The 72,089-nt window shown below is 40.0% G+C and overlaps 4 non-coding genes across 4 annotated transcripts; 1 reads left to right on the forward strand and 3 right to left on the reverse strand.

Moving 5' to 3' along the window:
* Positions 1 to 7,245: 7,245 nt before the first annotated feature.
* On the reverse strand, positions 7,246 to 7,353 carry LOC130971361 (small nucleolar RNA R71). Its single transcript, XR_009082584.1, has one exon. It is a non-coding gene; the product is annotated as a small nucleolar RNA R71 (small nucleolar RNA).
* A 17,214-nt stretch (positions 7,354 to 24,567) lies between these two features.
* LOC130971639 (small nucleolar RNA R71) lies at positions 24,568 to 24,674 on the reverse strand. The gene has a single exon (XR_009082850.1). It is a non-coding gene; the product is annotated as a small nucleolar RNA R71 (small nucleolar RNA).
* An 8,325-nt stretch (positions 24,675 to 32,999) lies between these two features.
* On the forward strand, positions 33,000 to 33,107 carry LOC130971359 (small nucleolar RNA R71). Its single transcript, XR_009082582.1, has one exon. It is a non-coding gene; the product is annotated as a small nucleolar RNA R71 (small nucleolar RNA).
* Positions 33,108 to 55,528: 22,421 nt separating this feature from the next.
* LOC130971467 (small nucleolar RNA R71) lies at positions 55,529 to 55,632 on the reverse strand. Its single transcript, XR_009082685.1, has one exon. It is a non-coding gene; the product is annotated as a small nucleolar RNA R71 (small nucleolar RNA).
* Between the last annotated feature and the right edge of the window lie 16,457 nt (positions 55,633 to 72,089).

Genomic DNA, 72,089 nt, shown 5'->3' on the forward strand with positions numbered 1-72,089 from the left:
GTGGTTGTTGGTATTTTCCTTGCTCAAAGGCAATTCCAGATTTCGTCTCTTCGTCTCCCACTTCTTCAGTACTTTCTTTCAGGTTGGTTCTTCTTTCTCTTTCTTCATTTCTTCCGTACTATTTTGCACTTGCAAGGTTTTGATCTTGCTTAGCTTCGTGTTTATTGAAAAAGCTTGGATCTTTTCTGTGTTTGTTGTGCTTTCTGGTGTTTTTGACTTATGTATGCTCCTAGGTTGATTCCCTGGTAGTTTGATGCTTTTAGGGTTTGGCATGTTGTCACTGCTTCTGTTTGTATCTTCTGATTGTGTCTTCTTGATTTCTTCCTTTGAAGTAATGTATTTTGTTTGATTCTGGGGAAAGGTTGCGCCTTTGATGATTGTCCCTTTGCATGCTTTGATGTTTGATTTCCTGATAGGCTGTAGAGGTAATGATTCTGGTAAATTATTTTGCATTTTTGTGGGATGTTGCAGTTAGAGGAGGGCTGCTTTCTTTTTTTTGAGGGATGTAGGTCGTAGATTTTTCCTAGAATCTTATTCTGTTACTACCTCCAAAGGATGCCCCTAGACCTTAGTGTGAGTCCTGGGGTTTCCTTTTGCTATTTTGTATGCTTTAGCTTGGCTTGTACCTATATTTGTCCGAGATGTTTTTCGAGTTGTTTATTTAGTAATTCCTTCATCTTTTTTCTTTGCTGTAGGACTAGTTGACCATGTCTTCTCGCAAAAATATTGTCGAGACATCTTCCAAGGTTCCTGAGGGTATGTCCAACTGGCTGCACTCCCTTGTCCTGATGTGTGTTTCCGTAGTTAATTCTAAGTACATTATGGAACTTAGAAAACATCATCGGATCTGTAGTTGTAGGGATCAGGAAAAAAACTATGAACTGGTAGTGCCTGACTCGGATGAAAGGGTTTGCTTTCCTTCTCTGACCCAGGGAGAACGTCCCTTCTTCTATGCCTATGACTATTTTTTCAGCCATCTCAACATTACTTTCCCTTTTACCACCTTTGAGACCGACTTGTTGTGGTCTTGTAATGTAGCTCCATCCCAGCTCCATCCAAACTCCTGGGGTTTTATCAAGATCTTTCAATTACTTTGCCAAAAGTTAGATGTCACACCTTCTCAAACTCTCTTTCTATATCTCTTTGTTCTGACCAAGCCTGGGACTACCAAAACGAAAGCTTCTAGGGTTTCTTTCAGGTCTGGCCAAGGGCACAAAGTTTTTTCCATGTATGATGAGTCCTTGAGGGACTTTAAGAACTACTTTTTCAAGGTTCGAGCTGTTGAGGGAGCTCGACCTTTTTTCTTAGAGGCGAATGGTGAACCTGCCTTCCCTTTGTGTTAGCAAAAGAATGTTGTAGTGTCTCGATACTCATGGGAGATGCTTGATGAGGTCCAACAGGCCTTTGTAACTGTGTTGGAGGATATTTGGGGGAAACCTCCCCATCTTGACACAAAGAGATTTTTGGGGGACCCTTCTCTTGTCCGAGACGAACTGGGTAGTGACCGACTTCTTTTGTTATATTTTATTTGTTTTTACTTCTTTTCCTCTAGTTTGTGACTTATTTTGATTTGTTTTTTCAGAGATGGCCAAGACCAATGATTCAATGAAAGCCTTTAAAAAGGCGAGGAAGGCTACAGCTGCCCAGAACACTCGGCCAAGGCGACTGGGGAAGGATCCTCTCACACTCCTCCAAAACAGCCAATATCGAGCTCTTCTGGGCCGAGGATGATGATTTCTACTCCTCGGATTCACCTGATTGATTCTCCCCAGGCTTCTGCTACTGCCGCTTCTCCTACTGTCGTTCCTCCTTCAAAAAGACCGAGGACTGTTGAGTCCTTCAACCTGGATGCCTCCGATTTTGATGCTGTCGGGCTTGTTGATCAACAAATTGCTCCTTATGGTGTCATGCTTACTGATGATGTATCCATTCTTCATTATTTGGATTTTATCACTCGGAGTGGTGTTAAACTGGCATACATGGGAGCAGCTTTATACCGGACTGCTCAGGATCTTCCTATCCATGCTACAAAGGCCTTTATGAAGGAGGCCAAGTTAAAATTTGATCAGATTAAGGGCTTGAAGGAGGAGCTTGAGGTGAAAGTGGCCAAGTTGGAGAAAGAGTTGGAGGGGGAGAAGACTCAGGCTGTTGCCTTGGCGGCTTCTGCTAAGTTGTCTGAAGATATGGCTTTGAAGCATAAGGATAGTTGTGTTACAACTTACAGGGAGATGATGGGTCTTAGGAAAGATTTGGAGTCTGCCCGAGCTGATTATGCTGAGCTCCAGGGTCATCTTATGGGCAATGTAAATGCTGCTTATGAGAATCTAAGGGACCAAGTTCGAGTTTTTGCGCCCGATCTTGACCTTACTCTTTTCAGCTTGGACAACATCGTAAAAGATGGTAAGATTGTCTCAGATGACCCTAATGATGATGAAGTTGATCCTCCTCCTATTCCTACTACCAAAGTCTCTGTTGCACCCACTTCTTCAATTCCTGGAGCTAAGGTTGGTCATCCCGAGTGGGATCTTGATTGTCAGGTCTTGAACTGGGATGATGGGACGGTAGATGCGGTGCCTCTTCAGACTCGTCCTCCTTTACCTCGTGATGCTGTGACTGGAAACTCTTTGGATCCTCTATTATTATTTTGGATGTTTTTGTATATAGCCTGGCTTGTGGGCTTTGAACTTTTATATTTTGTAACTTGTGGTTTCTAACTGCTGGATACTTTTAGTTGCTTCTCTGTTAGTGATGAGCGGATAATTTGTACGCTTTTTGGCATTGTTTTTAGTATGTTTTTAGTATGATTTAGCTAGTTTTTAGTATATTTTTATTAGTTTTTAGTTAAAATTCACTTTTCTGGACTTTACTATGAGTTTGTGTGTTTTTCTGTGATTTCAGGTATTTTCTGGCTGAAATTGAGGGACCTGAGCAAAAATCTGATTCAGAGGCTGAAAAGGACTGCAGATGCTGTTGGATTCTGACCTCCCTGCACTCTAAGTAGATTTTCTGGAGCTACAGAAGCCCAATTGACGCGCTCTCAACGGCATTGGAAAGTAGACATCTTGGGCTTTCCAGCAATATATGATAGTCCATACTTTGCCCAAGATTTGATGGCCAAAACTGGCGTTCAAAGTCACCATCAGAATTCCCAGCGTTAAACGCCGGAACTGGCACCAAAGTGGGAGTTAAACGCCCAAACTGGCACCAAAGTGGGAGTTAAACGCCCAAGTGGGCCCGGAAGTGGATTTTTCATGTCTTTTACTCATCTTTGTAATTCTTAAGCTACTAGTTCCCTATAATTAAATAGGACCTTTTACTATTGTATTTTCATCTTTTGATCACTTCAGATCTCTAGATCATCTGGGTAGCTATCTTTAGTCTTATGCTATCTTAGATCACTGGGAGGCTGGCCTCACGGCCATGCCTAGACCTTGTTCTTATGTATTTTCAACGGTGGAGTTTCTACACACCATAGATTAAGGTGTGGAGCTCTGCTGTACCTCGAGTATTAATGCAATTACTATTGTTCTTCTATTCAATTCAGCTTGTTCTTATTCCAAGATATTCATTCGCACTGAAGAACTTGATGAATGTGATGATTATGTGACGCTCATCATCATTCTCACTTATGAACGCGTGACTGACAACCACCTCCGTTCTACAAGCAAACAAGGCTCTAATGTTTATCTCTTGGGTTCTTTAACCGGAATCTTCATGGTATAAGCTAGAATTGATGGCGGCATTCAAGAGAATCCGGAAGGTCTAAACCTTGTCTGTGGTATTCTGAGTAGGATTCAATGATTGAATGACTGTGACGAGCTTCAAACTCGCGATTGTGGGGCGTTAGTGACAGACGCAAAAGAATCACTGGATTCTATTCCGACATGATCGAGAACCGACAGCTGAATAGCCGTGCCGTGACAGGGTGCGTTGAACATTTTCACTGGGCGGATGGGAGGTAGCCACTGACAACGGTGAAACCCTACATACAGCTTGCCATGGAAAGGAGTAAGAAGGATTGGATGAAGATAGTAGGAAAGCAGAGAGACGGAAGGGACAAAGCATCTCCATTCGCTTATCTGAAGTTCTCACCATTGAATTACATAAGTATCTCTATCTTTATCTTCATGTTTTATTCATATATCATCCATAACCATTTGAGTCTGCCTGACTAAGATTTACAAGGTGACCATAGCTTGCTTCATACCAACAATCTCCGTGGGATCGACCCTTACTCGCGTAAGGTTTATTACTTGGACGACCCAGTGCACTTGCTGGTTAGTTGTGCGAAGTTGTGATGCCATGGTATTGAGCACCAAGTCTTTGGGGCCATTACTAGGGATTAATTGAGTTGTGAAAAGAAGAGATCACAATTTCGTGCACCAAGTTTTTGGCGCCGTTGCCGGGGATTGTTGAGTTTGGACAACTGACGGTTCATCTTGTTGCTTAGATTAGGTATTTTTCAGAGTTCTTAAGAATGAATCCTAGTGTTTCAAGGTGTTGTTCTTATCATCACTGGTGCACGAAATTGTGATCACTACTTCTCACAACTCAAATAATCCCTAGTAATGGCCCCAAGAACTGGTGCACAATACCATGGCATAAACACAACTTCGCACAACTAACCAGCAAGTGCACTGGGTCGTCCAAGTAATAAACCTTACGCGAGTAAGGGTCGATCCCACGGAGATTGTTGGTATGAAGCAAGCTATGGTCACCTTGTAAATCTCAGTCAGGCAGACTCAAATGGTTATGGATGATATATAAAACGTAAAGATAAAGATAGAGATACTTATGTAATTCATTGGTAAGAACTTCAGATAAGCGAATGGAGATGCTTTGTCCCTTCCGTCTCTCTGCTTTCCTACTGTCTTCATCCAATCCTTCTTACTCCTTTCCATGGCAAGCTGTATGTAGGGTTTCACCGTTGTCAGTGGCTACCTCCCATCCTCTCAGTGGAAATGTTCAACGCACCCTGTCACGGCACGGCTATCCAGCTGTCGGTTCTCGATCATGTCAGAATAGAATCCAGTGATTCTTTTGCTTCTGTCACTAATGCCCCACAATCGCGAGTTTGAAGCTCGTCACAGTCATTCAATCATTGAATCCTACTCAGAATACCACAGACAAGGTTTAGACCTTCTGGATTCTCTTGAATGCCGCCATCAATTCTAGCTTATACCACGAAGATTCTGATCTCACGGAATGGCTGGCTCGTTTGTCAGGCGAGCGCTCGGTTGTCAGGCGAGCAGCAACCATGCGTCGTGTATCAGGAATCCAAGAGATATCCACCCAATCTAAGGTAGAACGGAGGTGGTTGTCAATCACACGTTCATAGGTGAGAATGATGATGAGTGTCACGGATCATCACATTCATCAAGTTGAAGAACAAGTGATATCTTGGAATAAGAACAAGCTGAATTGAATAGAAGAACAATAGTAATTGCATTAATACTCGAGGTACAGCAGAGCTCCACACCTTAATCTATGGTGTGTAGAAACTCCACCGTTGAGAATACATAAGAACAAGGTCTAGGCATGGCCGTGAGGCCAGCCTCATGATCTAAGATAGCATAAGACTAAAGATAGCTACCAAGATGTCAAATACAATAGTAAAAGGTCCTATTTATAGGGAACTAGTAGCTTAAGAATTACAAAGATGAGTAAATGACATCAAAATCCACTTTCAGGCCCACTTGGTGTGTGTTTGGGCTGAGCATTGAAGCATTTTCGTGTAGAGACTCTTCTTGGAGTTAAACGCCAGCTTTTCTGCCAATTTGGGCGTATACAAACTGCTAAGTTTGGTGTCTTGCATGCATTGTTATTTGATTTTAGTTGCATTTTGATTATTCCTCATTTTTAAAAATCCAAAAATATTTTTAATTTGTGTCTTTTCAAGTCAATAATACAGAGAATTGAAGATTCAGAACATACAGCAGAGGAATTATACAGAAAAAGCTGGGCGTTCAAAACGCCCAGTAAGGAAGGCAAACTGGCGTTTAAACGCCAGCCAGGGTGCCTGGCTGGGCGTTTAACGCCCAAAAGGGTAGTGCTTTGGGCGTTAAACGCCAGAATGTGCACCATTCTGGGCGTTTAACGCCAGGATGGAACAAGAGGGAAGATTCTGTTTTTAATTCAAATTTTTTTCAGGTTTTCAAAATTTTTCAAAATCAAATCTTTTTCAAATCATATATTTTCAATCAAATCTTTTTCAAAATCAATTTCTTTCCATTTTCAAAAATACTTGCTATCAATTAATGATTTGATTCAACATTTCAAGTATGTTGCCTTTTCTGTTGAGAAAGGTTTAATGTTTGAATCATATCTTTTCTTGTTAGCCAAGTCATTAATTTTTAAAATCAAATCTTTTTAAAATTGTTTTTTTTCAAAATCATATCTTCTCAATCATATCTTTTTAATCATATATTTTGCAAAATAGTTTTCAATCATATCTTCTTCAAAATCTTTTTCAAAATGATTTTAAAATCTTTTTTTTATTTTCGAAAAACTCTTCCTCTCTTCTCACATCCTTCTATTTATGGACTAACACTATTCCTCAAGGAACAATTCGAACTCCATCTCTTTTGATAAGTTTGAATTCTTCTACTTCTTCCTTCTATTTTTCTTTCCCTCTGACACCTCAAGGAATCTCTATACTGTGACATAGAGGATTCCATATTTTCTTGTTTTCTTCTCTTTTATATGAGCAGGAGCAAATACAAAAGCATTCTTGTTGAGACTGACCCTGAACCTGAAAGGACCTTGAAGCGAAAGCTAAGAGAAGCTAAGGCACAACTCTCCATAGAGGACCTAACAGAAATCTTCAAAGAAGAAGAAGACATGGCAGCCAAAAACAACAACAATGCCAACAATGCAAGGAAGGTGCTGGGTGACTTTACTGCACCTACTCCCGACTTCTATGGGAGAAGCATCTCTATCCCTGCCATTGGAGCAAACAACTTTGAGCTTAAGCCTCAATTAGTTTCTCTAATACAACAGAATTGCAAGTTCCATGGACTTCCATTGGAAGATCCTCATCAGTTTTTAGCTGAATTCTTGCAAATCTGTGACACTGTCAAGACTAATGGGGTTGACCCTGAGGTCTACAGACTTATGCTATTCCCTTTTGCTGTAAGAGACAGAGCTAGAATATGGTTAGACTCACAACCTAAAGAAAGCCTGAACTCTTGGGAAAAGCTAGTCAATGCCTTCTTGGCAAAGTTCTTTCCACCTTAAAAATTGAGTAAGCTTAGAGTGGAAGTCCAAACCTTTAGACAGAAGGAAGGAGAATCCCTCTATGAAGCTTGGGAAAGATACAAACAATTGATCAGAAAGTGTCCCTCTGATATGCTTTCTGAATGGAGCATCATAGGTATTTTCTATGATGGTCTCTCTGAACTGTCCAAGATGTCTTTGGATAGCTCTGCTGGAGGATCTCTTCATCTGAAGAAGACGCTTACAGAAGCTCAAGAACTAATTGAAATGGTTGCAAATAACCAATTCATGTACACTTCTGAAAGGAATCCTGTGAACAATGGGACAAATCAGAAGAAAGGAGTTCTTGAGATTGATACTCTGAATGCCATATTGGCTCAGAACAAAATATTAACTCAGCAAGTCAATTTGATTTCTCAAAGTCTGTCTGGAATGCAAAATGCACCAAGCAGTACTAAGGAGGCTTCATCTGAAGAAGAAGCTTATGATCCTGAGAACCCTTCAATGGAAGAGGTGAATTACATGGGAGAACCCTATGGAAACACCTACAATTCTTCATGGAGAAATCATCCAAATCTCTCATGGAAGGATCAACAGAGACCTCAACAAGGTTTCAATAACAATAATGGTGGAAGAAACAGGTTTAGCAATGGCAAGCCTTTTCCATCATCTTCTCAGCAACAGACAAAGAATCCTAAGCAGAACAACTCTGACTTAGCAACCATGGTCTCTGATCTAATCAAAACCACTCAAAGTTTCATGACTGAAACAAGGTCCTCCATTAGAAACTTGGAGGCACAAGTGGGACAGCTGAGCAAGAAAATTACTGAACTCCCTCCTAGCACTCTTCCAAGCAATACAGAAGAGAATCCAAAAGGAGAGTGCAAAGTCATCAACATGGCCGAATTTGGAGAGGAGGGAGAGGCAGTGAACGCCACTGAGGAAGACCTCAATGGACGTCCACTGGCCTCCAATGAGTTCCCTAATGAGGAACCATGGGAATCTGAGGCTCCCACTGAGACCATAGAGATTCCATTGAATTTACTTCTGCCATTCATGAGCTCTGATGTCACTGAAGAGGAAGTTGCTAAATACCTTGGAGCAATCATGAAGCTAAATGACAAGTTATTTGGTAATGAGACTTGGGAGGATGAACCCCCTTTGCTCACCAAAGAACTGGATGACTTGTCTAGGCAGAGATTACCTCAAAAGAGACAAGATCCTGGGAAGTTTTCAATACCTTGTACCATAGGCACCATGACCTTTAAGAAGGCTCTGTTGACTTAGGGTCAAGTGTAAACCTCATGCCTCTCTCTGTAATGGAGAAGCTAGGGATCTTTGAGGTACAAGCTGCAAAAATCTCACTAGAGATGGCAGACAATTCAAGAAAATAAGCTTATGGACTTGTAGAGGATGTTCTAGTAAAAGTTGAAGACCACTACATCCCTACTGATTTCATAGTCCTAGAGACTGGGAAGTGCATGGATGAATCCATCATCCTTGGCAGACCCTTCCTAGCCACAGCAAAGGCTGTGATTGATGTGGACAGAGGAGAATTGATCATTCAAGTGAATGAAGAATCCCTTGTGTTTAAAGCTCACGGATATCCCTCTGTAACCATGGAGAGGAAGCATGAAGAGCTTCTCTCAAAACAGAGCCAAACAGAGCCCCCACAGTCAAATTCTAAGTTTGGTGTTGGGAGGCCACAACCAAACTCTAAGTTCGGTGTTGAACCCCCACATTCAAACTCTAAGTTTGGTGTTGGGAGGTTCCAACATTGCTCTGAGTACCTGTGAGGCTCCATGTGAGCCCACTGTCAAGCTACTGACATTAAAGAAGCGCTTGTTGGGAGGCAACCCAATGTTATATTTAATCTATTTTCCTTTGTTATTTTATGTTTTTTGTAGGTTGATGATCATGAGAAGTCACAAAATCAATTGAAAAAGCAAAAACAGAATGAAAAACAGAAGGAAAAACAGCACACCCTGGAGGAGAACTTGCTGGCGTTTAAACGCCAGTGAAGCTAGCAAATGGGCGTTTAACGCCCAGTCTGGCACCATTCTGGGCGTTTAACGCCAGAAAGGGGCACCAGACTGGCGTTAAACGCCAGGAAAGGGCAAGAAGCTGGCGTTAAATGCCAGAAATGGGCACCAGCCCGGCGTTTAACGCCAGAATTGGCATGAAGAGCAATTTTGCTCGCCATTTGGTGCAGGGATGACTTTTCCTTGACTCCTCAGGATCTGTGGACCCCACAGGATCCCCACCTACCCCACCACTCTCTCCTCTTTTTCACCCATTCACCAATCACCTCAACCACTCTTCCCCAAACACCCTTCACCTATCAAATCCCACTATTCTCTTCACCACTCACATCCATCCTTCATAAAAACTTCACCTACCTCACCATTCAAATTTAAACCACTTTCCCTCCCAAACCCACCATACCATAGCCGAACCCTACCCCTCTCTTCACCCTATATAAACCCATCTTCACTCCCTCATTTTCACACACCCTAAACACTACTTCTCCCCCTTTGGCCAAACCATAAGCCATCTCCCTTTCCTCTAATTCTTCTTCTTCTACTCTCTTCTTTCTTCTTTTGCTCGAGGACGAGCAAACCTTTTAAGTTTGGTGAGGTAAAAGCATTGCTTTTTGTTTTTCTATAACCACTTATGGCATCCAAGGCCGGAGAAACCTCTAGAAAGAGGAAAGGGAAGGCAAAAGCTTTCACCTCCGAGTCATGGGAGATGGAGAGATTCATCTCAAGGGTGCATCAAGACCACTTCTATGAAGTTGTGGCCTTGAAGAAGGTGATCCCCGAGATCCCTTTCAAACTCAAAAAAGGTCAACTTTGATCAAAGGTTGGACCAAGTCCTCACAGTCATTTGTGAAAATGGCGCCCAATGGAAGAGAGATTCAAGAGGGAAGCCGGTTCAACTGAGAAGGCATGACCTCAAGCCCGTGGCTAGGGGATGGTTGGAGTTTATCCAACGCTCAATCATTCCCACTAGCAACCGGTCTGAAGTTACTCTAGACCGGGCCATCATGATTCATAGCATCATGATTGGAGAAGAAGTGGAAGTTCATGAGGTTATAGCCCAAGAACTCTATAAGGTGGCGGACAAGTCCTCTACCTTGGCAAGGTTAGCCTTTTCTCATCTCATTTGTCACCTCTGTTATTCAGTTGGAGTTGACATAGAGGGAGACATCCCCATTGATGAGGACAAGCCCATCACTAAGAAAAGGATGGAGCAAACAAGAGATCCCACTCATCAAGAAATCCCTGAGATGCCTCAAGGGATGCACTTTCCTCCACAAAACTATTGGGAGCAAATCAACACCTCCCTAGGAGAATTGAGTTCCAACATGGGACAACTAAGGGTGGAGCACCAAGAACATTCCATTCTCCTCCATGAAATTAGAGAAGATCAAAGAATCATGAGAGAGGAGCAACAAAGACAAGGAAGAGACATTGAGGAGCTCAAGCACTCCATAAGACCTTCAAGAGGAAGAACAAGCCGCCATCACTAAGGTGGACCCGTTCTTTAATTTCCTTGTTCTTTATTTCCCTGTTTTTCGAAAAATCATGCTTATGTTTATCTATGTTTGTGTCTTGTGATCATTAGTGTCTTAGTGTCTATGCCTTAAAGTTATGAATGTCCTATGAATCCATCACCTTTATTGAATAAAAAAAATGTTCTTAATTGAAAAAGAGAAGAATTGCATGAAATTCAGATTTTATAACAGATTAATTATTTTGATGTGGTGGCAATACTTTTGTTTTCTGAATGTATGCTTGAACAGTGCATATGTCTTTTGAATTTGTTATTCATGAATGTTAAAATTGTTGGCTCTTGAAAGAATGATGAAAAAGGAGACATGTTACTGAGGATCTGAAAAATCATAAAAATGATTCTTGAAGCAAGAAAAAGCAGTGAATACAAAAAAAAAAGAAGAGAAGAAAAAAGAAAAAAAGGGAGAAAGAGAAAAAGAAATAAAAAGAAAAGAAATAAAGTTGTAATCCAAGGCAAAAAGAGTGTGCTTAAGAACCCTGGACACCTCTAATTGGGGACTCTAGCAAAGCTAAGTCACAATCTGAAAAGGTTCACCCAATTATGTGTCTGTGGCATGTATGTATCCGGTGGTAATACTGGAAGACAGAGTGCTTTGGGCCACGGCCAAGGTTCATAAAGTAGCTGTGTTCAAGAATCATCATACGTAACTAGGAGAATCAATAATACTATCTGGATTCTGAGTTCCTATAGAAGCCAATCATTCTGAATTTCAAAGGATAGAGTGAGATGCCAAAACTGTTCAGAGGCAAAAAGCTAAAAGCCCCGCTCATCTAATTAATACTGATCTTCATAGATGTTTTTAGAATTCATTGCATATTCTCTTCTCTTTATCTTATTTGATTTTCATTTTCTTGGGGACAAGCAACAATTTAAGTTTGGTGTTGTGATGAGCGGATAATTTGTACGCTTTTTGGCATTGTTTTTAGTATGTTTTTAGTATGATTTAGCTAGTTTTTAGTATATTTTTATTAGTTTTTAGTTAAAATTCACTTTTCTGGACTTTACTATGAGTTTGTGTATTTTTCTGTGATTTCAGGTATTTTCTGGCTGAAATTGAGGGACCTGAGCAAAAATCTGATTCAGAGGCTGAAAAGGACTGCAGATGCTGTTGGATTCTGACCTCCCTGCACTCGAAGTGGATTTTCTGGAGCTACAGAAGCCCAATTGGCGTGCTCTCAACGGCGTTGGAAAGTAGACATTCTGGGCTTTCCCGCAATATATGATAGTCCATACTTTGCTCAAGATTTGATGGCCCAAACTGGCGTTCAAAGTCACCATCAGAATTCCCAGCGTTAAACGCCGGAACTGGCACCAAAGTGGGAGTTAAACGCCCAAACTGGCACAAAAGCTGGCGTTTAACTCCAAGAAGAGTCTCTACACGAAAATGCATCAATGCTCAGCCCAAGCACACACCAAGTGGGCCCAAAAGTGGATTTTTTATGTCTTTTACTCATCTTTGTAATTCTTAAGCTACTAGTTCCCTATAAATAGGACCTTTTACTATTGTATTTTCATATTTTGATCACTTCAGATCTCTAGATCATCTGGGTAGCTATCTTTAGTCTTATGCTATCTTAGATCACTGGGAGGCTGGCCTCACGGCCATGCCTAGACCTTGTTCTTATGTATTTTCAACGGTGGAGTTTTTACACACCATAGATTAAGGTGTGGAGCTCTGCTGTACCTCGAGTATTAATGCAATTACTATTGTTCTTCTATTCAATTCAGCTTATTCTTATTCCAAGATATTCATTCGCACTCAAGAACTTGATGAATGTGATGATTATGTGACGCTCATCATCATTCTCACTTATGAACGCGTGACTGACAACCACCTCCATTCTACAAGCAAACAAGGCTCTAATGTTTATCTCTTGGGTTCTTTAACCGGAATCTTCGTGGTATAAGCTAGAATTGATGGCGGCATTCAAGAGAATCTGGAAGGTCTAAACCTTGTCTGTGGTATTCTGAGTAGGATTTAATGATTGAATGACTGTGACGAGCTTTAAACTCGCGATTGTGGGGCGTTAGTGACAGACGCAAAAGAATCACTGGATTCTATTCCGACATGATCGAGAACCGACAGCTGAATAGCCGTGCCGTGACAGGGTGCATTGAACATTTTCACTGAGAGGATGGGAGGTAGCCACTGACAACGGTGAAACTCTACATACAGCTTGCCATGGAAAGGAGTAAGAAGGATTGGATGAAGACAGTAGGAAAGCAGAGAGACGGAAGGGACAAAGCATCTCCATTCGCTTATCTGAAGTTCTCACCAATGAATTACATAAGTATCTCTATCTTTATCTTCATGTTTTATTCATATATCATCCATAACCATTTGAGTCTGCCTGACTAAGATTTACAAGGTGACCATAGCTTGCTTCATACCAACAATCTCCGTGGGATCGACCCTTACTCGCGTAAGGTTTATTACTTGGACGACCCAGTGCACTTGCTGGTTAGTTGTGCGAAGTTGTGATGCCATGGTATTGAGCACCAAGTCTTTGGGGCCATTACTAGGGATTAATTGAGTTGTGAAAAGAAGAGATCACAATTTTGTGCACCAGTTAGCAACTTTATTTTTGGAAAAACAATGGTAGTTTTTCAGGTTCTTTGAGGTTGACTTCAGGTGGCCTCTTAAGTCCTGTTATTATTATAACCTTGTTTCTTGTGTGATATGCTTGTCTTCACCTATCTGACACCTTTTAGGTTTTTGGGAGTGTTGGAGCCTTGTTATCCGACCTCTTTTGATTGCCTTCGTACTTGCATACCTGTAGCTTGATTCTTTTGAGGTCGTGGATTTCTAGGTCCAATTTATATGCCTTTTGTTGGCCAACTTCTTCGTCTTGGCCTGAAGTTATTTCTAGTAATCCATTTTGTTCAGACCTTTATTAGGCCTCTTCCATGGATTTACTTTTAACTTTTGGCATCTTGGTCGGGCCGACTTCATCATGTCGGTCCCTTCTAAGTTATTTATGGTAATCCTCTTTTTTGGACCTTTGTCAGATCTCTTTTAGGGATTACTTTTTATAACTTTTGTTTATGGGAGGCCGACTTCATCACGTCGGTCCTTTCTAAGTTATTTCTAGTAATCCTCTTTTTTAGGGCTGGCCAGGCCTCTTTCCAGGGATTTACTTTTTATAACTTTAGTTATTTGTGGTCGATTGGTCCGACTTCTTCATGTCCGTTCGTCTTTTAAGTTATCTTTTAGCAACCCATTTTTTATCAAGACCTCGTCAGGTCCTTTCCTATGGGTCACTTTCAATAACTTCTTGCATTTAATCTATTTTGTCGCTTTTCATCTTTGCCGATTTTATAGAAATTGGGTTTGATCCTCACTTGGTCGACCTTTGATGAATTCAGTTTTCATCTTTGTTGGTCTTTATCGTGATCGGGCAGTGAATTTAGTTTTCACTTTTGCCAATCTGTAGCTCTATAATCGAGCGATGAAATTTTGCGTTTCAGATTAATGCGTCTTGATAAAGCATTTGTAGAAAATATGAAAAAACTTTATTCGAAAAGAAAATATCCAAATATATACATGTGGGAGTTTTATCCCTCTAAGTTAGGTATTTCGTTGATCTTGGCTTGGTGCCTCGTTAAAAAACCTTTTCATGGAAAAAGAGTGCACCTCATCCTAAGATCCTTTACTACCTCCTAACTGTAGTACCTTCTTAAGATGCAAGCGTGCCATGACCTTGGGAGCTCTCGCCCTTCGAGTTTGGATAGCTTGTAGTAGCATCTTCCGAGTACTTCTATGACTCGGTAGGGTCCCTTCCAGTTTGCTGCCAGCTTTCCTTCTCTAGGTCGAGTTGTTCCGATGTCATTTCGGATTAGGACGAGACCGTTCTTGGCAAAACCTCGCGGCACTACCTTTTGATTGTATCTTGAAGCCATTCGACGTTTTACTGCCTTTTCCCTGATTCGAGCTCTTTCTCGAATTTCTGGAAGTAGGTCGAGTTTTTCCCTTTGAAGTTGGGAGTTGGCCTCTTCACTGTAGTGGATCACCCTGGGTGATCCTTCTTCGACCTCCACTGGGATCATTGCCTCCATTCCATAAGCTAATCGGAAAGGTGACTCCTTTATGGTGGAGTGTGGAGTTGTCCGATATGCCCGTAGGACTTGCGGGAGCTCTTCAGCCCAGGCTCCCTTTGCATCCTGTAATCTCCGTTTTAACCTGGCTAGTATGACTTTGTTAGCAGCTTCTGCTTGTCCATTGGCCTTGGGGTGTTCTACGGATGTGAATTGATGTTTTATGTTCAGATCGGCCACCAATTTTCTGAAGCCAACATCTGTAAATTGAGTGCCATTGTCTGTGGTGATGGAGTATGGAACCTCAAACCTTGTGACAATATTTCTATATAGGAATTTTTGACTTCTTTGAGCAATGGCTCTAGCTAGGGGTTCCGCCTCAATCCATTTTGTGAAATAGTCTACCCCCACGAAGAAGAATTTGACTTGTTCGGATCCTTGAGGAAAAGGACTGAGAAGGTCGAGTCCCCATTTTGCGAATGGCCAGGGTGAGGTTACGCTGATAAGCTCTTCTGGTGAGGCGATATGAAAGTTGGCATGTTTCTGACATGGTGAACATGTCTTTACAAATTCTGTTGCTTCTTTTTGTAGAGTCGGTCAATAGAATTCGGCCCGGAGTACCTTTTTGGTAAGAGCCTGTGCTCCAAGATGGTTTCCACAGATGCCACTGTATAGTTCTTCTAAAACTTCCTTTGTGATGGAATTTAGCACACATTTTAACAGTGGTGTTGAAATCCCTCTCTTGTATAGAGTATTATTTATGATGGTATAGTATTGTGCCTCCCGTTTTAACCTCTTTGCCTCCTTCTTATCTGTAGGGAGTGTTTCTGTTTTTGAGGTAACTGATTATGGGAGTCATCCATCCTTGGTCCTGCCCTGTTATGGCTAGGACCTTTTCTTCTTCCAAGATTGACGGGCTCTGCAGCATTTCTTGGATGAGGTTTCTATTGTTTCTCCCTGGTTTGGTGCTGGCTAGTTTTGAGAGTGCATCAGCTCCAGCATTCTGTTCCCGGGGTATATGGCAGACCTCATATTCTCTGAGTTGTCTGAGCTGCTCCTTGGTTTTGTCCAAGTACATTTTCATAGTGCGATCCTTGGCTTGATAGCTCCCTGCTATTTGTGAGGTGATTACCTATGAGTCGTTGAAGATGACAAGCTTTTGAGCTCCAACCTCCTTAGCCAACTTCATACCAGCTAGTAGTGCCTCATATTCAGCCTGGTTGTTTGAAGCAGGAAACCTGAATTTAAGTGAAAGTTCGATTTGAGTTCCCTGATCGCTCTCTATTATCACGCCTGCGCTACTTCCGATTTTGTTTGAGGAACCATCTACGTAGAGATTCCATTTTGTATGGATTTTTGGGGTGTCCGTAAACTCTGCAATGAAGTCTGCCAGATACTGTGATTTGATGGATGTCCGAGCTTCATACTGAAGGTCGAATTTGGACAACTCGACTACCCATTGTAAGATTCTTCCTGCTAAGTCTGTTTTCTGTAAAATGCCTTTTATGGGCTGGTTGGTCCGAACCCTGATGGTGTGGGCTTGGAAATATGGGCGAAGTCGTCGAGATGTTAGTATGAGAGTATAGGCGAATTTTTCTATTTTTTGATTGTTCAGTTCGGACCCTTGTAGTGCTTTGCTGATGAAGTATATGGGTTGTTGTCTGCTGTCATCTTCTCGGATTAGTGCCGAAGCTACTGCCCGATTTCCTACCATGAGGTACAATACAAGCAGTTCTTCTTCCCGTGGCCGGGTTAGAATAGGTGGTTGTCCTAGGAATCTTTTGAAATCCTTGAAGGTTTATTCGCACTCCGCCGTCCATTCAAACCTCTTTTCCTTCCGTTTGGTGGCATAGAAGGGGAGAGATCTTATTGCTGATCCAACTAGGAATCTGGATAAGGCTGCCAATCTTCCATTGAGTTGTTGTACCTCTGTTCATACCCTGGGTCGAGCTGTCCGACCCGGGATGTTCTACTGACAAAGCGACTAACCTCTGCAAGTCAGGACAATCCGACCTCTTCTCAAAGAGCTCGGCCAAACTGCCAGGAAAGCCCAATAAAGGGCCCAAACAGAGAAACACGATCCGAATCCAAGGGCAACCCAAGCCTATAGAGATAAAGGCGGTTCCCTTAAAGATAAGATGGCCTCACTCGAAGATAAAGATAAGATAAGATAACTAACTTATCTTATCTAAGGAAGGTCTCTCTACACCATTATAAATACACTGGAGCACCCAGGTATAACTCATACTCTGATTCTACTAAAAACATGCTTAATACCCTTGCTAACTTAAGCATCGGAGTCCCTTGCAGGTACCACCACCCTTCGGTGATGAAGGATCAGCACCATCACCAAGTCCAACAAGTCAGACACAACAACTCCGACTAGTACAGAAGATCTCATCCGAGATCGACCTTTCAGGTAACCCTCAGAACATTGGCGACGTTGTCGGGGAACTTGGAAGTTATCCCATCATCATGGCGGACGACCATGATAACGACCACAATTCAGACCTAGAGGATAGAACGCCGCACAAAAATGCAGACACTACACCAAAGGATACTCCTCAACTTAACAAAAAGAATTCAAATGCGGGAGCCATGGAGACGCTTCAAGACCGTTTAAAACAACTTGAAGAAGAAGCCTTACGTCAACGAGAGGCTGAGAAAGACCTACAGAAGGAAATAAGTCGACACCGGGAATTGGAGGACAAACTCCTAAAACTCGAAGCCAATCTCAAGACCAAAGCCAACCGATCCCCTTATGAGGACAACTCCCGCAAGGAACAAGATCCATTCACCAAGGAGATCTTAAAGACCAAAATCCCAAAAGACTTTAAACTCCCAGATATGACTTTGTACGAAGGCACTACAGATCCCGGCCATCATCTCAGTAATTTCAAAAGTAGAATGTACCTCACCGACGTCTCAGATGCAGTTCGTTGCAAAGCCTTTCCGACTACTTTAACAAAGACGGCAATTAGGTGGTTCGACAATTTACCTCCTAGGTCCATCTCGAGTTTCGACGACTTGGCCAAGAAGTTTTTGGCCAGATTCTCCATCCGAAAAGACAAGGCTAAGCACGCCCCAAGTCTATTAGAAATCAGGCAAGGAAAACGGAAAAGTCTTCACAACTACATAGAAAGATTCAACAAAATGTGCCTGGACATACAGAGCCTACCAACCGAGGCTGCCATTATGGACCTCATCAATGGCCTACGAGAGGGACCTTTTAGCCAGTCTATATCGAAGAAATACCCCGCATCTCTAAAAGAAGTGCAAGAACGAGCAGAAAAGTACATCAACATGGAGGAAAACTCTCGACTAGGAGAGACCTCAAAATCTGGATTCACCTCCCGGGATAAGGACAAAGAGCCCAAAAAGAAGAAAGATCGACATGGAGAAAAAATAAAAAAAGTATCACAATTACACCCCTCTTCGGGTGTCCCTTGTGGATGTCTACAGAGAGGTTTGCCACACTGAAAAAATACCTCCAGCTCGACCACTCAAAGGCAAAAAAGGAGGAGGAAAGCGGGGCGAATATTGTGAGTATCATCGCATCCGCGGGCACCATACCAACGAATGATTTGAGTTAAAAAAGCGTTATAGAAAAGCTAGTAAGAGAGGGGAAGCTAGATCGGTATCTGGCCGGCCGGGATGATGAGCAAAGAAAAAGAAGAAGGGAAGAAGACATCGGACGAAACGAGCGGTCACCTCGTACACCAGAAAGACACGTCCACATGATACACGATGGATTTACAGGAGGAGGAGTCTCCAAATCATCTCGCAAAAGATATCTTAAAGACGTATATCATGTCGAGGGGAAAGAGGAAGCACCCGACATTCCCGCGATTACCTTCACCAGAGAAGACGCATCCGGTATAATCTCAAGATACGACGATCCCATGGTCATCACTGTTATACTGGCAAATGCAAATCTCCACCGCACACTAATAGACCAAGGGAGCTCTGCCGACATCTTGTTCAAAACTACCTTCGACAAGCTTGGCTTGGAAGAAAAAGAACTCAGAGCATATCCGATTCAACCACTCAGATACATCTCGCTACACACAACCTTTGGAAAAGCATACCAGTCAAGAACACTCAAAATAGATTACATCGTGGTTGACGTAAGTTCAGCCTACAATGCCTTAATAGGTCAGACAACATTGAATCAGCTCGGCACAATGGTCTCGACTCCGCATCTATGCATGAAATTCCCAACTGCAGAAGGGATAGCTACAATAAAGGCATATCAGAAGATGGCGCACCGCTGTTACCATGAAAATCTAAACCTCAGAAGAAGAGGAAAAGAATTCCACACAATCGAACTCGGCAGAGTTCAGAGGTGGGAAGAACTCCGCCCACAACCCGAAGGTGAAATAGAAAAGTCCAGATCGGACACACCCCGGACCAAACAACCAATATCGGTACAATCTTAAAAGGAGATATAAAAGAATCACTCATACAATTCTTATGAGATAACGTCGACCTCTTTGCGTGGAAGACCGCAGACATGCCAGGCATAGACCCCAAGTTAATGTGCCACAAACTAGCAGTCTACCCAAGATCTCGGCCAATACAACAGAGGCATAGAAAGCTCGGACCAGAACGCTCTCAAGCTGTGGAAGAGCAGATACAAGCTCGATTGGAGGCAGGGTTCATAAGAGAAGTCAAATACACACTATGGCTGGCCAACGTCGTCTTGGTGAAGAAATCAAACGGGAAGTGGCGAATGTGCACCGACTACACTGATCTTAACAAAGTTTTCCCAAAAGATCCTTATCCAATCCCAAGTATCGACGCTCTGGTAGATGCCTCCTCCGGATATAAATACCTCTCGTTTATGGACGCATACTCGGGATACAATCAAATCCCAACGCATCCACCCGACCAAGAAAAAACTTCCTTCTTAACCCCAAAAGCAAACTACTGCTACATCATCATGCCTTTTGGTCTTAAAAATGCGGTAGCTACTTATCAGAGATTAATGAATAAGGTCTTTTTGGATCACATCGGAAAAATCATGAAAGTCTACGTGGACGATATGCTGATAAAGACACAAAATGAAGAGATGCTACTGTCCAATCTGACCCAAGTATTGGACACTATAAGACAGCATGGCATGCGACTCAATCCCACAAAATGCACCTTCGCAGTAGAAGCTAACAAATTCTTGGGTTTCATGTTCACACAAAGAGGAATCGAAGCGAACTCGGACAAATGCAGGGCCATACTCGATATGAAGAGTCTGACTTGCGTCAAAGAGGTACAACAACTCAACGGGAGGTTAGCATCCTTGTCCAGATTTCTAGCCAGATCAGAATAAGATCCCTTCCCTTCTACGCCATTCTAAGGAAGGGAAAGAAGTTTGAATGGACAACGGAGTGTGAGTAAGCCTTCCAATATTTCAAAAAGTTTCTGGGACAGCCACCTATCCTAAGTCAGCCATGGGAAGGAGAACCACTTGTATTGTACCTTGCGGTAGGAAGTCGGGCATTGGCCTCAACACTAGTCCGAGAAGATGACAGTAGACAACAACCCGTATACTTCATCAGTAAAGAATTACAAGGAGCGAAGCTGAACTACCAAAAAGTAGAAAAGTTTGCCTACACTCTCATACTAACATCTAGACGACTTTGTCCATACTTCCAAGCCCACATCATTAAGGTTCGAACCAACTAGCCCATAAAAGGGATTTTACAGAAAACAAACTTGGCGGGCAGAATGAACAGTCCAGAAGGACTCTGGAGTCAAATGCTAACCCCACTACTGCTTTAAATGGGAGTAGTATCTGTATACCCTCCATCGGAGTCAGTAGTTTTGAGTTGAATCCTTAGCTCATTATCATGGTGCAGTGATGAGCGGATAATTTATATGCTTTTTGGCATTGTTTTTAGATAGTTTTTAGCATAATCTAGCTATTTTTAGGGATGTTTTCATTATTTTTTATTCTAAATTCACATTTCTGGACTTTACTATGAGTTTGTATGTTTTTCTGTGATTTCAGGTAAATTCTGGTTGAAATTGAGGGACCTGAGCAAAACTCTGATAAAAGGCTGACAAAGGACTGCTGATGCTGTTGGATTCTGACCTCCCTGCACTCGAAATGGATTCTTTGGAAATACAGAACTCCAAATGGTGCGCTCTCAACGGTGGTGGAAAGTAGACATCCAGAGCTTTCCAGCAATATATAATAGTCCATACTTTATTCGTGATTAGATGACGTAAACTGGCGCTCAACACCAGTTCCATGCTGCATTCTGGAGTCAAATGCCAGAAAAACGTCACGAACCAGAGTTGAACGCCAAAAACACGTTACAACTTGGCGTTCAACTCCAAGAGAAGCCTCTGCACGTTTAAAGTTCAAGCTCAGCCCAAGCACACACCAAGTGGGCCCCGGAAGTGGATTTCTGCATCAATTACTTACTTCTATAAACCCTAGTAGCTAGTCTAGTATAAGTAGGACATTTTACTATTGTATTAGACGTCTTTTGACCGATCCTAGATCCTGGATTGTATTTTTGATCCTGTGATCACGTTTTGGGGGCTGACCAGTCGGCCATGCCTGAACCTTCATTACTTATGTATTTTCAACAGTGGAGTTTCTACACACCATAGATTAAGGGTGTGGAGCTCTGCTGTACCTCAAGTTTTAATGCAATTACTACTATTTTCTATTTAATTCAGCTTATTCCTGTTCTAAGATATTCGTTGCACTTCAACATGATGAATGTGATGATCCGTGACACTGATAATTATTCTCACCTATGAACGCGTGACTGACAACTACTTCCGTTCTACTTTAGACCGGGCGCATATCTCTTGGATTCCTTAATCAGAATCTTTGTGGTATAAGCTAGAATTGATGGCAGCATTCATGAGAATCCGGAAAGTCTAAACCTTGTCTGTGGTATTCTGAGTAGGATTCAGGGATTGAATGACTGTGACGAGCTTCAAACTCGCATTTGTTAGGCGTGATGACAAACGCAAAAAAATCAAAGGATTCTATTCCAACATGATCGAGAACTGACAGATGATTAGCCGTGCCGTGATAGAGCATTTGGACCTTTTTCACTGAGAGGATGGGATGTAGCCATTGACAATGATGATGCCCTACATACAGCTTGCCATGGAAAGGAATAAGAAGGATTGGATGAAGGCAGTAGGAAAGCAGAGATTCAGAAGGAGCACAGCATCTTCATATGCCTATCTGAAATTCCCATTGATGATCTACATAAGTATTTCTATCTTTATTTTTTATTTATTTATTATTATTATTCGAAAACTCCATAACCATTTATTATCCGCCTGACTGAGATTTACAAGATGACCATAGCTTGCTTCATACCAACAATCTCCGTGGGATCGACCCTTACTCACGTAAGGTATTACTTGGACGACCCAGTGCATTTGCTGGTTAGTTGTGTGGAGTTGTGACTAAGTGTAATTCACGTTTGAAAGCGCTACCAAGTTTTTGGCACCATTGTTGATGATCACAATTTCGTGCACCAAGTTTTTGGCGCCTTTGCCGGGGATTGTTCGAGTTTGGACAACTGACGGTTCATCTTGTTGCTCAGATTAGGTAATTTTCTTTTCAATTATTTTCAAAAAAAAAAATTTTCAAAAATCTTTCAAAAAAATTTTCTCCCTCTATTTTCGAAAAATCCTTCAGAGTTTTTTAAGAATGAATTCTAGAGTTTCAAAATGGTATGCTGAAGCTTGGCAGGCAATCAAGCTTTAGACTAACCTGGTATGATTCCTGGAATTTTGATTCAGGACTTTGAATTCATTACTTCCTTTTTCCTATATGTTTTCAAAAAAAAAATAATAAAATTATAAAAATAAAAAATATTTTTGTGTTTTTTGTTTGAGTCTTGTGTCATGTTTTAAGTTTGGTGTCAATTGCATATTCATATTGTTCTTGCAATATTCAAAAATTCATGCATTCATAGTGTTCTTTATGATCTTCAAGTTGTTCTTGGTAAGTCTTCTTGTTTGATCATGATGTTTTCTTGCTTTGTGTCTTTTATTGTTTTTCATGTGCATCTTTGCATTCATATTGTCTAAGCATTAAAGATTTATAAGTTTGGTGTCTTGCATGTTTTCTTTGCATCAAAAATTTTCAAAAATATGTTCTTGATGTTCATCATGATCTTCAAAGTGTTCTTGGTGTTCATCTTGACATTCATAGTGTTCTTGCATGCATCATGTGTTTTGATTCATAATTTTCATGTTGTGAGTCATTTTTTATGTTTTTCTCTCTCATAATTAAAAATTCAAAAAATAAAAAAAATATATTTTCCTTTTTTCTCTCAAAATTTCGAAAATTTGGGTTGACTTAGTCAAAAATTTTTAAAATTAGTTGTTTCTTGTAAGTCAAGTCAAATTTTCAAATTTTAAAAATCTTATCTTTTCAAAACTTTTTCAAAAATTAAATCTTTTTCATTTTTCTTATTAATTTACGAAAATCCTTTAAAATATTTTTCAAAAATCTTTTTCTTAGTTTTATCTTTATTTTCGAAAATTATGCTAACAATTAATATGATTGATTCAAAAATTTGAAGTTTGTTACCTTCTTGTTAAGAAAGGTTCAATCTTTAAATTCTAGAATCATATCTTTTAGTTTCTTGTTAGTCAAGTAATTAATTTTAATTTTAAAATTTAAATCTTTTCCAACCATATCTTTTTATCTTATCTTTTATATCATATCTTTTTCAAAATTTTATCTTTTTCAAAAATTTGATTTTAAAATATCTTTTCTAACTTCTTATCTTCTTATCTTTTCAAAATTAATTTTCAAATCTTTTTCAACTAACTATTTGACTTTTTGTTTGTTTCTTATCTTTTTCAAAACCTCCTAACTACTTTTCTCTCTCTAATTTTTGAAAATACCTCCCTCTTTTTCAAAAATTCTTTTAAATTAATTAATTATTTTAAATTTTAATTTTAATCTTATTTCTTATCTTAATTTTCGAAAATCATTAACTCCTTTTCAAAATTGTTTTCGAAAACTTCTCTCTCATCTTATTCTATTTATTCATTCATTTACTAACACTTCTCTTCATCTCAAATCACTGCCCTTATCCTCACCCTTGTGTTTGGATTCTCCTTTCTTTATTCCCTTTCTTCTTCTACTAACAATAACGAACCTCTTTACTGTGACATAGAGGATTCCTCTTCCTTTTCTGTTCTCTTCTTTCTCATATGAGCAGGAACAAGGAAAAAGGCATTCTTGTTGAAGCTGATCCAGAACCTGAAAGGACTCTGAAGAGAAAACTAAGAGAAGCTAAATTATAACAATCCAGAGACAACCTTGCTGAAATTTTTGAACAAGAAAAGGAGATGGCAGCCGAACCCAACAACAATAATGCAAGAAGGATGCTTGGTGATTATACTGCACCTACTTCCAAGTTTGATGGAAGAAGCATCTCAATTCCTGCCATTGGAGCAAACAATTTTGAGCTGAAACCTCAATTAGTTGCTCTAATGCAACAAAACTGCAAGTTTTATGGACTTCCATCAGAAGATCCCTACCAGTTTATAACTGAGTTCTTGCAGATCTGTGAGACTGTTAAGACTAATGGAATAGATCCTGAAGTCTACAGGCTCATACTTTTCCCTTTTGCTGTAAGAGACAGAGCTAGAGCATGGTTGGACTTTCAACCTAAAGATAGCCTGGACTCCTGGGATAAGCTGGTCACGGCCTTCTTGGCTAAGTTCTTTCCTCCTCAAAAGCTGAGCAAGCTTAGAGTGGATGTTCAGACCTTCAAACAAAAAGATGGTGAATCCCTCTATGAAGCTTGGAAAAGATACAAGCAGATAACCAAAAGATGTCCTTCTGATATGTTTTCAGAATAGACCATGATAGATATATTCTATTATGGTCTATCTGAGTTCTCTAAGATGTCACTGGACCATTCTACAGGTGGATCCATTCACCTAAAGAAAACGCCTGCTGAGGCTCAAGAACTTATTGACATGGTTGCAAATAACCAGTTCATGTACACTTCTGAGAGGAATTTCGTGAATAATGGAACGCCTCAAAGGAAGGGAGTTCTTGAAATTGATGCTCTAAATGCTATATTGGCTCAAAACAATATGTTGACTCAAAAAGTCAACATGATTTCTCAAAGTCTGAATGGATGACAAAATGCATCCAACAGTACTAAAGAGGCATCTTCTGAAGAAGAATCTTATGATCCTGAGAGGCCTGCAATAGCAGAGGTAAATTATATGGGTGAACCTTATGGAAACACCTATAATTCATCATGGAGAAATCATCCAAATTTCTCATGGAAGGATCAACAAAAGCCTCAACAAGGCTTTAATAATGGTGGAAGAAATAGGCTCAGCAATATCAAGCCTTATCCATCATCTTTTCAGCAACAGACAGAGAATTCTGAACAGAGCACCTCTAACTTAGCAAACTTGGTCTCTGATCTGTCTAAGGCCACTTTAAGTTTCATGAGTGAATCCCAATGAGGAAGACCTCATGGGACATCTCCCAACCAAGAAGGAGTTCCCTATTGAAGACCCAAAGGAATCTGAGGCTCATATAGAGACCATAGAGATTCCATTAAACCTCCTTCTGCCATTCATGAGCTCTGAAAACTATTCTTCCTCTAAAGAGGATGAAGATGTAACTGGAGAGCAAGTTGCTCAATATCTAGGAGCTATCATGAAGCTGAATGCCAAGTTATTTGGTAATGAGACTTGGGAAGATGAATCTCCCTTGCTCATTAGTGAACTAGATACATGGGTTCAGCAAACTTTACCTCAAAAGAAACAAGATCCTGCTAAATTCTTAATACCCTGTACCATAGGCACCATGACCTTTGAAAAGGCTCTGTGTGACCTAAGGTCAGGCATAAATCTTATGACACTCTCTGTAATGGAGAAGCTGGGGATCATTGAGGTACAACCTGCCATATTTTCACTGCAAATGGCAGACAAGTCAGTAAGACAAGCTTATGGATTGGTAGAGGACATGTTGGTAAAGGTTGAAGGCCTTTACATCCCTGCTGATTTCATAATCTTAGACACTAAGAAGGAGGAGGATGAATGCATCATCCTTGGAAGACCTTTCCTAGCCACAGTAGGAGCTGTGATAGATGTTAACAGAGGAGAATTAGTCCTTCAATTGAATGGAGACTACCTTGTGTTTAAGACCCAAGGGTATTCTTCTGTATACATGGAAAGGAAGCATGAAGAGCTTCTCTCAGTACAGAGTCAAACAAAGCCCCCACAATCAAACTCTAAGTTTGGTGTTGAGAGGCCACAGCCAAACTCTAAGTTTGGTGTTGAATCCCCATATCCAAACTCTAAGTTTGGTGTTGGGAATCTACAACATTGACCTGATCACCTGTGTGGCTCCATGAGAGCCCACTGTCAAGCTATTGACATTAAAGAAGCGCTTATTGGGAGGCAACCCAATTTTTATTTATCTAATTTTATTTTATTTTCATTGTTCTTTTATGTTTTATTAGGTTCATGATCATGTGGAGTCACGAAAAAAAATTCTAAAATTAAAAACAGAATAAAAAACAGCCGAAGAAAAATCACACCCTGGAGGAAGGACTTACTGGTGTTCAAACGCCAGTAAGGAGCATCTGGTTGGCGTTGAATGCCAAAACAGAGCATGGATCTGGCGTTGAACGCCAGAAACAAGTAGCATCCTAGCGTTTGAACGCCAGGAATATACCCTGAGGAGAGCTGGCGCTGAACGCCAGAAACAAGCATGGAACTGGCATTCAACGCCAGAAACATGCTGCAGTTGGGCGTTGAACGCCCAACATAAGCATCACTTCGGCGTTTAAACACCAGAATTGTATGCAAAGGCGTTTTACATGCCTAATTGGTGCAGGGATGTAAATCCTTGACACCTCAGGATCTGTAGATGGTGGGGCGAAATTATGATCACTACAACTTCGCACAACTAACCAGCAAGTGCACTGGGTCGTCCAAGTAATACCTTATGTGAGTAAGGGTCGATCCCACGGAGATTGTTGCTATGAAGCAAGCTATGGTCATCTTGTAAATCTTAGTCAGGCAAACTCAAATGTATGATGGTGATGAACGAAAATAACACAAAGATAAAGATAGAGATACTTATGTAATTCATTGGTAGGAACTTCAGATAAGCGCATGAAGATGCCTTCCCTTCCGTCTCTCTGCTTTCCTACAGTCTTCATCCAATCCTTCTTACTCCTTTCCATGGCAAGCTCGTGTAGGGTTTCACCATTGTCAGTGGCTACCTCCCATCCTCTCAGTGAAAGCGATTGGCATATGCCCTGTCATGGCATAGCAGAATTCAGCTGTCGGTTCTCGGTCAGGCCGGAATAATATCCATTGATACTTTTGCGTCTGTCACTAACGCCCCGCCTGCTAGGAGTTTGAAGCACGTCACAGTCATTCAATCATTGAATCCTACTCAGAATACCACAGACAAGGTTAGACCTTCTGGATTCTCTTGAATGCCGCCATCAGGTCCTGCCTTTACCACGAAGACTCTGATCTCACGGAATGGCTGGCTCGTTTGTCCGGCGAGCACTCGGTTGTCAGGCGATCAACCATGCATCATGTTATCAGGAATCCAAGAGATATTCCCTAAGCCTCAAATGCTTGTAGAACAAGAGTGGTTGTCAGTCACTTTGTTCATGAGTGAGAATGGTGATGATCCGTGACAATCATCACCTTCATCAAGTTGAAGAACAAGTGATATCTTGGACAAAGAACAAGCGGAATTGAATGGAAGAACAATAGTAATTGCATTAATACTCGAGGTACAGCAGAGCTCCACACCTTAATCTATGGTGTGTAGAAACTCCACCGTTGAAAATACATAAGCATAAGGTCTAGGCATGGCCGAATGGCCAGCCTCCCAATGATCTAAGATAGCATAAAACGAAGATAGCTACCCAAAAGTCCTCTAATACAATAGTAAAAGGTCCTACTTATAGATAACTAGTAGCCTAAGGTTTACAGAAATGAGTAAATGACATAAAAATCCACTTCCGGGCCCACTTGGTGTGTGCTTGGGCTGAGCAATGAAGCAATTTTGTGTAGAGACTCTTCTTGGAGTTAAACGCCAGCTTTTATGCCAGTTTGGGCGTTTAACTCCCATTTGGGTGCCAGTTCCAGCGTTTAACGCAGGGATTTCTTGAGGTGACTTTGAACACCGGTTTGGGCCATCAAATCTTGGACAAAGTATGGACTATCATATATTGCTGGAAAGCCCAGGATGTCTACTTTCCAACGCCGTTGAGAGCGTGCCAATTGTACTTCTGTAGCTCCAGAAAATCCACTTCGAGTGCAGGGAGGTCAGAATCCAACAGCATCTGCAGTCCTTTTCAGTCTCTGAATCAGATTTTTGCTCAGAACCCTCAATTTCAGCCAGAAAATACCTGAAATCACAGTAAAACACACAAACTCATAGTAAAGTCCAGAAAAGTGAATTTTAACTAAAAACTAATAAAAATATACTAAAAACTAACTATATCATATCAAAAACATACTAAAAACAATGCCAAAAAGCGTATAAATTATCCGCTCATCACAACACCAAACTTAAATTGTTGCTTGTCCTCAAGCAACTGAAAATCAAATAAGATAAAAAGAAGAGAATATGCAATGAATTCCAAAAACATCTATGAAGATCAGTATTAATTAGATGAGCGGGGCTTTCAGCTTTTTGCCTCTGAACAGTTTTGGCATCTCACTCTATCCTTTGAAATTCAGAATGGTTGGCTTCTTTAGGAACTCAGAATCCAGATAGTGTTATTGATTCTCCTAGTTAAGTATGATGATTCTTGAACACAGCTACTTCATGAGTCTTAGTCGTGGCCCAAAGCACTCTGTCTTCCAGTATTACCACCGGATACATACATGCCACAGACACATAATTGGGTGAACCTTTTCAGATTGTGACTTAGCTTTTCTAAAGTCCCCAATTAGAGGTGTCCAGGGTTCTTAAGCACACTCTTATTTGCCTTGGATCACAACTCTTATTCTTTTCTTTTTCTTTCTTTTTCTCTTTCTTCTTTTTTTCTTTTTCGGTTTTTTTTTCGCTTGCTTTCTCTCTTTTTTTTTGTATTCACTGCTTTTTCTTGCTTCAAGAATCATTTTTATGATTTTTCAGATCCTCAGTAACATGTCTCCTTTTTCATCATTCTTTCAAGAGCCAACATTCATGAACCACAAATTCAAAAGACATATGCACTGTTTAAGCATACATTCAGAAGACAAAAGTAATGCCACCACATCAAATTAATTAAACTATTATAAAATTCAGAATTCATGCAATTCTTTTCTTTTCAATTAAGCACTTTTTATTCAAGAAAGGTGATGGATTCATAGGACATTCATAACTTCAAGGCATAGACACTAAGACACTAATGATCACAAGACACAAACATGGATAAACATAAGCATAAAATTCGAAAAAACAGAAGAATAAAGAACAAGGAAATCAAAGAACGGGTTCACCTTAGTGATGGCGGCTCTTTCTTCCTCTTGAAGATCCTATGGAGTGCTTGAGCTCCTCAATGTCTCTTCCTTGTCTTTGTTGCTCCTCCCTCATGATTTTTTGGTCTTCTCTAATTTCATGAAGGATGATGAAGTGTTCTTGATGCTCCACCCTTAGTTGTCCCATGTTGGAACTCAGTTCTCTTAGGGAGGTGTTTAGTTGCTCCCAATAGTTTTGTGGAGAAAAGTGCATCCCTTGAGGTATCTCAGGGATCTCATGATGAGAGGGGTCTCTTGTGTGCTCCATCCTTTTCTTGGTGATGGGCTTGTCCTCATCAATGGGAGTGTCTCCTTCTATGTCAACTCCAACTGAATAACAGAGGTGACAAATGAGATGAGGAAAGGCTAGCCTTGCCAAGGTGGAAGACTTGTCCGCCACTTTATAGAGTTCTTGGGCTATAACCTCATGAACTTCCACTTCTTCTACAATCATGATGCTATGAATCATGATGGCCCGGTCTATGGTAACTTCGGACCGGTTGCTAGTGGGAATGATTGAGCGTTGAATGAACTCCAACCATCCTTTAGCCATGGGCTTGAGGTCATGCCTTCTCAATTGAACCGGCTTGCCTCTTGAATCTCTCCTATTGTGTGCCCTCTTCACATATAACTGTGAGGACTTGGTCCAACCTTTGATCAAAGTTGACCCTTCTTGTGTAAGGATGTTCATCTCCTTGCATCATAGGCAAGTTAAACGCTACCCTCACACTTTCCGGACTAAAATCCAAGTATTTCCCCCGAACCATAGTAAGATAATTCTTTGGATCCGGGTTCACACTTTGATCATGGTTCTTGGTGATCCATGCATTGGCATAGAACTCTTGAACCATCAAGATTCCGACTTGTTGAATGGGGTTGGTAAGAACTTCCCAACCTCTTCTTCGGATCTCATATCGGATCTCCGGATATTCACCCTTTTTGAGTGAAAAGGGGACCTCGGGGATCACCTTCTTCAAGGCCACAACTTCATAGAAGTGGTCTTGATGCACCCTTGAGATGAATCTCTCCATCTCCCATGACTCGGAGGTGGAAGCTTTTGTCTTCCCTTTCCTCTTTCTAGAGGTTTCTCCGGCCTTGGATGCCATAAATGGTTATGGAAAACGAAAAAGCAACGCTTTTACCACACCAAACTTAAAATGTTTGCTCGTCCTCGAGCAAAAGAAGAAAGAAGAGAGTAGAAGAAGAAGAAATGAGGGAGAAAGGGATGGCTATGTATTCGGTCAAAGAGGGGGAGAGGTGGTGTTTAGGTTGTGTGAAAATGAAGGAATGAAGAAGGGTATTTATAGGAGAGAGGGGAGATGGAGTTCGGCCATTATGGGTGGGTTTGGGAGGGAAAGTGGTTTGAATTTGAATGGAAGGTTAGTTGGGGTTTTATGAAGGATGGATGTGAGTGGTGAAGAGAAAGATGGGATTTGATAGGTGAAGGGTTTTGGGGAAGAGGTATTGAGGTGATTGGTGAATGGGGGAAGAAGAGAGAGTGGTGGTGGGGTAGGTGGGGGTCCTGTGGGGTCCACAGATCCTGTGGTGTCAAGAAAAAGTCATCCCTGCACCAAATGGCATCAAAATCCACGTTTTGAGCCATTTCTGGCGTTAAACGCCGGGCTGGTGCCCATTCCTGGCATTTAACGCAGGTTCTTGCCCTTTTCTGGCGTTTAACACCAGTCTGGTGCCCCTTTCTGGCGTTAAACGCCCAGAATGGTGCCAGACTGGGCGTTAAACGCCCAACAGCTAACCTCACTGGCGTTTAAACGCCAGCAACATCTTCCTCCAGGGTGTGCTGTTTTTCTTCCTGTTTTTCATTTTGTTTTTGCTTTTTTCATTGATTTTGTGACTTCTTATGATCATCAACCTACAAAAAAGATAAAATAACAAAAGGAAATAGATAATTATAAAACATTGGGTTGCCTCCCAACAAGCGCTTCTTTAATGTCATTAGCTTGACAGAGGACTCTCATGGAGCCTCACAGATACTCAGAGCCATGTTGGAACCTCCCAACACCAAACTTAGAGTTTGACTGTGGGGGTTCAACACCAAACTTAGAGTTTGGTTGTGGCCTCCCAACACCAAACTTAAAGTTTGACTGTGGGGGCTCTGTTTGTCTCTGATTTGAGAGAAGCTCTTCATGCTCCTTCTCCATGATGATAGAGGCATATCCTTGAGCCTTAAACACAAAGGATTCTTCATTCACTTGAATGATTAACTCACCTCTATCAACATCAATCACAGCCTTTGCTGTGGCTAGGAAGGGTCTGCCAAGGATGATGGATTCATCCATGCGCTTCCCAGTCTCTAGGACTATGAAATCAGTAGGGATGTAATGGTCTTCAACTTTTACCAAAACATCCTCTACAAGTCCATAGGCTTGTTTTCTTGAGTTGTCTGCCATCTCCAATGAGATTTTTGCAGCTTGCACCTCAAAGATCCCTAGCTTCTCCATTACAGAGAGGGGCATGAGGTTCACACTTGACCCTAGGTCACACAGAGCCTTCTTAAAGGTCATGGTGCCTATTGTACAAGGTATTGAAAACTTCCCAGGATCCTGCCTCGTTTGAGGCAGTCTCTGCCTAGACAAGTCATCCAGTTCTTTGGTGAGCAAGGGAGGTTCATCTTCCCAAGTCTCATTTCCAAATAACTTGTCATTTAGCTTCATGATTGCTCCAAGGTACTTAGCAACTTGCTCTTCAGTGACATACTCATCCTCTTCAGAGGAAGAGTATTCATCAGAGCTCATGAATGGCAGAAGTAAGTCCAATGGAATCTCTATGGTCTCATTTTGAACCTCAGATTCCCATGGTTCCTCATTGGGGAACTCAGAGGAGGTTGGTGCACGCCCATTGAAGTCTTCCTCAGTGGCGTCCACCTCCTCTCTTTCCTCTCCATATTCGGCCATGTTTATGGCTTTGCACTCTCCTTTTGGATTTTCTTCTGTGTTGCTTGGGAGAGTACTAGGAGGGAGTCCAGTAATTTTCTTGCTCAGCTGACCCACTTGTCCTTCCAAATTTCTGATGGAGGACCTTGTTTCAGTCATGAAACTTTAAGTGGTTTTGATTATATCAGAGACCATTGTTGCTAAGTCAGAGGTATTCTGCTTAGAACTCTCTGTCTGTTGCTGAGAAGATGATGGAAAAGGCTTGCCATTGCTAAACCTATTTCTTCCACCATTATTGTTGTTGAAACCTTGTTGAGGTCTCTCTTGATTCTTCCATGAGAAATTTGGGTGATTTCTCCATGAAGAATTATAGGTGTTTCCATAGGGTTCTCCTAGGTAATTCACCTCTTCCATTGAAGGGTTCTCAGGATCATAAGCTTCTTCCTCAGATGAAGCATCCTTAGGACTGCTTGGTGCATTTTGCATTCCAGACAGACTTTGAGAAATCAAATTGACTTGTTGAGTCAATATTTTGTTCTGAGCCAGTATGGCATTCAGAGTATCAATCTCAAGAACTCCTTTCTTCTGATTTGTCCCATTGTTCACAGGATTCCTTTCAGAAGTGTACATGAATTGGTTATTTGCAACCATTTCAATTAGTTCCTGAGCTTCTGTAGGCGTCTTCTTTTGATGAAGAGATCCTCCAGCAGAGCTATCCAGAGACATCTTGGATAGTTCAGAGAGACCATCATAGAAAATACCTATGATGCTCCATTCAGAAAGCATGTCTGAAGGACATTTTCTGATCAATTGTTTGTATCTTTCCCAAGCTTCATAGAGGGATTCTCCATCCTTCTGTCTGAAGGTTTGGACTTCCACTCTAAGCTTACTCCATTTTTGAGGTGGAAAGAACTTTGCCAAGAAGGCATTGACTAGCTTTTCCCAAGAGTCCAGGCTATTTTTAGGTTGTGAGTCCAACCATATTCTAGCTCTGTCTCTTACAGCAAAAGGGAATAGCATCAGTCTGTAGACCTCAGGGTCAACCCCATTAGTCTTGACTGTGTCACAGATTTGCAAGAACTCAGCTAAAAACTGATGAAGATCTTCCATTGGAAGTCCATGGAACTTGCAATTCTGTTGCATTAGAGAAACTAATTAAGGCTTAAGCTCAAAGTTGTTTGCTCCAATGGCAGGGATAGAGATGCTTCTCCCATAGAAGTCGGGAGTAGGTGCAGTGAAGTCACCCAGCACCTTCCTTGCATTGTTGGCATTGTTGTTGTTTTCGGCTGCCATGTGTTCTTCTTCTTTGAAGAATTCGGTCAGGTCCTCTAAAGAGAGTTGTGCTTTGGCTTCTCTTAGCTTTCTCTTCAAGGTCCTCTCAGGTTCAGGGTCAGCTTCAACAAGAATGCCTTTGTCTCTGCTCCTGCTCATAAGAAAGAGAAGGGAACAAGAAAATGTGGAATCCTCTATGTCACAGTATAGAGATTCCTTGAAGTGTTAGAGGAAAAGAAAAATAGAAGAAGGAGGTAGAAGAATTCGAACTTGATCAGATAGAGTTCGAATTGTGCATTAAGAAGGAGTAGTACTCCATAAATAGAAGGATGTGAGAAGGAGGGAAGAGGATTTTCGAAAATTAATTAAAAAGATGTCAAAAACATTTTAAAAATTGATTGATAATTTTCGAAAATTCAAAGTGGAAAAGAAATCAAGTGATTTTTGAAAAAGATTTTGAATTTAGAAGTTAAAAAGATTTGATTGAAAACTATTTTGAAAAAGATGTGGTTGAGAAGATATGATTGGTTTTAAAAAATGTGATTGAGAAGATATGATTTGAAAACAATTTTAAAAAGATATGTTTTGAAAACAATTTTAAAAGATTTGATTTTGAAAATTAGTAACTTGCCTAACAAGAAAAGATATGATTCAAACATTAAACCTTTCTCAACAGAAAAGGCAACAAATTTGAGATGTTCAATCAAATCATTAATTGTTAGTAAGTATTTTTGAAAAAGGAAAGAAATTGATTTTGAAAACATTTGATTGAAAAGATATGATTTGAAAAAGATTTGATTTTGAAAAACTTTGAAAACTTGAAAAAAATTGATTTGAAAACAAAATCTTCCCCCTAGCACCATCCTGGCGTTAAACGCCCAGAATGGTATCCATTCTGGCGTTTAACGCCCAAAATGCACCCTTTTTGGGCGTTAAACGCCCAACCAGGTACCCTGGCTGGCGTTTAAACGCCAGTCTGTCCTTCTTCACTGGGCGTTTTGAACGCCCAGCTTTTTCTGTATAATTCCTCTCCAGTATGTTCTGAATCTTCAATTCTTGTATTATTGACTTGAAAAGACACAAATTAAAAATATTTTTGGATTTTTTTTTAACAATCAAAATGCAACAAGAATCAAATAACAATGCATGCAAGACACCAAACTTAGCAGTTTGTATACTACTGACACTATATGAGACACATAAACACTCAAGCCAAAAGAATTCAAAGATTAGAACACAAAAATCATCAAGAATTACTTGAAGATCCTTAAGACACATGAATGAATGCATGCAATTGACACCAAACTTAAGATGAGACACTAGACTTAAGCAAGAAACATCAAATATTTTTGGTTTTTATGATTTTGTAATTTTTTTTTGTGTTTTTCGAAAATTAAGTGGAAAAAGATATCAAAATTCTTAATGAGAATTCCAGGAATCAGTGCAATGCTAGTCTAAGACTCCGGTCCAGGAATTAGACATGGCTTCACAGCCAGCCAAGCTTTCAAAGAAAGCTTCGGTCCAAAACACTAGACATGGCCAAAGGCCAGCCAAGCCTTAGCAGATCACTGCTCCAAAAGCAAGATTGATAAAAATCAACAAGCTCTTGTGATGATAAGTTGAAACCTCGGTCCAATGAGATTAGACATGGCTTCTCAGCCAGCCAGATTTCAACAAATCATCATGAAACTCTAGAATTTATCTTCAAGAATTTCGAAAAAAAAAAGACCTAATCTAAGCAACAAGATGTACCGTCAGTTGTCCAAACTGAACAATCCCTGGCATTGTTACCAAAAGCTTGCTCAAAACTTGAACAATCCCCGGCAACGGCGCCAAAAACTTGGTGGGGCGAAATTGTGATCACTACAACTTCGCACAACTAACCAGCAAGTGCACTGGGTCGTCCAAGTAATACCTTACGTGAGTAAGGGTCGATCCCACGGAGATTGTTGCTATAAAGCAAGCTATGGTCATCTTGTAAATCTTAGTCAGGCAAACTCAAATGTATGATGGTGATGAACGAAAATAACACAAAGATAAAGATAGAGATACTTATGTAATTCATTGGTAGGAACTTCAGATAAGCGCATGAAGATACCTTCCCTTCCGTCTCTCTGCTTTCCTACAGTCTTCATCCAATCCTTCTTACTCCTTTCCATGGCAAGCTCGTGTAGGGTTTCACCATTGTCAGTGGCTACCTCCCATCCTCTCAGTGAAAGCGATTGGCATATGCCCTATCACGGCATAGCGGAATTCAGCTGTCGGTTCTCGGTCAGGCCGGAATAATATCCATTGATACTTTTGCGTCTGTCACTAACGCCCCGCCTGCTAGGAGTTTGAAGCACGTCACAGTCATTCAATCATTGAATCCTACTCAGAATACCACAGACAAGGTTAGACCTTCCGAATTCTCTTGAATGCCGCCATCAGGTCCTGCCTTTACCACGAAGACTCTGATCTCACGGAATGGCTGGCTCGTTTGTCAGGCGAGCACTCGGTTGTCAGGCGATCAACCATGCATCATGTTATCAGGAATCCAAGAGATATTCACTAAGCCTCAAATGCTTGTAGAACAAGAGTGGTTGTCAGTCACTTTGTTCATGAGTGAGAATGGCGATGATCCGTGACAATCATCACCTTCATCAAGTTGAAGAACAAGTGATATCTTGGACAAAGAACAAGCGGAATTGAATGGAAGAACAATAGTAATTGCATTAATACTCGAGGTACAGCAGAGCTCCACACCTTAATCTATGGTGTGTAGAAACTCCACCGTTGAAAATACATAAGCATAAGGTCTAGGCATGGCCGAATGGCCAGCCTCCCAATGATCTAAGATAGCATAAAACGAAGATAGCTACCCAAAAGTCCTCTAATACAATAGTAAAAGGTCCTACTTATAGATAACTAGTAGCCTAAGGTTTACAGAAATGAGTAAATGACATAAAAATCCACTTCTGGGCCCACTTGGTGTGTGCTTGGGCTGAGCAATGAAGCAATTTCGTGTAGAGACTCTTCTTGGAGTTAAACGCCAGCTTTTATGCCAGTTTGGGCGTTTAACTCCCATTTGGGTGCCAGTTCCAGCGTTTAACGCTGGGATTTCTTGAGGTGACTTTGAACGCCGGTTTGGGCCATCAAATCTTGGGCAAAGTATGGACTATCATATATTGCTGGAAAGCCCAGGATGTCTACTTTCCAACGCCGTTGAGAGCGCGCCAATTGGGCTTCTGTAGCTCTAGAAAATCCACTTCGAGTGCAGGGAGGTCAGAATCCAACAGCATCTGCAGTCCTTTTCAGTCTCTGAATCAGATTTTTGCTCAGAACCCTCAATTTCAGCCAGAAAATACCTGAAATCATAGAAAAACACAAAAACTCATAGTAAAGTCCAGAAAAGTGAATTTTAACTAAAAACTAATAAAAATATACTAAAAACTAACTATATCATATCAAAAACATACTAAAAACAATGCCAAAAAGCGTATAAATTATCCGCTCATCAGTAGACCCCATAGGATCCCCACCTACCTCAACTCACCCTCTCTCCTCTTCTTCACATTCATCCTCTCTTCCCATAAACACTCCTCCCCAAAAACCCTTCACCAATCACCTCAATCTCTCTTTCCAATTACCCCTTCACCACTCACATCCTTCCACTCTTCCCCATAAACCCCACCTACCTTCAAAATTCAAAATCACTTTCCCACCCAACCCACCCAATATGGCCGAACCTTAACCCCTTTCCCTCCACTATAAATACCCCTCCATTCTTCTTCATTTTCACACAACACAACCCTCTCTTCTCCACCTTGGCCGAAACACAACCTTCTCTCCCTCTCCTCCATATCTTCTTCTTCTTCATCTATTCTTTCTTCTCTTGCTCGAGGGTGAGCAATATTTTAAATTTGGTGTGGTAAAAGCATAGCTTTTTGTTTTTCCACCTCCGAGTCATGGGAGATGGAGAGATTCATCTCCAAAGCCCATCAAGACCACTTCTATGATATTGTGGCTAAGAAGAAGGTGATCCCTGAGGTACCTTTCAAGCTCAAGAAAAATGAGTTTTTGGAGATTCGACATGAGATCCAAAGAAGAAGTTGGGAAGTTCTGACCAACCTCATTCAACAAGTCGGAATCTTGATGGTTCAAGAGTTCTATGCCAATGCATGGATCACTAGGAACCATGATCAAAGTATGAACCCGAATCCAAAGAACTATCTTACAAAGGCGGCTGAATCCAGCCATGAAGGAGGTTGTGCAGAAAGAGGTCACTAAATTACTAGAGGCTGGGATTATTTATTCCATTTCTGATAGCCCCTGGGTGAGCCCTGTCCAGGTTGTACCCAAAAAGGGAGGGATGACAGTGGTTCATAATGAAAAAAATGAACTAGTTCCTACAAGAATAGTTACAGGGTGGCGTATGTGTATTGACTACAGAAGACTCAATACAGCCACCAGAAAGGATCATTTTCCTTTACCCTTCATAGACTAAATGCTAGAAAGGCTAGCAGGTCATGACTATTACTACTTTCTGGATGGCTACTCAGGCTACAACCAGATTGCAGTAGATCCCCAGGATCAAGAGAAAACAATATTCACATGTCCATCTGGAGTATTTACCTACAGAAGGATGCCATTTGGTCTGTGTAATGCACCAGCAATCTTTCAGAGATGCATGCTCTCTATTTTCTCTGATATGGTGGAAAAATTTCTGGAAGTCTTCATGGATGACTTCTCAGTATTTGGAGATTCATTCAGCTCCTGTCTTGACCATCTAGCACTTGTTCTGAAAAGGTGCCAAGAGACCAACCTGGTTTTAAACTGGGAGAAATGTCACTTTATGGTGACTGAAGGAATTGTCCTTGGGCACAAAATTTTGAACAAAGGCATAGAGGTGGATCAAGCTAAGGTGAAGGTAATCAAAAAATTACCACCCCCACCAATGTTAAGGCAATCAAAAATTTTTTGGGACATGCAGGATTCTACAGGAGGCTTATAAAGGATTTTTCAAAAATCACAAAACTTCTGAGTAACCTGCTAGCTACTAATACACCATTTGTCTTTGACATAGAGTTTTTGCAGACCTTTGAGACTCTGAAGGCTAAGCTGGTCACAGCGCCTGTCATTTCTGCACCGGACTAGATATTACCATTTGAACTAATGTGTGATGCCAGTGACCATACCATTGGTGCAGTATTGGGACAGAGGCATGACAAGCTTCTGCACGTCATTTACTACGCTAGCCGTGTTCTAAATAACATGCAGAAAAATTACACAACCACAGAAAAGGAATTACTTGCAGTGGTTTATGCCATTGACAAGTTCAGATCCTATTTGGTAGGATCAAAAGTGATTGTGTGCACTGACCATGCTGCTCTTAAATATATACTTACAAAGTAGGATTCAAAACCCAGGCTCATAAGATGGGTGTTGCTTCTGCAAGAGTTTGATATAGAAATAAGAGACAGAAAAGGGACAGAGAATCAAGTAGCAGATCACCTGTCCCAGATAGAACCAGTAGAAAGGATGTCTCTACCCCTCACTGAGATCTCTGAAACCTTTTCGGATGAGTAACTCTTTGCCATTCAGGAGGTGCCATGGTTTGCAGACATCGCAAACTATAAAGCTGCAAGGTTCATTCCCAAGGAGTTCAGCAAGCAGCAAAAGAAAAAAATACTTTCTGATGCGAAGTACTACTTGTGGGATAAACAATATCTCTTCAAGAGATGCACAAATGGGACTAATCCGTAGGTGCGTGCCTAGAGAAGAGACTGGTGGACGAAATTGTGATCACTTATTCTTTTAATTTGCATTTAAAGGATGTTTACTCTTAGGACACTGTTTATTTTCTTCACAACTTCGTTCAACTAACCAGCAAGTGTACTGGGTCGTCCAAGTAATAACCTTACGTGAGTAAGGGTCGAATCCACAGAGATTGTTGGTATGAAGCAAGCTATGGTCACCTTGCAAATCTCATTTAGGCGAATTAAACATTATTTATGGGTTCGAGGATAAAAAGAAATAAATAATAAAAGGGATAGAAATACTTATGCAGATTCATTAGTAGAGGTATCAGTTAAGTATATGAAGATGCTGTATGGCTCAAGGACGCCTGCCTTCCTACTGCTTCTACTCAATCCTTCTTACTCCTTTCCATGGCAAGCTTTGTATAGGGGTTCACCATCAACTGTGGCTACTTTCAATCCTCTCGGGAAATATCCTATGCGGCTGTCACTCGCACAGCTAACCAGTCTGGAGGCATCACCCATGGTTGATGGCTACATCCCATCCTCGCAGTGAAAGCTAATGCTCACGCACTCTGTCACAGTACGGCCAATCACCGGTTGGTTCCCTCCCCTACTGGAATAGAATCCCTCTTTTGCGTCTGTCACTAACGCCCAGCAGGTTACAAGTTTGAAGCACGTCACAGCCATTCATTACCGGAATCCTACTCGGAATACCACAGACAAGGTGAGACTTTCCGGATTCCCAGGATCCTACTCGGAACACCACAGACAAGGTTGGACTTTCCGGATCCTCATAAATGCCGCCATCCATCTAGCTTATACCACGAAGATTCTATTGGGGAATCTAAGAGATACACATTCAAGCTCTGTTGCATGTAGAACGGAAGTGGTTGTCAATCACGCGCGTTCATCAGTGAGAATGATGATGAGGGTTATCTAACTCATCACATTCATCATGTTCTTGGGTACGAATGAATATCTTGGAATAAGAATAGAAGAGATTTGAATAAAAGAAAATAGAACTTCATTAATCTTTGAGGTACAGCAGAGCTCCACACCCTTAATCTATGGTGTGCAGAAACTCCACCGTTGAAAATACATAAGCATAAGGTTCAGGCATGGCCGAATGGCCAGCCCCCTAAAACGTGATCAATGATCTCCTAAGATGAAGAATAAAACAAAACTGAGACCAAAGATGTCTAATACAATAGTAAGAGGTCCTATATATACTAGACTATCTACTAGGGTTTACATGAGTAAGTAATTGATGCATAAATCCACTTCCGGGGCCCACTTGGTGTGTGCTTGGGCTGAGCTTGATCTATCCACGAGCTGAGGCATTTCTTGGCGTTGAACTTTGAGTTATGACGTGTTTTGGGCGTTCAACTCCGGATCATGACGTTTTTCTGGCGTTTAACTCCAGACAGCAGCATGAACTTGGCGTTTAACGCCAAGTTACGTCGTCATTCTTCGAATAAAGCATGGACTATTATATATTGCTGGAAAGCCATGGATATCTACTTTCCAACGCCGTTGAGAGCGCGCCATTTGGAGTTCTGTAGCTCCAGAAAATCCATTTTGAGTGCAGGGAGGTCAGAATCCAACAGCATCAGCAGTCCTTTTGTCAGCCTTTTTCAGAGTTTTGCTCAAATCCCTCAATTTCAGTCAGAATTTACCTGAAATCACAGAAAAACACACAAACTCATAGTAAAGTCCAGAAATGTGAATTTAACATAAAAACTAATGAAAACATCCCTAAAAGTAGCTTAAACTTATTAAAAACTATGTAAAAACTATGCCAAAAAGCGTATAAATTATCCGCTCATCACAACACCAAACTTAAATTGTTGCTTGTCCCCAAGCAACTGAAAATCAAATAGGATAAAAAGAAGAGAATATACTATAAAGTCCAAAATATCAATGAATATTAATTTAATTACATGAGCGGGACTTGTAGCTTTTTGCTTCTGAACAGTTTTGGGATCTCACTTTTTCCTTTGTAGTTTAGAGGTATTGGCGTCTCTGGGGGAACTTAGAATTTGGGATAGTGTTATTGACTTTCTTAGTTAAGCATGTTGATTCTTGAACACAGCTACTTATGAGTCTTGGCTGTGGCCCTAAGCACTTTGTCTTCCAGTATTACCACCGGATACACAAATGCCACAGACACATGACTGGGTGAACCTTTTCAGATTGTGACTTAGCTTTGCTAAAGTCCCCAGTTAGTGGTGTCCAGAGCTCTTAAGCACACTCTTTGCTTTGGATCACGACTTTAACCACTCAGTCTCAAGCTTTTCACTTGGACCTTCATGACACAAGCACATGATTAGGGACAGCTTGATTTAGCCGCTTAGGCCCGGATTTAATTTCCTTGGGCCCTCCTATCCATTGATGCTCAAAGCCTTGGATCCTTGCTTTAGAATTTTCGCCCCTTCTCTTTTTTTTTTTTTTCACTGCTTTTTCTTGCTTCAAGAATCAATTTCATGATGTTTTTCAGATCATCAATAACATTTCTCTTTGTTCCTCATTCTTTCAAGAACCAACAATTTTAACACTCATAAACAACAAGATCAAAAGACATATGCACTGTTCATTCATTCATTCAGAAAACAAAAAGCATTGTCACCACATCAATATAATCAAACTAAATTCAATGATAATTTCGAAAATTATGTACTTCTTGTTCTTTTGAATTAAAACATTTTTCTTTTTAAGAAAGGTAAAGGACTAATGGAATTTATTCATAGCTTTAAGGCATGGTTACATACTAATGATCATGAGATAAAGACACAAAACATAGATAAACACAATAATTAAAAACCGAAAACAGAAAGAAATAAAAAACAAGGAATGAATCCACCTTTAGTGGCGTCTTCTTCTTGAAGGACCAATGATGTTCTTCAACTCTTCTATGTCCCTTCCTTGCCTTTGTTGCTCCTCCCTCATTGCTCTTTGATCTTCTCTTATTTCTTGGAGAATGATGGAGTGCTCATGATGTTCCACCCTTAATTGTTCCACATTATGGCTCAAATCTTCTAAGGAGGTGTTGAGTTGCTCCCAATAGTTGTTGGGAGGAAAGTGCATTCCTTGAGGCATTTGTTGATGATGAACTTCCTCATGTTCTCCTTGAGGGCCGTGAGGAATTTCTCTTGTTTGCTCCATATTTTTCTTGGTGATGGGCTTGTCTTCTTCAATGGAGACATCTCCTTCTATGATAACTCCAGCTGAGTAACATAAATGGCATATAAGGTGGGGGAAGGCTAGCCGTGCCATGTATGAAGGCTTGTCAGCTATTTTGTAGAGTTCATTGGAGATGACTTCATGAACTTCCACCTCCTCTCCAATCATGATGCTATGAACCATGATGGCCCGATCCACAGTAACTTCAGATCGGTTGCTTGTAGGGATGATGGATCTTTGAATGAACTCCAACCATCCTCTAGCTACAGGTTTGAGGTCCAGTCTTCTTAGTTGGACTGGCTTGCCTTTGGAGTCTACTCTCCATTGGGCGCCTTCCACACATATGTCCATAAGGACTTGGTCCAACCTTTGGTTAAAGTTGACCCTTCTTGTGTAGGGACGTTCATCACCTTGCATCATGGGTAAGTGAAACGCCAACCTCACATTTTTCGGACTAAAATCCAAGTATTTCCCCCTAACCATTGTGAGATAATTCTTAGGGCTTGGGTTCATACTTTGGTCATGGTTCCTAGTGATCCATGCATTGGCATAGAACTCTTGAACCATTAGAATTCCGATTTGTTGCATGGGGTTGGCTAAGACTTCCCAAGCTCTTCTTTGAATTTCATGTCGGATTTCCGGATACTCATTCTTTTTGAGCTTGAAAGGGACCTCAGGGATCACTTTCTTCTTTGCCACAACATCATAGAAGTGGTCTTGATGGCTTTTGGAGATAAATCTCTCCTTCTCCCAAGACTCGGATGTGGAAGCTTTTGCTTTCCCTTTCCCTTTTCTTGAGGAAACTCCGGCCTTAGGTGCCATTGGTAATGGAAAAACACAAAAAAAAGCTTATGCTTTTTACCACAACAAACTTAAAATTTGCTCGTCCCCGAGCAAGAAAGAAAAGAAAAGTAGAAGAAGAAGAAGAGAATATGGAAGAGAGGGAGAGAGTAGGTTCGGCTATATGGGAGAAGAAGGTGTTAGTGTTGTGTGAAAATGATGAAGAAGGGAAGGGTATTTATAGGGAGAGGGGAGGGTATAGGTTCGGCCAATTTGGGTGGGAATGGGTGGGAAAGTGAATTTGAATTTTTATGGAGGTAGGTGGGGTTTATGGGGAAGAGGGGGTTGATGTGAATGGTGAATGGGGTAATTGGGAAGAGGGATGGAGGTGATTGATGAAGAAGATGTTGGGAATTGTGACATGGGGAATCACATCACAAAAACTAGGATTGGGAAGTAAGGTGGGAATATGTTAGGTGGGGATCCTGTGGGGTCCACAGATCCTGTAGTGGGGATCCTGTGGGGTCCACAGATCCTGAGGTGAAAAGAAATACCATTCCTTCACCATATAGGCATGTAACATGCCTTCATGCATCATCCTGGCGTTTAAACGCCCATTTGTGCATGTTCTGGGCGTTCAACGCCCATGTAATGCATGTTTCTGGCGTTGAACGCCAGTTTCATGCTTGTTTCTGGCGTTCAGCGCCAGATTGTCCTCTTCGTGCGCATCCTGGCATTTAACGCCAGGTTGTTGCTTGTTTTGGGCGTTCAGCGCCAGAATGGTGCTCTGTTCTGGCGTTGAACGCCGGCCAGATGCACCTTCTGGGCGTTGAACGCCAGCCCGTGCGTCCTCCAGGGTGAAAAATTTTTTTTCTTCTGTTTTTGACTCTGTTTTTAATTTTTTTGATTTTTTTCGTGACTCCTCATGATCATGTACCTAATAAAACACAAAAATAACAAAGAAACAAAATAAAATAAAATTAGATAAAATTGGGTTGCCTCCCAACAAGCGCTTCTTTAATGTCAATAGCTTGACAGTGGCTCTTCATGGAGCCACATGGTGATCAGGTCAATTTAGTGTGTAGTCCCAACACCAAACTTAGAGTTTGGATATGGGGTTTGAACACCAAACTTAGAGTTTGGTTGTGGCCTCACAACACCAAACTTAGAGTTTGACTGTGTGGGCTCTTCTTGACTCTGAACTGAGAGAAGCTCTTCATGCTTACTCTCTTTTGTCACAGAGGGATGGCCATGTGCCTGAAACACAAGGTAGTCCCCATTCAATTGAAGGACTAACTCTCCTCTGTTGACATCTATCACAGCTCCTGCTGTGGCTAGGAAAGGTCTTCCTAGGATGATGCATTCATCATCTTCCTTCCTAGTGTCTAGGATTATGAAATCAGTAGGGATGTAAAGGCCTTCAACCTTTACTAGCACGTCCTCTACTATTCCATAAGCTTGTCTTATGGACTTATCTGCCAATTGTAATGAGAACAAGGCAGGTTGTACCTCAATGATTCCCAGCTTATCCATTACAGAGAGTGGCATAAGATTTATTCCTGACCCAAGATCACATAGAGCTTTTTCAAAGCTCATGGTACCAATGGTGCAAGGTATTAAGAATTTGCCAGGATCTTGTTTCTTTTGAGGTAGAGTCTTCTGAATCCAAGTATCTAGTTCACTAATGAGCAAGGGAGGTTCACTTTCCCAGGTCTCATTACCAAACAGCTTGGCATTCAGCTTCATGATAGCTCCTAAGTATTGAGCAACTTGCTCTCCAGTCACATCTTCATTCTCTTCAGAGGATGAATATTCTTCAGAGCTCATGAAGGGCAGAAGGAGATTGAAAGGAATCTCTATGGTCTCTAGATGAGCCTCAGATTCCTCAGGATCCTTAATAGGAAACTCCTTCTTGCTTGAGGAACGTCCCAGGAGGTCTTCCTCCCTAGGATTTTCGTCCTCCTCCTCCCTTGTGCATTCGGCCACTTTGATTAAATCAATGGCCTTGCACTCTCCTTTTGGATTCTCTTCTGTATTGCTTGGGAGAGTACTGGGAGGAGTTTCAATAACTTTCTTACTCAGCTGGCCCACTTGTGCCTCCAAATTTCTAATGGAGGATCTGGTTTCATTCATGAAACTGAAAGTGGCTTTTGACAGATCAAAGACTATATTGGCTAAATTAGAAGTGTTTTGTTCAGAGTTCTCTGTCTGTTGCTGAGAAGATGATGGATATGGCTTACTATTATTCAGCCTGTTGCGTCCACCATTGTTAAAACCTTGTTGAGGTTTTTGTTGATCCTTCCATGAGAAATTAGGATGATTTCTCCATGATGAGTTATAGGTGTTTCCATAAGGTTCACCTAAGTAATTAACCTCTGCCATGGCAGGGTTTTCAGGATCATAAGCTGCTTCAGAAGCTGCCTCTCTAGTACTGTTGGATGCATGTTGCAATCCATTCAGATTTTGAGAGATCATGTTGACCTGTTGAGTCAACACTTTGTTCTGAGCCAATATGGCATGCAGAGCATCAATTTCAAGAACTCCTTTCTTTTGAGGTACCCCATTATTTACAGAATTCCTCTCAGAAGTGTACATGAATTGGTTGTTTGCAACCATGTCAATGAGTTCTTGAGCCTCTTCAGGCGTTTTCTTCAGGTGAATAGATCCACCTGCAGAATGGTCCAATGACATTTTCGAAAATTCAGAGAGACCATAATAGAATATATCTAATATGGTCCATTCTGAAAACATGTCAGATGGACATCTCTTGGTCAGCTGCTTGTATCTTTCCCAAGCTTCATAGAGGGATTCACCATCTTTTTGTTTGAAGGTTTGAACATCCACTCTCAGCTTGCTCAGCTTTTGAGGAGGAAAGAATTTATCTAAGAATGCAGTGACAAGCTTATCCCATGAGTCCAGGCTATCCTTGGGTTGTGAATCCAACCATACTCTAGCTCTGTCTCTTACAGCAAAAGGGAAAAGCAAGAGTCTGTAGACTTCAGGATTAACTCCATTTGTCTTTACAGTGTCACATATCTGCAAGAACTCAGTTAAAAACTGGTAAGGATCTTCAGATGGAAGTCCATAAAACTTGCATTTTTGTTGCATTAAAGCAACTAGTTGAGGCTTAAGCTCAAAGTTATTGGCTCCAATGGCAGGAATGGAGATGCTTCTTCCATCAAACTTGGACGTTGGCTTTGTGAAGTCACCAAGCATTCTCCTTGCATTATTATTATTATTTTCTTCTGCCATCTCTTTCTCTTGTTCGAAAATTTCTAGAAGGTCTCTTCTGGATTGTTGTAATTTAGCTTCTCTTAATTTTCTCTTCAGAGTCCTTTCAGGTTCTGGATCAATTTCAACAAGAGTGCCTTTATCCCTGTTCCTGCTCATATGAAAGAGAAGAAAACAAGAAAAGAAAAGGAAGCCTCTATGTCACAGTATAGAGATTCCTTTATGTTAGTAGAAGAAGAAAGGGGTAGAAGAAGAGGGGGAGACAAAGAATGTAATGTAATGGAAGAAACACAACTGTGAGGATGGCAGAGATGTGATATGAGATATTAGGATATGAATGAATAAATAGAATAAGATGGGGGAGGGATAATTTTCGAAAATTATTTTGAAAAAGAGTTAGTGATTTTCGAAAATTAGAGATAAAATGTAATTAAAATTAAAACATGAAACAATTAATTAATTAAAAAGAGTTTTTGAAAAAGAGAGAGATATTTTCGAAAATTAGAGAGGGAAAAGTAGTTACGTGGTTTTGAAAAAGATAAGAAACAAACAAAAAGTTAGTTAGTTGATTGAAAAAGATTTGAAATCAAAATTGAAAAAGATAAGAAGATAACAAGTTAGATAAGATATTTTGAAATCAAATTTTGAAAAATATAAAATTTTTTGAAAAAGATAAAATAAAAGATAAAAAGATTCAATTCAAAAATTTTGAAATTATTTACTTCACTTAACAAGAAACTACAAGATAAGATTCTAGAACTTAAAGTTTGAACCTTTCTTAACAAGAAAGTAACAAACTTCAAATTTTTGAACCAATCACATTAATTATTAGTGAATTTTCGAAAATATGATGTAAAGATAAGGAAAAGATTTTGAAAATAGTTTGAAAAAGATTTTTGAAATTTTCGAAAATTATATAAAAAAAATGAAAAAAAAGATATGATTTTTGAAAAAGATTTTGAAAAGGTAAGATTTTTAAAATTGAAATTTTGACTTAACTTGTAAGAAACAACTAATTTTGAAAATTTTTGACCAAGTCAACCCAAAATTTCGAAAATTTGGAGAAAAATAAGGAAAAGATATTTTTTTGATTTTTGAATTTTTAATTATGAGAGAGAAAAACAACAAAAACACTCAATGCATGAAATTTTTAGATCAAAACAATGAATGTATGCAAGAATGCTATGAATGTCAAGATGAACACCAAGAACACTTTGAAGATCATGATGAACATCAAGAACATAATTTTGAAAAATTTTTGATGCAAAGAAAATATGCAAGACACCAAACTTAGAAATCTTTAATGCATGGAAAATATGAATGCAAAAATGCACATGAAAAACAACAAAAGACACAAAACAAGAAATCATTAAGATCAAACAAGAGGACTTGTCAAGAACAACTTGAAGATCATGAAGAACACTATGAATGCATGAGGTTTTCGAAAAATGCAAGAAAAATTTTTAAAGCATGCAATTGACACTAAACTTAAAAATTAACTCAATACTCAAACAAGAAACATAAAATTTTTTTGGTTTTTATGATTTTCTAATTTTTTTGTATTTTTATTAAATTTTTTTTTTCGAAAAATAATTTTGGAAAAAAAAAACGAAAAAGAAAAGAAAAATTTTGAAAAAGATTTTTGAAAAGAAAATTACCTAATCTGAGCAACAAGATGAACCGTCAGTTGTCCATACTCGAACAATCCCCGGCAACGGCGCCAAAAACTTGGTGGACGAAATTGTGATCACTTATTCTTTTAATTTGCATTTAAAGGATGTTTACTCTTAGGACACTGTTTATTTTCTTCACAACTTCGTTCAACTAACCAGCAAGTGTACTGGGTCGTCCAAGTAATAACCTTACGTGAGTAAGGGTCGAATCCACAGAGATTGTTGGTATGAAGCAAGCTATGGTCACCTTGCAAATCTCATTTAGGCGAATTAAACATTATTTATGGGTTCGAGGATAAAAAGAAATAAATAATAAAAGGGATAGAAATACTTATGCAGATTCATTAGTAGAGGTATCAGTTAAGTATATGAAGATGCTGTATGGCTCAAGGACGCCTGCCTTCCTACTGCTTCTACTCAATCCTTCTTACTCCTTTCCATGGCAAGCTTTGTATAGGGGTTCACCATCAACTGTGGCTACTTTCAATCCTCTCGGGGAAATATCCTATGCGGCTGTCACTCGCACAGCTAACCAGTATGGAGGCATCACCCATGGTTGATGGCTACATCCCATCCTCGCAGTGAAAGCTAATGCTCACGCACTCTGTCACAGTACGGCCAATCACCGGTTGGTTCCCTCCCCTACTAGAATAGAATCCCTCTTTTGCGTCTATCACTAACGCCCAGCAGGTTACAAGTTTGAAGCACGTCACAGCCATTCATTACCGGAATCCTACTCGGAATACCACAGACAAGGTGAGACTTTCTGGATTCCCAGGATCCTACTCGGAACACCACAGACAAGGTTGGACTTTCCGGATCCTCATAAATGCCGCCATCCATCTAGCTTATACCACGAAGATTCTGTTGGGGAATCTAAGAGATACACATTCAAGCTCTGTTGCATGTAGAACGGAAGTGGTTGTCAATCACGCGCGTTCATCAGTGAGAATGATGATGAGGGTTATCTAACTCATCACATTCATCATGTTCTTGGGTACGAATGAATATCTTGGAATAAGAATAGAAGAGATTTGAATAAAAGAAAATAGAACTTCATTAATCTTTGAGGTACAGCAGAGCTCCACACCCTTAATCTATGGTGTGCAGAAACTCCACCGTTGAAAATACATAAGCATAAGGTTCAGGCATGGCCGAATGGCCAGCCCCCTAAAACGTGATCAATGATCTCCTAAGATGAAGAATAAAACAAAACTAAGACCAAAGATGTCAAATACAATAGTAAGAGGTCCTATATATACTAGACTATCTACTAGGGTTTACATGAGTAAGTAATTGATGCATAAATCCACTTCCGGGGCCCACTTGGTGTGTGCTTGGGCTGAGCTTGATCTATCCACGAGCTGAGGCATTTCTTGGCGTTGAACTTTGAGTTATAACGTGTTTTGGGCGTTCAACTCCGGATCATGACGTTTTTCTGGCGTTTAACTCCAGACAGCAGCATGAACTTGGCGTTTAACGCCAAGTTACGTCGTCATTCTTCAAATAAAGCATGGACTATTAAATATTGCTGGAAAGCCATGGATGTCTACTTTCCAACGCCGTTGAGAGCGCGCCATTTGGAGTTCTGTAGCTCCAGAAAATCCATTTTGAGTGCAGGGAGGTCAGAATCCAACAGCATCAGCAGTCCTTTTGTCAGCCTTTTTCAGAGTTTTGCTCAAATCCCTCAATTTCAGTCAGAATTTACCTGAAATCACAGAAAAACACACAAACTCATAGTAAAGTCCAGAAATGTGAATTTAACATAAAAACTAATGAAAACATCCCTAAAAGTAGCTTAAACTTATTAAAAACTATGTAAAAACTATGCCAAAAAGCGTATAAATTATCCGCTCATCAGAGACGCAGAAGATCCTATGGCATTGCCATGGTTCACAATATGGAGGACATTTCGGAGGTGAGCGAACAGCCACCAAAGTCCTCCAATGTGGCTTCTACTGGCCTACAATCTATAGAGACTCCCGAGAGTTTGTACATAACTGTGACAGTTGCCAACGAGCTGGTAATCTGCCTCATGGTTACACCATGCCTCAACAGGGGATCTTAGAGATTGAGTTGTTTGATGTATGGAGTATTGACTTCATGGGTCCTTTCCCACCATCATACTCAAACACTTACATTCTGGTGGCAGTAGACTATGTATCTAAATGGGTGGAGGCAATTGCAACACCCACTAACGATACTAAGACAGTACTGAAGTTCCTCCAGAAACATATCTTTAGCAGATTTGGTGTCCATAGAGCACTGATCAGTGATGGAGGCACTCATTTCTGCAATAAACAGCTTTATACTGCCATGGTCTGATATGAAATTAGCCACAAGGTGGCAACTCCATATCATCCACAGACCAATGGGCAAGCTGAAGTCTCTAATAGAGAACTAAAAAGAATCCTGGAACGGCTTGTAATTGCCCGTAGAAAGGATTAGGCAAAGAGCTTGGATGATGCTCTATGGGCATACAGAACAACATTCAAGACTCCTATAAGAACCTCTCCATACCAGCTTGTGTATGGGAAGGCCTGTCACTTGCCCGTGGAACTGGAGCATAAAGCCTACTGGGCAACCAGATTCCTAAACCTTGATGCCAAATTAGCTAGAGAGAAAAGATTGCTCCAACTGAATGAGCTAGAGGAATTCAGACTTAATGCTTTTGAAAATGCCAAAATTTACAAGGAAAAAGCAAAGAGATGTCATGATAAGAACCTATCATCCAGAGTCTTTGAGCCAGGACAAAAAGTTCTGCTATTTAACTCTAGGCTCAGGCTATTCCCTGGGAAACTGAAATCCCGGTGGAGAGGATCATATGTGATTACAAGCATGTCACCATATGGATATGTAGAGCTTCAGGATATTGATTCTGACAAAAAGTTCATTGTTAATGGACAGAGAGTCAAACATTATCTTGAAAGCAATTTTGAGCAAGAATGCTCAAAACTGAGACTAGATTAAAGCTCAGTAAGGTCCAGCTAAAGACAATAAAGAAGCGCTGGTTGGGAGGCAACCCAGCCATTACTGTAGTTTATTTGTTATTTCAATAATAATTATAGGAGTTTAATAAGTTATCATCAGAACTAATTCTCATTTACAAGAGTTCACATAGTTACAGAAAGATTCAGAGCAGAGAAAAGAAGCTCACTGGCATGAAAACGCCAGTAAGAGGCACTTTCTGGCGTTTAACCTTGATGTGCGTTAAACGCCCAAAACAAGCAACTTCTAGGCGTTAAACGCCAGAATGGGTGCCATTCTGGGCGTTTAACGCCAGAACTACAGTATCCTGGGCGTTTAGAAAAATACCTAGTGATATAGACTTTCTGGCGTTTGTGCGTTAAACGCCCAAAACAAGCAACAAATGGGCGTTAAACGCCCAAAACAAGCAGCGTTTGTGCGTTTAACACCAGGAATGTGGAGGGGAGGTAATTTTGTTTTCCAACCCAAGTTTTTTAATTTTTATGTTTCCATCCATGATTTCTTGCATAAACATATTTCAAATCCTCATCTTTTCAAATTCAAATTTCAAATATATATATATATATATATATATATATATATATAATAACTCTTAATCCTAAATATCTTTTTTTTTTCAAATCTTTTTCAAAATGCATATATCTTTTTAATTTCTCTTCAAATCTTTTTCAAAATTCATATATCTTTTTAATATATTTTCAAATTTAGATTTATCTTTTTCAAAACACTCTCTTATCTTATTTTAAAAATTACATCTTTTGCATATCATAATTATCTTTTTATAAATCATATCTTCTATCATATCTTTTTCAAAAGTTTTTTGAACCCACCCCCTCCCTTTTAAATTCACATTAGCCCACCCCCTCTCCTCCACAATTCGAATTTGGCTCTCCTCCTTCTCCTCTCCTTTCCTTTCTTTTGCTTGAGGACAAGCAAACCTCTAAGTTTGGTGTGTTTTGCATGATCACTAAGCTAAGACTCACTAAGATCATGGCTCCTAAGGGAAAACAAACCACTTCAAGAGGCAAAAAAGAGAATAATCCAAGACCACTTTGGAATCAAGAGATGTTCTTAACCAAGGAACATTCGGACCATTACCACAAAATAATGGGTCTAAGGTCAGTGATCTCGGAAGTAAAATTTGATCTGAAAAAAGATGATTCACTTCCACCTTGACAAAATAAGAGAGGTCTTCAAGCTACCTCAACTACAAAATGATCCAGAATCTTTTAATAGGAGAATGGTATGTGATGATAAGTGTGTGGACCAAATTCTAGAGGATATATGCATCCCTAGAACCAAGTGGACAACCAGCACAAAAGGTGTTCCAAATCAACTCAAGAGAGGGGATCTCAAACCAATTGCTAGAGGTTGGCTAGATTTTATTAGGCATTCCATACTACCTACCAGCAACCGCTCCGAAGTCACTGATGCCAGGGCAACTAGACCTGTTTCACTGACCTTTTCTTTATTGTTCTAGGGTAGTTTCATGCATTTTCTTAGTAAATAAGACAAGTTTTGGATGAAAATACACTTACACCTTGATTCAAGCAACTATTATGAATTTTACATGAATTCATGAGGATTTTGCAAGGATTGAATGACAATTTGATGATGCATAATCTCATGACCTGGGCAAGAGCTTTGATGCACTTTATTTGCTTGATTTCAGGACAAAGGAATCAAGGAAGAACCAGTTAGTAGCCACATTAATCTAATTAACGTGACCACTAACGTGGAATGGGAATGAGCTTGCAACGTTAATGAGAAAGGTGGTCGACAATAACGCCTGCGAAGCCATCATAAGCCCACGTTAATTGCCATGTTAACTACATTAATGTGGTAGTTAATGTAGGGATAGAGGGAGCTCCAGTGTTAGTGGTAAACGTGAACACCACTAACGCTCCAAAAGTTGGCAATTGGCCACGTTGAGAGTCACGTTAACTTAGTTAACGTGAACTCTAACGTAGAATGGAAGACAATGCCAACGTTAGTGACACTAACCTTTGTCACTAATGTTGGATCAAGCCAACATTGCCCACGTTAGTGGTCACGTTAAAACCACTAACGTGAAAGTTAACGTGGAGCTAAGATTGATGAGCCAACGTTAGTGACACTCACCTTTGTCACTAACGTTGGAGATGGCATTCACTACCACGTTAGAGGCCACGTTAACCTAGTTAACGTGAACTCTAACGTGGGGAGGAGGGACGTTTGGAGCGTTAGTGACAAAGGTAAGTGTCACTAATGCTCTCGAAGCTAGGCATGCCCACGTTAAGAGTCACGTTAGTTATACTAACATGAACTCTAACGTAGGGAAAGAGGGGCATAAGGCAACGTTATTGGAAAAAGTGATTCCCAATAACGCTTGCGAAGGATCATACGGCAACAGTGCCACTAACGTTGAAGTTAACGTGGACTATTTTGGGATTGGAACGTTAGTGAAAAAGGTGATTGCCACTAACGTTCTCGAACCCACATTTTTACTTAACATTAACATCACTAACGCCCATGCCTAACTCACACTTTTCTGCAAGCTGAGCCCACTAAAGAGTGTAACTGCTTCAACTCAAGATCTAAGGCCCACATCCAAGACTTGAAGAACTCACTGGAAGATCAAGAAGAGTAATATATATAGGACTAGTTTTGAACTATAAAAAAGCTTGGCACTTTGGAGAACTACCCTCTGTATATTTACTTTTCTGCATTTTCTAGCTAAGCATGTATTCTTTTCTGTCATTTTCCATTTCCAGAGCTATGAACAACTAAACCCCTTTCATTGGGTTAGGGAGCTCTATTGTAATTTGATGGATCAATTATAGTTTTCATTCTTCTTCTTCCTTCTCTTCTCTTGATTTACTAGAAAGCTTTCGATCTTAATTCAATTGGTTAGTTGTCTTGGAAAAAAAACTCTGCATAATTGGATCTCCTCTGAGCCTTGGAAAAAGGATGAGGAGATCATGCTAGAAATGCTTTCTCATGTTGGACCAAATTGAGGTCTGGGCATATATAGTGACATGTAATCCTCCCAACACTTTGATTTGGAAATACATGTGGTATAATCAGTGACAATACTTCATCTCTTCCCATGAGCAATTAAATCAAGAAATTGGGCAATTGTTCAAGCTTAGAGAGATTGGGTTGCCAAGGAATTGGAATCTAATCACTTAAGATTGCCAAGGAGATCAATAGATACTTTTATTGAGGAAGAGATGAAAATGAATTTGATCCGAAGAATACAACATCTCCTAAGCCCAATGAATTCTCTATCTCTGATCTTACCCATTCTCTTTACTTTCTGCCATTTATTTCCATGTTCATCTCCCCGATTCCCCATTTAAGATTCTGCACTTTATTTTCTGCAATTTACTTTCCCGCCATTTAATTTCCTGCAACATCAACTACACTCAGTTTAGCTCAACTAGTATATTCTTCCAATTAAAGTTGCTTGACCAATCAATCTCTATGGGATTCAACCTCACTCTATTGTGAGTTTTTACTTGACGACAATTCGGTATACTTGCCGAAGGGAAATTTGTTGAGAGACAAGTTTTTGTGCATCAAGTTTATGGCGCCATTGCCGGGGATTGATTTTGTATCAACAATGATTAAGTTGGAAGTTCACTAGATTGAGCATTTTTTCTTTTGTTGTTTATTTTATCTAGTCATTTGCCTTCAGTTTATTTAGTTTCTTCCTCACCCCCTATCCCCTCGTTATTTTCTTTTTCTTTGAATTTACTTACAATTCTGCTCACTAACCCACTAACTGTTTGATAAATTGCACCACTCATACTAACAATCACTCTAACAAGAATAATTACTTTATTTATCTCTTGCTGTGTGCTCTGTTAGTTGTATGACAGGGAGAAGAAGTGGAGCTTCAACTTCCTTCGATTCAGAACCTGAGAGGACCCTCTAGAGATTAATGAGGGAAGCAAGAGGGAAAGGAATTGTTGGTGCTAAGGAAGAGGAAGAATATTTTGAAACAAACATGGAGGAGAACATGGAAAACAACCACGAAGGAGAAGCTCACAACCATGCCAGAGAAGGCCCTGCAAATCATGTCGGGCAAGAGAGGAGAGTTCTAGTCTCTTACATCAATCCAAATCCAGGAAACTGTGGAAGTAGCATCTAAAAGCCCACCATACATGCCAACAACTTTGAATTAAAACCACAGCTCATCACTCTTGTTCAGAACAACTGCTCATTTGGAGGAAGTGCCCAGGAAGACCCCAATCAACATCTAACCACCTTCCTGAGAATATGTGACACTGTGAAGTCTAATGGAGTCCATCTAGATGTCTATAGGCTACTTTTGTTCCCTTTTTCACTCAGGGACAAAGCATCCAAGTGGCTAGAGTCCTTTCTGAAGGAGAGCTTAACAAATTGGGAAGATGTGGTGAACAAATTTTTGGCAAGATTCTACCCTCCTCAAAGAATTAACAGGCTGAGAGCTGAGGTGCAAACTTTCAGGCAACAAGATGGTGAGACTCTCTATGAGGCATGGGAGAGGTTCAAGGACTTAACAAGAAGATGCCCACCAGACATGTTCAATGAATGGGTTCAACTTCACATTTTCTTTGAAGACCTTTCTTATGAGTCAAAGAAGGATGTAGACCATTCATCAAGAGGATCTCTAAATAAGAAGAAAACCATTGAATAAGCCATAGATGTCATTGAAACAGTAATTGAGAATGACTACTTCTATGCTTCTGAAAGAAGCAACACTCGAGGAGTAATGGTGCTGAACCACATGGATGCATTGCTGGCTCAAAATAAGATAATCACCAAGCAGTTAGCAGATCTCACCAAGAAGGTAGAAGAAAACCAAGTTGCAGCAGTCATCACTTCATCACCAGCTCAAGAAAGAGTGAATATAGGAGAAGAAGGTGACTGGGAACAAGCCGATTATGTTGGGAACTCACCCAGACAAATCCATGATCCATACTCCAAAACTTACAATTCTGGATGGAGAAATCACCCTAACTTTGGGTGGGGAAATCAGCAAGACCAAGGCCAAGACCAGAGATGCCACAACCACAATCCCAACAACAATGCAACTCACCAACATACCTCACAGAGATCCTATCAACACCCACCTAACCACCCTTCTCAACCACCTAACCTCAACCCACCATCACTAACCGAGGATAGACTTTCCAAAATTGAGACTCTACTTGAAGACATATGTAGAGAAGTCCAAGACAACAAGGTGTTTAAGGATGAAGTGCAAGCCAATATCCAAAACGAAGGAGAAACCATCAAGAGGCTGGAGTCCCAAGTAGGGTATCTGATGAGCGGATAATTTATACGCTTTTTGGCATTGTTTTTAGTATGTTTTTAGTATATTTTAGTTAGTTTTTATTATATTTTTATTAGTTTTTAGTTAAAATTCACTTTTCTGGACTTTACTATGAGTTTTTGTGTTTTTCTGTGATTTCAGGTATTTTCTGGCTGAAATTGAGGGTCCTGAGCAAAAATCTGATTCTGAGACTAAAAAGGACTGCAGATGCTGTTGGGTTCTGACCTCCTTTCACTCAAAATGGATTTTCTGGAGCTACAGAAGCCCAAGTGGCGCGCTCTCAATGGCGTTGGAAAGTAGACATCCTGGGCTTTCCAGCAATGTATAATAGTCCATACTTTGCCCGAGATTTGATGGCCCAAACCGGCGTTACAAATCAGCTTCAGAATTCTCGGCGTTCCGGAACTGGCACAAAAATTGGAGTTAAACGCTCAAACTGGCATAAAAGCTGGCGTTTAACTCCAAAAAAAGTCTCTACACATGAAAGCTTCAATGCTCAGCCCAAGCACACACCAAGTGGACCCCGGAAGTGGATTTTTACGTCATTTACTCATTTCTGTATACCCTAGGTTACTAGTTCACTATTAATAGGATCTTTTGACATTGTATCTGGACCTCATGACACTTTACATGTTTCTCATTGTATCTTCTACGGCATGAGTCTCTAAACCCCATGGTTGGGGGTGAGGAGCTCTGCTGTGTCTTGATGGATTAATGCAATTACTACTATTTTTCGTTCAATCATGCTTGCTTCCATTCTAAGATATCACTTGTTCCTAAATCTGATGAATGAGATGATCCATGACACTCATCATCATTCTCAACTATGAACATGTGCCTGACAACCACCTCCGTTCTACCTTAGATTGAGTAGATATCTCTTGGATTCCTTAATCAGAATCTTCGTGGTATAAGCTAGAATTGACGGCGGCATTCAAGAGAATCCGAAAGGTCTAAACCTTGTCTGTGGTATTCTGAGTAGGATTCAAGGATTGAATGACTGTGACGAGCTTCAAACTCTTGAGGACTGGGCGTTAGTGACAGACGCAAAAGAATCACTGGATTCTATTCCAACCCGATTGAGAACCGACAGATGATTAGCCGTGCTGTGACAGAGCGCGTTGAACATTTTCACTGAGAGGATGGGAGGTAGCCATTGACAACGGTGAAACCCTACATACAGCTTGCCATGGAAGGAGCCTTGCGTGTTTGAAGAAGAAGACAGTAGGAAAGCAGAGGTTCAGAAGACAGAGCATCTCCAAAACCTCAACCTGTTCCCCATTACTGCAAAACAAGTACTTATTTCATGTTCTTTTGCTTTTTACAATCAACCCTGATAATTATTGATATCCTGACTAAGAGTTACAAGATAACCATAGCTTGCTTCAAGCCGACAATCTCCGTGGGATCGACCCTTACTCACGTAAGGTATTACTTGGACGACCCAGTGCACTTGCTGGTTAGTTGTGCGGGATTGCAAAAGTGTGATTGCAATTTCGTGCACCAGTATCTATCTCAACAATTTCCCAAACCCACTGATGGTTTTTCAAGTGACACAGAGAAGAACCCAAGAGGAGAAACAAAGAAAGTAAGGTGGAAAAAATGCAAGATGATCACCACAAGTGATGAGATGAGTGTGGAGGAAGTGGACACACAAACAGAACACCTCCAAGACAGTCCAAAGGAAAATCATGAAGGCAGAAACCATGCACCCCAACCCACACATAGGAAGGAGCTAAAGAAAGAGGAGATCCTGAACCCATATGCACCTTTTCCACAAAGGCTCAAAGGTGGTGTAGCAAGGAGAATGTATTCAAGATTCCTCGATATGTTTGCATCTCTTGAGGTAAATATACCATTCATTAAGACCCTCCAGCAAATGCCCTCTTACATCAAATATATAAAGGAGCTGCTGGCCAAAAAAAGTTCATTAAAGGGTGGACAAACAATAAAGATGAATAGGGAGTGCAGTGCTATCATTCAAACAGAGCCACCTACAAAGAAGAAAGATCTAGGGAGTTTCCATATTCCCTGTGCTATAGGAGAGACAATGATTGAGAAGGGGCTCTGTGACCTGGGAGAAAGTATCAACCTAATGCCTCTATCCCTCATGAAAAAGCTTTAAATTAATGAGCTAACATCCACAAATGTAATCATCAAATTGGCTGACAAAACTCAAAAGCAGGCAATAGGAGTGGTTGAAAACGTGTTAGTGACGGTTGGAAACTACTTCCTGCCCACGGACTTTGTTATCCTGGAAATAGAAGAGAATCCCATCCATCCAATCATCCTGGGAAGGCCATTCTTAGCCACAGCCAGGGCACTTATAGATGTGGAGCGAGGAGAGCTAGTATTGAGGATACACGATGTGGAGCAAGGAGAGCTAGTATTGAAGCAAGAAAAAGCAGTAAAAAAAAGGGAAGAAAAAGAAAAAGCAAGCAGAAAAAGCCAATAGCCCTTAAAACCAAAAGCCAAGGGTAAAAAGGATCCAAAGCTTTGAGCAACAATGGATAGGAGGGCCTAAAGGAATAAAATCCTGGCCTAAGCGGCTGAACCCAACTGTCCCTAACCATGTGCTTGTGGCATGCAGGTCCAAGTGAAAAACTTGAGACTGAGTGGTTAAAGTGGTGATCCAAAAGAGTGTGCTTAAGAACTCTGGACACCTATAATTGGGGACTTTAGCAAAGCTTAGTCACAATCTGAAAAGGTTCACCCAATTATGTGTCTGTGGCATTTATGTATCCGGTGGTAATACTGGAAGATAAAGTGCTTAGGGCCACGGCCAAGACTCATAAGGTAGCTGTGTTCAAGAATCAACATACTAAACTAGGAGAATCAATAACACTATCTGAATTCTGAGTTTCTATGGATGCCAATCATTCTAAACTTCAAGGGATGAAGTGAGATGCCAAAACTGTTCAGAAGCAAAAAAGCTACTAGTCCCGCTCATCTAATTAGAATTGAGCTTCATGTAAAACTTTGAGATTACCTCTTGATCTTTGTGCTATCCTATTTTATTTGTCTAATTGCTTGGGGACAAGCAACATTTTAAGTTTGGTGTTGTGATGAGCAGATATTTTATACGCTTTTTGGGGGTGTTTTAATATAGTTTTTAGTAGGATTTAGCTACTTTTTAGTATATTTTTATTAGTTTTTATGCAAAAATCACATTTCTGGACTTTACTATGAGTTTGTGTGTTTTTCTGTGATTTCAGGTATTTTCTGGCTGAAATTGAGGGACCTGAGCAAAAACCTGATTCAGAGGCTAATAGAGGACTGCTGATGTTGTTGTATTCTGACCTCCCTGCACTCGAAATGGAATTTTTAGAGCTACAAAAATCCAAATGGTGCGCTCTCAATTGCGTTGGAAAGTAGACATCCAGTGCTTTCCAGAAATATATAATAGTTCTTACTTTGTCCAAGTTTAGACAACACAAACTGGCATTTAACGCCAGAAACAAGTTGCAAAGCAGAGTTAAACGCCAGAAATAGGTTACAAACTGGCGTTTAACTCCAAAGAAGGCCTATGCACGTGAAAGGTTCAATGCTCAGCCCCAGCACACACCAAGTGGGCCCCATAAGTGGATTTCTGCACTATCTATCTTAGTTTACTCATTTTCTATAAACCTAGGTTACTAGTTGAGTATATAAACTACTTTTAAAGATTTATTTTGTACCTCATGAAATTTTACATATGAAATTGTACCTTTGACGGAATGAGTCTCTAAACTCCATGGTTGGGGGTGAGGAGCTCTGCAGCGTCTCGATGAATTAATGCAAGTATTTCTGTTTTCCATTCAATCTCGCTTGTTTCTATTCTAAGATGTTCATTCGCACTTCAACATGATGAATGTGATGATCCATGACACTCATCACCTTTCTCAACCTATAAACGCATGCCTGACAACCACTTCCGTTCTACCTTAGATTGAATGGATGTCTCTTGGGTTCCTGGCTCACGAGTTTGACTGCCTCTCCTGACAACAGAGCATTCAAATCTGTGAGATCAGAGTCGTTGTGGTATAAGCTAGAATCAATTGGCAGCATTCCTGAGATCCAGAAAGTCTAAACCTTGGCTGTGGTATTCCGAGTAGGATCCGGGAAGGGATGACTTTGACGAGCTTCAAACTCATGAATGCTGGGCGTGGTGACAGACGCAAAATGATCAATGGATCCTATTCCAACATTAGTGAGAACCAACAGATGATTAGCCATGTACATGGACCCTTTTCACTGAGAGGACGGCTGGTAGCCATTGACAACGGTGATCCACCAACATACAGCTTGCCATGGAAGGAGACCTGCGTGCGTGAAGAAGAAGACAGTAGGATAGCAGAAATTCAAAGGACAAAGCATCTCCAAAACTCCAACCCATTCTCCATTACTGGGTAACAAATATTTATTTCATGCTCTTTCACTTTTTACAATTAAAACTAAAGAACCCTATCGATATCCTGACTAAGAATAATAAGATAACCATAGCTTGCTTCAAGCCGGCAATCTCCGTGGGATCGACCCTTACTCACGTAAGGTATTACTTGGACGACCTAGTGCACTTGCTGGTTAGTTGTGCGGAATTACATAGTGTGAGTGTAATTTTTGTGCACCAACTGATAATAATGATGATTTGTTTTGAAATGGGCTGGAGGCCGGGTTGAGTTTATTTGGGCCAGAGGTCGAGATGGTTTGATTTGGGCCATAGGCCGTGACTGGTTGGGTTAGTGGTAAGGGTTAGAGTTAAATGAGACAGAAAGTAAACTGCAGAGTTAGAGTTATATTGTGACTTGGGTACCTTAGAGAGTTTTACAAATTTATGGTTTAGTTTATTCCTTTAAGTTTTATAATCTGAGTGTCGGCATTCTAGGATTGCCTCTAACTTTCCCAGGACCTTATTTGTTATATATGTGGGCACCTTAACCATACTGAGAAACCCTGATTTTCATCCCATACGATATTAGATGCAGGTCGAGAGGCACTTCGCTAAGCGTCTATGAGTTCATTTTGCAAGCAAAGTGTTATATCTTGGGACTTCGTATTTTGAGCTTATATGTTTATTATTCTATATTTAGATTCTCCTCTGTAAATTTAACTTTATTTTGTCCCTCTTAAAGGTCAATATGGAGAAATTGGTTGTTGTTTTATCTGTTTTGGGATATTTTGGGTTATGTATACTTATGTAAGTATTCTCCAACCAACCTTGGCTTCATAGGTTGAGCCTGGAGCTTGAATATTATGTATTTTTTGACACTTCCTTTTTATTATTCATATATATATCCTAAGCTTTCTTCATACGCAAGTTTTCTGTTTACATGAGCGTTGCGCCCTTTGTTTTAGACTTTTCTTCAAAGGCTCTTCGTTATAAAATTCCTTTCAACTATTATTATATATATTTTTTTACTTTTAGATGTCGTAATACCTTGTCACCTCAATTTTATGACTTAAACATAAAACACTGTGTGATAAGGTGTTACACTTAATATATCTTTGATATTTTAATATATTCAAATTTACATTTAGAACATTATCCTTCAATTAAAGAAGAGAGAGTAATCAATCATCTCATAATATGAATAGTTATATAAGCTTTTTCTTCATATATAATAGTTATAAAAATTTGAATAAAACAAATACTGCAAATGACATATTTTAATATACATTTTTAATAGAAGAAAGTGTAAAATTAATTTCATATTTTTATTTCGATAGAAAACTACTATTCAAGTATACATTATTATGGGAGTGAATGCTCTCAAATTTTTTATTTATTTGATAAAGTGTGATATTTTTTATTTAATACTTTCTTTTGATCCCATTTAAAAAATATAAAGTGAGAGATCATATTTTATTAAATAATTAAAGAAAAAAATTGAGAAGATCCATTATCATTAGAAAAAACTAATACTTCAATTTAGCTAATTCCAACTTACAGTTTCTTGAAATGACACCGTTTCAAACATTGTTTAATTTTTTAATCATTTCTCCCCGATAATAAAAACCTAACCTATAATAACGTCTCGTATTTTTAAAAATTTAAATATAAATAAGTTATAATTTTATCTTACTAAATTTGAACTTTATAATTTTAAAAACTATTTTATTAAAACTTAATTAAGTTGATTATAAGGTAAGATGATTTTAAATCAATCAGAAGTCTAATATGTTTTTATTATAATTGAATATTTTACATAATTTTAGTAATTAAAAAATAAGATAAAAAATTGTATAATTTAATTTAAGTAACTTCTATTATGAATAAGTTATGACTTATTATTAATTTGAAGTCTTTATTCTTACAAACTAATTAATTAAGAGCAATTAAATTAGTTTTATGAATTTTCGGAATAATTTTATTATAATTGGTTATTTTATATGATTTGAAATTAAAATTTTAGTAATGGAAAAATGATAAAAAGTCATATGATTTAATTTAGATAATTGATATTTCGGGTTTAAACTGTATTTTATAAAGTATAATTAATCTGTTTATTTTATAGTTTAAATTAGAAATAATTATTTGAACTCTGTGAGATGTTGATAAATATTGTTCTTAAAATACTTTTATTGGAGTATATTTGGTTTTAAAATTATTATTCTACCCTCCAATTTTATCAAAATATCTATTCTATCCTTATCCCTTTATAAAATTCATAACCCTAACCATAATTTTCTAAATCAAAAACCCTAATTTCCTAAAACAAAACCCTAACCCCCTCTTCAACGTAAAACACACACACAGAGAAAGGAAAAAGGGAGAACAGGAAGGGAGGAGGAAGGAAACGGCACGAGGGAAGGCTGAGTGCCGCCGTCACTGTCGTCGTCGTGCAAGCGGGAGAGAGACAAACGCGAGAGAGAATGAACATGAGGAAACAGAGAGCTCACGAGGGACAGGAGACGATGTTGTTGCTGCTTTGCTGCCGTCATATCCTGTCGTCAAGGGTTCCGTCGCTGTCATTCCAATGTCGCTGTCGAGCACACGGACGAGAGAGAGACGCGAGCAGTGACTGAGAGGAAGCTTCATCCTCGTCGCCATTCCGTCACCACCGTTAAAGTCAGCCTCGTCGTCGTCGCCAAAGCTGCACCGTCGATTAGGGCAGGGCAAAGAGGAACACGAACAACCAGAGAGAGGGGAAGAAAAAGAATGCATGGTGGTGGGTGTTTTTCTTGTCGTTGCCATCGCAATTGCTGAAGCTCACTGTCGCTGCCGAGGGAGACGCTTCTTGCTGGTGCTGCTATTGGGGGTGAGGAAAGAATGGCCCCGTTTTGCCTCTGCCTCTAGGTTCTACAAGTTGCTAGAGCCCTCTCCCGCCGGGAACCAACTTTGGAACTGCTGCCGTCAATGCCAGTGGATATTGAAGCTGCTATTTTTGCTAGCTCAGCCACTGCTGTCATAACCCCGTCTTGAATTTCTTCTAATTTTGACATTTAGAGGTAGGGGATTAATTTTAATTAAAGATTTTAATTTTTGAATGCCTTTAAAGTTTATTGAATAACTACAAATAAGTTTAGTTGTTGCGAGTAATTAATTGGTGACATTAATGTTGAATTCTTACTGCGAATGTGATTGAATTTGTTGATTTTGTAGAATTCGTTGGTTATGTATGAATTGTGAATTGTCTGATGAGTAATTGCATGATGGCACCGTGGTTGTTGTTAATGTTGATTTATGATTAACTAGAATTGGATTCAGAACAGTTAAAGGATTGAAGTTTGATTACTAAATCGATTTTCTTGAAATCTGAATTTTATGATAAAATAGTAACTTTGAAAACAAATCAGTAACTCAATAGTGAATGAAACTGTATGAGGTTAAATGCCAGGTAAACTAGAGTAAATGTAGTTGTTAGAGTTTAAGTTTGAGTGGTTCATATTACTTAGGAAATTAGTTATGAATTTTCGAAGTTGGACTACGAAATCTGATTTTTTGCATGATGCACGAAAACTTGTCTCTCAAAAAATTTCCCTTCGGCAAGTATACCGAATTTTCATCAAGTAAAAACTCACAATAGAGTGAGGTCGAATCCCACAGGGATTGATTGGTCAAGCAACTTTAGTTGGAAGAGTGTGTTAGTTGAGCTAAACAAAATGTAGTTGAGATTTGCAGGAAATTAAATGACGGGAAAGTAAATTGTAGAAAATAAAGTGCAGAATCTTAAATGGGGATTTGAGAAGATGAACATGGAAATAAATGGCAGAAGTAAAGAGAATGGGTAAGATTAGAGATGGGGATTCATTGGGCTTAGGAGATGTTGCATTCTCCGGATCAAGTTCATTCTCATCTCTTCCTCAATCAATGCATTCATTGATCTCCTTGGCAATCTTAAGTGATTGGATTCTAATTACTTGCCAATCCAATCTCTCTAAGCTTGAACAATTGCCCAATTCCTTGATTTAATTGCTCATGGGAAGAGATGAAGTGTGGTTGATGACAAGTCATCTTAGCCTAGTTTCACTAGTCTTTTTTCTTTGTTTTCATTTAGTTTTGTGCACTTTCTTAAGTCATAAGTAAGCCAATTGGGTTGAAATTCATGTTTCCTTTGATTCAATCAACCATGTATAAAATGATGCATTTTCATGAGATTTTGTGCTATAATTGTCATATATTATGGAAGAGAAACAATCTCATGATTTGAAGCATAGCTTTGATGTTTTTGATTGATTGATGATAGGTGAAACAAAGCTTGGAAGGAGGTTGCAAGAAGGGGTTTGGAAAGAGAGATTTACGTTTGAGCTAACGTTTGAGGAAAACGTTAACTCAAACATGAAAAGAAGATGAAGAATGCCCTGGAAGAAGCCAACGTTTGCGCCAACGTTTGCCTCAAACGTTGAGGCAAACATTGGCTGAAATCAACACCCTGGGGAGACTAACGTTTGCGCCAACGTTTGCCTCAAACGTTGAGGCAAACGTTGGTTGAAAGAAAGCAGGGGAGGGAGGCAACATTTGCGCCAACGTTTGCCTCAAACGTGAGGTCAAACGTTGGCGCCAAAATGAAGGAAAATGGCATCCTGGAAGCATGCAACGTTTGCGCCAACGTTTGCCTCAAACGTGAGGTCAAACGTTGGCTATATCTTAGCAAGGAAGAGACCCATGATTGATGATGATTAATGAGCCACGTTTGCGCCAACGTTTGCCTCAAACGTTAGACCAAATGTTGGCCAAAAAATGAGCCTGGGAAGACCCACGTTTGAGCTCACGTTTGACCTCAAACGTTAACTCAAACGTGGATGACAGAAAAAGAGGCCTGCTGCATAATATTTCACATGGCATGTTTGAGTCAACGTTTGCCTCAAACGTTGGCTCAAATGTGAAAGCTACATGGCCCGGTTCAAGAATTGATTTCCTCCCAACACCAAGAGCAAGCAACAGAGGCCTGATTCAACCCAATTTCATCAAGGCCAAGGCCCAAATCAAGGCTTAATGATCATTTGAAGAAAGTGTATAAATAGCTTAGGATTTGAAGTTTTTAGGGAGCTTTTTCAATTGTTAGTTTTGCTAAGTAGTTTTGAGACCTTTCCTTTGGAATTTCCATAGTAGTTACAGAGAGAGCTCAATTTTACATTTCTGTTTGTTGCTTGGGGGTTCGGAGAGTTGTTGGGAAGAAGAATTGAATTCTCTTCCTCTTAGTTTTCTTGTTTTCAATTTCAATTGCACTTGTTTTGAGTCTTGGGTGTTGAGAATTGAAGGAATTCTGTTTCAATCTCACCCTGAGATCTTTCTGTTTTCTTATTGAAGTTTCTGGATATTGAACTCAGATTTACTTGTCTACACTGTTCTCTTCTTTAATTTTGCAATTGCTCTTTGGATTTGGATCTAGAAAGGCAGTGAGATCTAGACTTGGCTATCTAGTCTCTTGGGTCCTGAGATCTATTGATTTCCATTTTAATTTCCTTGTTTAATTGCTACACCAAGCTTATTTTCCTTTTAATCTGAAATCTGGTTGAATTGAATCCATCATCTACTCTTCTGCTTACTTTCCTTGGTTAATTTCTGCAATCCCATATCCCTAACCCATTTAAGTTTCTGCAATTTACATTTCTTGCAATTTAAATTTCTGCAGTTTACATTACTTGCACTTTAAGATTCAGTTCTTTGTCTTTTTCTTTTTGTTCCCTTTAATTTCCTGCAAATTACCCACTCCCCTTTACATTTTCTGCAATTTAATTCCTGTCAACACAATTTCACACAATCAACACTTGTTTGCTTGACTAAATCAACCACTGAACTAAAGTTGCTCAATCCTTCAATCCTTGTGGGATCGACCTCACTCCTGTGAGTTTTATTACTTGATGTGACCCGGTGCACTTGCCGGTGAGTTTTGTGTCGGATCATTTTCCGCACATCAAGTTTTTGGCGCCGTTGCCGGGGACTGAATTTGATTGACAATGATTAAGTGAGGTGGTGGTCTAGATTAAGCATTTTTTTCTTTTTAACTAAGCACATTAACTGTTTGACACATTGTGTCACCTAGCCTTCTAACCACATTCTGACACTAGAATGTCCTTGTTTCATTTGGTTTGTTTGTGAATTTTACAAATCATGGAGGCTGAGGTGCGTGAAGAGGGAGTAAGCAACAATACCCAGCCTGCAAGAAGGATGTTGGCCTCTTACACTATCCCCAATCCCAGACATTATGGGAGCAGCATCCTTACCCCAAATGTTCAAGCAAATGACTTTGAGTTGAAACCTCAACTAATCACCTTGGTGCAGAACAATTGTGCTTATGGGGGTGGCCCTCTTGAAGACCCCAACCAACATTTGTCTGTTTTCTTAAGGATTTGTGAAACGGTCAAGACAAATGGTGTGCATCCAGACACATACAAATTGTTGCTGTTCCCATTTTCGTTGGAGGACAAGGCTGCTCAATGGCTGGAAGCCTTCCCACAAAGAAGCATCACTAGCTGGGATGATCTAGTGAGTAAATTCCTAGCTAAATTCTACCCACCTCAGAGGATTATCAGATTGAAGACAGATGTACAAACCTTTACACAAATGGATGGAGACTCCCTCTATGAGGCTTGGGAGAGATACAGGGCTTTGATCAGAAAGTGTCCCCCTGAAATGTTTAATGAATGGGACAAGCTTTAGAACTTCTATGAAGGATTGACATTGAGAGCTCAAGAATCTTTGGATCATTCAGCAGGAGGATCATTACAACTTATGAAGACAGCTGAGGAAGCCCAAAACCTCGTGGACACAGTGGCGAACAATCAATATTTTTATGCTCATCAAAGGCAACGCCAACCAGCTCCCAAGAGAGGTGTCTTGGAGTTTGAAGGTGCTGACACTCTCTTGGAACAAAATAAACAGATGCATCAACAAATTCAGCAACAGATGGAATCAATGGCCAAGAGAATTGAGCAACTTGCTGGAGCAAACACACAAAGCCAATCTCAAGTCTCACATAAATGCAATCAATCTAAAGAAGGTACTGGGACACTCAATTATGAGCAACAAGGCCCTGAGCAGATGCAATACTTGAATAACACCTCAAGTTCATTCTAACACAACTTCCAGGGTGAGGCATACAATCCATCTTGGAAGACTCATTCTAACTTGAGGTGGGGTGAGCACCAGAATCAAGGACAAAGGGAATTCAACTCCAACAACTCTGGCAACACAAACAAACACGACCAAACCCATATTAACAACAACCATTACACACTACCACAAAACACATACCTCCAGCCCCACCACATTTCACAAACCCCCCAAAACAACTTTGCCACACCTTCATTTAATCCACAAAACAGCCTCCACCAACAATCATCACACCCCACACAGCCTCATCCAGAATCTCAAAGGATCTCCACTTTAGAGACATTAATGGAGAAACTCATCAAAAACCAAGAGATGGCCAGACAAGATCAAGAAGCAGCAAGAAAAGATCAAGCCATAACAAGCAAAAACCAAGAAGCTTTAATTAGAAATCTTGAGAGGCATATGGAACAAATGGCCAAAAAAATTGCAGAGATGGGTGAGAAGCAACCAAATGCATCCCCTAATACCACTGAAGACCACCCAAGGAACAAAGGAAAAGCCACAAAATGGGAGGAATGCAAATCAATCACAGTAGGAAGTGGAAAGACTGTGGGAAAAGAAGCCATCATCCAGGAAGAACACAACAGAGAAATTCCACAAGAAGAGACAGAGGGGGGAAGTGAAAAAGATCAGAAAACCAAGAAGGCACAAATCTCAAAAGGAGACAAAAACATCCTTGAATCACAACTACAAGAGAAGAAGGAAGGGGCGAGGCCATATGTCCCCAATCTTCCATACCCTCAGAGGTTCAAAAAAGAAAACGAGGATAAGCAATACTCGAAATTCCTGGACATATTCAAGACACTCAACATCAATATTCCATTTTTAGAAGCACTTGAACAGATGCCATTGTATGCCAAATTTATGAAAGAAGTGCTAACAAAAAAAAGATCCCTGAAGAAAGGATAGATTGTTGAGATGACAAAGGAATGTAGTGCTATCCTCCAAAGAGAGTTGCCAGAGAAGAAAGATGATCCTGGGCGTTTTAACATACCTTGCACCATAGGAAACATAACAATTGAGAAGTCATTATGTGACCTGGGTGCAAGCATAAACCTGATACCTTTGTCTCTAATGAGGAAGCTTCAAATTTCTGAGCTGAAATCCACACGAATAGTTCTCCAAATGGCTGACAAATTCACTAAGCAAGCACTGGGAGTTGTGGAGAATGTATTGGTAAAAGTGGGAAAATTCTTTCTCCCTGCTGACTTTGTTATCTCAGATATAGAAGAGGACCCTAACACTCCCATCATCCTGGGGAGGCCTTTCCTAGCTACGGGCAGAGCATTGATAGATGTTGAAAAAGGGGAATTGTTGCTACGAGTGTATGATGAGCACCTAGCATTCCATGTTTTTAAAACCCTGCATGAGCCCACTCAAGAAGAAGATTATATGAAGGATAAGGCCAGAGATCAAAGCTTGAAGGAGGCATTCAATGAGTCAAATCCAAGACTTCTAAATCTACGATTGAAAGAAGTAGAGATGGTGCAACAGACCAAAGAAATCAGGGAGGAACTAGATCCAAAACCCCCAGATGAGAACCTCAACACCCCAAATAAAGAACCACCAAGGCATGAATTATCTTCTGAGAAAGAAAAGAAGAAGAGGCCAAAAGGGTGGAGAAACAAGAAGATCCCCACTGAAGGCTTTTCACCAGGGGATAAAGGAGTGTTAAACACACAACCAATGAAGGTGTCTCCACAATTATCTGAATACTACACTGTGAATCGGGTCATTTCACTTGAACACCTAGAGATCATCAAAGAGGAGACTGGAAGGAAGTTCACAGTAAGAGGAGAAAAGTTGAGGCACTATGATTTTCAACCTCCATGATCAAAGAACAAGATGTTAAGCTAGTGACAATAAAGAAGCGCTTGTTGGGAGGCAACCCAACCTGAGGTAGTTTTCTTTCCTAACTATTTCAATAAAAAGGTTGAGTAGTTTTATATGTATTGCAAGGAGCTAAGTTTGGTGTTGCACACCAAAACAATTTAAGTGAGAATGAAAGATTTTAAGTTTGGTGTCCCACCAAAATCTCATTTAAAAGCACATTCTAACTCCCTGCATAAAGATTTGCTAGCTCCAAGCAATCAGATAAACTATTCAGCCATTGTCTGTTTTCTAGTCTTTAGTTTTGTTACTTTTAGCAAAGACAAAAAGGATTCCACATATGGTTAATCTGATGCATGGGAAATAGTGGCAAGGGACTAAGTTTGGTGTTCACACACCAAAGTAAGTTCAAGAGGCCATAACCAATCTTTGCATACTAACCAGCTACCTAAGGGCTTGAGAAGCAAGCAACTTTTGATGAGTATGCAGAAAATTAGCCACCGTTTGAAGAAATTGTGCATTATGACTCAAAAGGGGCACAACAGAAGGAAGAACAAAAAAGCTGCAAACCAACAGGTTGTATTTACACTTGATTCTTGCCATTGAGAAATGCTTTAATTTAGGAGTTCTAGTATGTCTTGCTAATGTGTTCTTTTAATACAAGAGGAATTGGTCTCTGCAATAAGTAAGCTAGTCTAAGTGCGTGCTTGTGTGTTTACTTTCACTTAACTAAATGCATGCTTTGTCCCCTATACCTTTTCAATTCAATAAAAGAAATGTTTGAAAACATGAAGTAAGATAGTTCTTTGTTAGCTAGAAATACAATAATAGTAAGTGGTGGTATGTATGTTTGATTGTGTAAGTAGCTCACTTTTAGTGAATAAAGGACTGGACTGTTCTTCTTTTAAGTAGAAAGTAGCTCACTGTCTATGGATCTCAAAAATAAAAGGCCTTGATTGAAAAGAAAAACAAAAAGAGAAATGAGAAAAGCCAAAAGTGGCAGCAAGAAAAATAAAAAGAAAAAAAGAATAAAGCTAGACACCAATAGCTTGAACCTTGGAATATATGCCTATAGTGTCTTTGTACTAGGATCTGCTTGGATTATTAAGTTCTTTGGAGTGCATCAACACTTGGTAACTTGGGTTAACTAACCCGGGATTATCAACTGAAAGTCCACTATCAAGAGTAACCTAGCCACAAGACATTTAGTAACCCAAAGAGGTGCTGGGCATCAATGTTCTAAGAAGGCATGTGAGCCAAGTGTCTAAAGTGAATAATGTGTCAAGCATAAATAAAGAAAAGAGCTTGTTACACATGACACTGAACTAAAGGTTATAAAGAAAAAAATTCAGTAAATAAGGACAAAGGAATAATGAGAGGTCATAGCAGTGTGTTGCTTGATGCTTAGAGGGAACTTTCTAGGCCTACATGTCAATAAGAAGTGAGTAGTTACATTTCTGTATAAAACCCCATGAGCTACCAATAATACTCTGCTAACATGAGCATTCTCTTCCTTTTTCATTCTTTCTTTTTAATAACTCTGTTCTTGCTTGGGGACAAGCAAGCTTTAAGTTTGGTGTTGTGATGACAAGTCATCTTAGCCTAGTTTCACTAGTCTTTTATCTTTGTTTTCATTTAGTTTTGTGCACTTTCTTAAGCCATAAGTAAGCCAATTGGGTTGAAATTCATCTTTCCTTTGATTCAATCAACCATGTATAAAATGATGCATTTTCATGAGATTTTGTGCTATAATTGTCATATATTATGGAAGAGAAACAATCTCATGATTTGAAGCATAGCTTTGATGTTTTTGATTGATTGATGATAGGTGAAACAAAGCTTGGAAGGAGGTTGCAAGAAGGGGTTTGGAAAGAGAGATTTACGTTTGAGCTAATGTTTGAGGAAAACGTTAACTCAAACGTGAAAAGAAGATGAAGAATGCCCTGGAAGAAGCCAACGTTTGCGCCAACGTTTGCCTCAAACGTTGAGGCAAACGTTGGCTGAAATCAACACCCTGGGGAGAAAGAGAGGAGTTAGAAAGACAGCACGGGCGATAGAACGTGGTCTATGTAATTTCTTTCAAGAATTGAGTTTACTAACGTTTGCGCCAACGTTTGCCTCGAACGAGGCAAACGTTGGTTGAAAGAAAGCAGGGGAGGGAGGCAACGTTTGCGCCAACATTTGCCTCAAACGTGAGGTCAAACGTTGGCGCCAAAATGAAGAAAAATGGCATCCTGGAAGCATGCAACGTTTGTGCCAACGTTTGCCTCAAACGTGAGGTCAAACATTGGCTATATCTTAGCAAGGAAGAGACCACTGATTGATGATGATTGATGA

This window comes from Arachis stenosperma, chromosome 3, assembly GCF_014773155.1.
Source record: "Arachis stenosperma cultivar V10309 chromosome 3, arast.V10309.gnm1.PFL2, whole genome shotgun sequence".
In the NCBI taxonomy this organism is placed as follows: Eukaryota; Viridiplantae; Streptophyta; class Magnoliopsida; order Fabales; family Fabaceae; genus Arachis; species Arachis stenosperma.